Source organism: Cryptomeria japonica, chromosome 6 (genome assembly GCF_030272615.1).
Source record: "Cryptomeria japonica chromosome 6, Sugi_1.0, whole genome shotgun sequence".
NCBI classification, from domain to species: Eukaryota; Viridiplantae; Streptophyta; class Pinopsida; order Cupressales; family Cupressaceae; genus Cryptomeria; species Cryptomeria japonica.
The window spans coordinates 524,602,132-524,674,220 of NC_081410.1; the positions used below are offsets into that span (position 1 = coordinate 524,602,132).

The 72,089-nt window shown below is 35.9% G+C and overlaps 1 protein-coding gene across 1 annotated transcript; it reads right to left on the minus strand.

Moving 5' to 3' along the window:
• Positions 1 to 22,447: 22,447 nt before the first annotated feature.
• LOC131067966 (signal recognition particle 19 kDa protein) lies at positions 22,448 to 40,665 on the minus strand. The gene is made up of 4 exons (XM_058003143.2): positions 40,471 to 40,665; positions 39,379 to 39,648; positions 39,146 to 39,245; positions 22,448 to 22,832 (listed from the first exon to the last, which is right to left on the minus strand). The coding sequence occupies exons 2-4, from the start codon at positions 39,553 to 39,555 to the stop codon at positions 22,693 to 22,695; spliced, it is 417 nt and encodes a 138-aa protein (XP_057859126.1). The 5' UTR covers positions 39,556 to 39,648; positions 40,471 to 40,665; the 3' UTR covers positions 22,448 to 22,692.
• Between the last annotated feature and the right edge of the window lie 31,424 nt (positions 40,666 to 72,089).

Here is a 72,089-nt window from a genome sequence, read left to right on the forward strand (position 1 = left end):
CCTAATTCTATGGGAGTGACATTTCAATTTGTCATGAAATTGTCATAATTGACAATCAATCAATTTGACATAGAATGTGTCATAATTTTTCATCAATTATCAATCAATCAAATTGTGCATGGAAAGTGCATAATTTGTCATAATTTGTCATATTGATTTGCAATTTCCATTTGAATTGCATCATGCTAATCTTGTCATTTATCCAATTTCTCTATAAATTGGATGTTTTTTTCAATCAAAGCCCCTTCAATCACTTCATGAATTCCAAATTGCTATCAAACTACTGAATTTTCGTTCTAGTACTCTTGAGCTTTTTGCTTTCAATTGTGTGAGCACTTGTAGGTGAGATCCACAAACCCATTGAAGAGGAAAGAACAACAATGGAGCCGCATGGAAGGAGTATTCAATCTTACATCTGGTTTGCATAATGTTTTCCTTTGAATGCTTCATTTTCATACCTCTATTGAATGTGCTTTGGAGTTAGGTTCATTTCAATGAGTATTCCTTTGATTAAGCTATCATATTTTGTGTTTTGATTGATATACTTATCTTTTGATGAATCCTAATTTTTACGCTACATTAACTGGTGAACCCGACGTGAATACTAACCTTCTAACCATCTTACTGTGTTTTGGAGTGCTTCTAAGTTGATTTGTAGGTCAAAAACTCAAAAACAGAGCCGTGCAGTGCATTCTGGACACTCCTGTGCCTGTGTGAAGCATTCTGCGCCTGTGTTGAAACATCTTGCGCCTGTGTTGAAACATTCTGCGCTTGTGTTTGACATCTTGCGCTTGTGTCCTAACTTCTGCGCCTGTGTAAAGTCCAGATCAGAGGTGAAAAATGCAATTTTTACTTGAAATCTTTGGTATTTTTGCTTTATGTTTTAGTAAATTGCAATTTTGAGGGTCTTCGGTGCATTTTTGGACAAATATGGTGTCCGTAAACATGATGAGAAATCATTGATGTTTTTGAAATTTGGTTCTAGATTATTTGAATACCTTTCCAACGCATCAAACGGTTTGTAATTTGGAGCTAGGATGAGAAAGTTATGCCTTCTCAAAGTGGACTGAAATTGTAATCTGGTTTTCATAAATCAGATCATCTGTGCTTTGGATTTTAGTACTAATTATTTGTGCAGGATCTTGGCATACGCATGACAAAGACTAAAAATCAAACTACTAACATGTGTTATGCAGATTCGATGGTCAAAGACAACAAATCAAACATCTAACTAGGGTTTTGCAGGTTGCCTTGGAGAAACAACCAAATTGTGTGTTTGAGATTTTTAATTAGGCACTTAGTGATTTATAAATAGGTGGAAATGAACATTTGTTTGCTTTGATTGTTAAGTATGACATTGGAGTAGGAGAGTATGCTCTCATCCTTCTTAGGGTGATCAGAAATCCAGATCTTCGATACCATGCTTGTGTTGTTGATTGTTTGTCTCCCTTAGAGGGCCTGCCTTCCCGACCACTTTGCTTTAGCAAGCAAGTGATAATCGTGAGAAGGGAACGACCCAAAGTGAGTACGGCTAGAATTCCTGGGCATTCTAACTCACTATAAAAAAATACCCGATAAGCGAAAGCTTTGAAGGAAGTGTTACGTGGGAATTGCAGTTACTTGGGAAGTGATGACCCTTGAACTCTTTCTCATATCAACATCTAAGTAGGGCCTCTTGGTCTAAATCGCGCTTGCGCGACTACATTTGTTTGGTATCTTGATGGGCTTAATGTCTAAATCATGCTTGCATGACATCAAGGAGTAATGCTTAACAGAAATCCTTACTACATACCTTATTTTTAGAGGCCAAAAACCCTTCTAGTTGCTTGAGAAGGACAAATTCGGATACTTGGAAGAGATACTAAGTTCGCCATGGGGAGATTCCATGGGAACTGATGCTTGGCTGCCCTGAGAAGTGAGTGCCGTGGAGGGGAGCCCGTGGGGTCAAGCATCTATGTATTCTCCTTGAATCCCATAATGAGTCTACCTCTCAAGTACCTAATGTCTTTGCCTACCCTAGGGAATGTGGAAATGAGCATGATTGTCTTGAGTCTAAATTGCAATATCTTGTATTCTTTGATTGTCAAAAGTTGAATCCCATTTCGAGAACAAACACATTAATATAACATAAAGTTAAGCACAAAAGATATTCATCCAACAAAAGTTCAACAAGATTCAAAGATCATATTCCTAAAGCATGATGATCCAACATTGTTCCAAATCTTGTCTTAACATTCATGTCACTTGCATTTAGGTTCATCCTAGGTTGCATTTTTCAAAGTCATTATCAAGTATCAAGGTTAGGTTTCACCTAAGTCATACTTCTTTTGCATATCAATAGAAGTCATCCATTTGCATATGTCCTCTTGCATTAAAGTCATACCATTGTCATACATTTGCATTTGCATATCCCAAGTCTCTTCATTAAGCCTAAGTCATTGTCATATCATATTAAGATCATTTGCATATTGATTGTCCCTTAGCATATAGTGTCAAACCTAGGTCTTGTCATACTTGAGCAATCCAAATCTTTGATAAACCCTAAGTCATTGTTAAGAAGTCTAGACCTTATCAAATTTTTTGTCCTTTTGTCATCAATATCATTTTGTCAAACCTCGCTTAGTATCCAAGCATATAGGGGAGACATTGTCATCTTGTCCTTTGCCATTTAAGTCCTTTTGTCCTTTGAGGTCTAGACATCATTCCAATATCCTAAGGGTCTCTCTTAGATTTGCATTCCAAAAGTTTGTCAAAATCTTCAAAAACACCAAAAACATAGATTGCATTTTCATTTATTTAGGTTGCATTTAATTGCATATCATACATTATACTTGAAAAATTCCAAAAATATTGCATTTGCATAGTGACATGTCTATTGAAACAAGGTTCCAAGCACCAATGATGCAACAAAGTTTGACATATCAACCGACAATGCAATCAAATTTTAATCCAAGGCAATCACAATTATATCCAACCCAACAACAAGGCAATATCGGTCAAACTTATCATGATGATTTAAATGTCCAAATACAAAAACTAGAGGAGAAACTAGCTCAAGAAAAGGAGATATTGGAGCAAAAAGTGATAAACAGTGAGAAGATAAGATCTCAAATGTCCAAAATGTTTCAAAAATTTCCAGGTCAAAATCCAAATTTTGAGCCAATTAATGTAAGATCTCTTCTTGAACGATCAGACATACCAGCTCTCCTCTCCCAAATAGAGATGATGAAACAATTACAAGAAAGGAGACAACATCAATTTCAACATTATGTGCCTCCACAACAAGAACAAGAAGGTGTTTACTATCAATCATATTTTCAACCATCACAACCAATGACACAACCAATTGTTCAACATATGCAACCAACACAATCAATGGTCCAATTTCAACAATATGTCCAACCAACTATACAATGTCAACAAATGGTTCAACCAATGGTGGAATATCAATGTCAACAACCACAATCACCAATTCAAAAAAAAAACTTGCAACATGCACCAAGCCGAATTTTGAACATGTCAAACCAAAATGATCAACATCTAGTTCAATATCAGAAAATGACATCAAATCAAAAACAAGTTCAAGTTCAATCAACATATCAATGTCAACAATTGCCACAAAACATTCAAAAACAAAGGTTGCAACACACACCAACCCAAGTTTCAAACATGTCAAACCAATCTGATCAACATCAAGTCCAATATCAAAACATGACATCAAATCAAAAACAAGTTCAAATTCCAAGTCCAACTATGTCAAAACCTCGAAAGAAAGGTGGCCTTATTGCAATGCTCTTAAGGAAACGACTAAGTGAGTCTTTTGAGGAAGATAAAGATAATACACTTATGTCTAGCAATGCCTCATCCCCCCATAAACAAATTGACTCTCCAGTGGCATCTATCCCTACACCTCCAGAAGTTCCGCAAGGACCTTCCATATTGTCTTCATCAAACAATACACCCAAGGCTGCAATTATCCAAGAGCTATCCATAATTGATTGCCAAGATAATCCAATTCATGATGCACATCCTTGTCATGTTTCATAAATACAAGACCCAATGCCACCATGCACTTTATTGCCATTACCTGTTTTAGAGGACCCCATTCGAAGTCCCTCTTCCTCATGTTCAAGCATTGATTCCTTGCCAGAATCCATCGCAAATGTTCAAAGTGCATCCCCTTCATGCCAAAGCATTGATTCCTTGTCAGAATCCTTCATGCATATCCAAAGTCCAACCTCATGTCAAGAGGATAATTTAGAGCACGAAGAAATGAGTCCTAAAGCAAATCAAGATCAAGATCCTGAAACCTTATCACCCCATCCAATTGTTGACCAAGATCCCATTTCCCCAGACACTCATAATGATTCCCCTATTCTTGTACATCCTATCCAAAGTCCTATTGGCACTCCATTCCCCGGGCAAGATCAAGATATCCCAGTCCATTCGATCCCAAAGGATCCCATTCCATTTAATGAGCAAAATGTCCTTTCAAATCCCATTGACATTCCACTTCCTCAGAAAGATCAAGATATCCCTTCCATCCTTTCCGATGATCCGATTGAAAGTCAAGAGCAAAGCACCTTTAAAGAAGATTCCAATGATCTTCCTCCTTGTCAAGATCAAATCATTCCTTCAGATCCTCCACAAGATCCACTTGTCCCTCCATCTCCACGTCCTAATCCCGCATATCCACTCCAAGATTGCATTTCTTTTGACGATCCCATTATTTCTTCCATTCCATCTCTTGAAGAGCCTATCATTGAACCATGTCTACTACACAATCCTAGTCCCCCTCATGATCCTAATCCCCCTCATGATTCTAACGTGGCAGTGCAAGATGTTCATGAACCCCTGACATTAACAATGGGTTCTTCCACTTTGGTCCAATCCGATCCACTTCAAGATCTCATTATTTCTCTCATATCACATCCACCTCATAATGAACTCGCGTCTTCTTCCCAAAGAAAAGAGTATCCATCAAGTCAAGATATTCATAAAGGCAAAGGAGTAGACCTTCATAAGCAAGAACCCCTCCATATCAAAGAGTATACTAATGGCCATGGCTACAGAGCTCAAACTCAAGGCGTTGGTATCCCTTCAAAGTCAAAATCCAAATGTCCACCTTCCCCATCATCGCTTCCATCCATTCTAGGTCCCTATATCCCTCCATCTCCTATGCAACATCAACAAAGGCACACATCTTGGAGAACCTTCCATCCATCCCACATGCCTCCATATCATTCCCATCCACACCAACATTCATTCCCTCCTCCAAGCAATTTGGATGCCAAGCATAAAAGTCGTAAGTCTAGAAATCCACATGTATTCAAGGATCAACATGTCCAATATAATCGACATGTCAAAACAAAGAACAATATGATATATAAAGAAAAAGAAGTATCCAAAAGGCCACAAAGGCCCACTGAGAAAAATAAAGCAAAGTCAAAATATATATGGGTTCCTAAATCCCTTGTGCAAGCAATGCACTCCAAGGAACCACAAAAGCATGAAACATCAAAAACCATGTGGATTCCCAAGAAGCTCCTTGAAGCACAAAGAGAAACATCAAACTTGGCATCCAAAATTGATATTCCTCCATCCAAACCTTCCAAGTCTATTCCTCCATCACCTTCTTCATCCATTTTGGGCCCTTATGTCCCAAAATCCATAGCCTTTCCTTTGCCAAAATCTCAATATCCAAAATCCATTTTTCCTCCATCAGTCCATCACCCCTCAAGGTGTGTGCCAATGTCGATCTTGCCTTCATTTCCATCCACTAAAGCCCAATTCTTCCAACACCCTATCCATTATCCAATACATATTTTCCATCCTTCGATCCCTTTGGTCCAATCCTTTGCATAAATCCTGGCCTTAGTTTCATGTCATTTTCCATGTCCTTATCCTACCAACATCTTTGAGCATACTTTTAAAGGTCATGGTCTATTTTTTTCAAGGCTACTATCCAAAAAAAAAAAAAAGACGCTTGAGTCCTTCTTCCATCCCCTATCACGTGTCCATCTTCTTCTGAAAAAGTCAAAATACAAAAAAAATACAAAAAAAAATTCAAAAAAAAAGTGAAAAAAAAAGAAAGACAAAAGAAATAAAAAATAAAGAAAAATAATTCGTCCACCGGTGAAAACCTGGCAAACAGGCGCCTTGGGCAAGTACCGTGATGAAAACCTGGCAAATAGGCGTCATGTGTAATCTATGAACTTCTTGCACACCACACTTGGGGGCAGGTTTCCTCCTTCATATCCTATTGCCCTTCATTATCCTATCATATCATGTCATACCCTTCCATTATCCTATTGTCCCTCATGTCCAATTTCCTCTTTCCACCTTTGATCTTGACAAGGCTGAGAATAATCATGAGCATCACGCATCTTGTTTGCAGCTTTCAGTCTATCATAGCTTTTGGTCATTTATCCATTTGCTTATTATCACCTTTCATCCATATTCCCTAGCTTATTGCGACTTTCTGCCACCATCATGTAGCCAATCCTGACCTTCAATCCATGTCCCTTATCCATTCTTGGTCTTGCTTATCCTATCCATATCATATCGCTATCCATACACTCTTTTTGTCCCTTGATCTTGATCTAACATAAGGACATGAAATGCAAAACATATTTTTCAAACACCTCTTGACATGTCCCTCATGCCATGTCACTGCTTTACATTGTCATATCCAGTTTCTTGTCCCATCACGCAATAGCCCTTGAAAATTGCATCCATATTGTCTTCATCATAAAAGGCCTTTGTCTTCCCTCTATCCACCATCATTTCAGCAAGCCTATTTATCCATTTGTCATATTCCTTGCCTTGCTAGACACTGGGGGCAAAATTTGAAATAATATCATAAAAATTGAAAAAATGTCATGAAAAAATTCATAAAAATTGAAAAAAAGTCTTGAAAAAATCTCTAAAAATCATATAAAGTCCTGAAAAAAGTCATAAAAATTGAAAAAAGTCCTGAAGAAAGTCAAAAAAATTGAAAAATGTCATGAAAAAAGTCATAAAAATTGAAAAATGTCATGAAAAAAAAAAATCTCATAAAAATCCAAAAAAGTCCTGAAAAAAATTCAAAAAAATTGAAAATTGTCCTGAAATAATCCATAAAAAAATCGAATAATGTCCTAAAAAAATTCATAAAAATCAAATAAAGTCCTGAAAAAAGAATGAACGAACAAAAAAATTGTAAAACAGCCGAAAACCAAAAACACGCATTTTGCAATAAAGTATTCCCTTTGTGCATCGACAGCTCACTGAGTATACATCCAACGACTCGCAATCAAACATTGTGCTTTAATGAAATCATGCTTTAACCAGATGAACTTTTTCAACTCAAACCAAACATTCAAATTGATCAAAATTGTCTTATCAATCAAATATCTGCATTAAGAATCATTTGTCCTTGTCACATTATCATGGGTCTTATACAGGGTGTGGTATACTCGAAACCAGACTGTGTCCTGTCTTAGACGGGGTACCACATGTCCTGAAACCAGACAGCATGATCGTCCTATCAGCACTTTCAACTTTTGACAATGAAGATCAAGATGTTTGTTTGATTTGTTTGAATTTGTGCATCTTATCTTTTTCTTGATTTATCTTCGATCATGTTCCTATGTTGCTCAATGATGTCACTGAGTGATTTAGAGTGACCGAGATGGCTCATGGTCTCTTTCTTTTTTGATTGTGATTGTCGTTTGTCTGTGATGTGTCTGTCTTTTGCAAAAAGGGTTGCATTTCAGCTCTGGCCTTCAATGCCATGATGCTACGCATCCATTTTGCTAAATAAAAATAAAGGTTCTCACCTACAAAGTGCATTACTGAAAGCAAATTTTTTGTCATCTTTCACTGTCCTCTATCTCATTTCTTACTAACATTTCTTCCGTCAGTCTTGGCAGTCCGTTCGATCCTATCATTTTCTATCATTCTTATCGATAAATTGGCCTCTTTTCCGCATGTTTCCGGCCAATTCCTCGAGGGGGCATGCATATGTCATTATTATTGTCTGGGGCATTTAGTTATTGTTCTTTGAAACAACGCTCTGAATCGCATTGTCTCAAAGAGGGGCAAAATGTAGACACCTAAAAATGGTCAAACGCTTGCGAGGTCATACTTTAACATTTGCGCATTGCCTCATTTTAGGTTTTTGCGTCGCATTAACATTTCTCCTATGTCACGCACTTGGTCTTTATCATTTGCGAACATCGAATCATTCTTCTACATTCTTTAATCATCTCGTCCTCAAATTTGGTCTTGTCGACAACATTATCCAATCATGATTTTGATCGAACTTATCTTGTTGCATCAATGTGCGTGCTAATTTGTCATCATTTTGGACATCGTCAATCCTAATTAGGGTTTTGTCCTCTTTTCAATCTTGTCATCTTGCAATCCATTTTATTGCCGATCCTTGTCCTCTTGTCGATTTTGTCATTTTGCGATCATTTCGCTATCATCGTCTATCTCAATTATGTCAATTTGGATCAATTTGTCATTGTTCCTCGTCAATTAGCGCATTTATCAAATCATTTTGTTGCATTGATCATTTATCAATTCAAAATCATGACATTAATTATCTTCAATCAAGACCTAATTATCATTTTCGCATTTCTAATTCGTCTTCTAGGGTTTTAGGATTTATTCATTTAACCTAATTTGTCATTTCTTCCTTTAGGATTAAATAAATTACTTATTTATCCTAAGTCTTCTTATTACAATTAAATCTTTATTTAATTGGCTAATTATTCCTCTTTGTGAATTGATTAATAAATGAAAAATTATTAATTAATTCACTAATTCCTAAATTCTAATTTCTATCAATTTCTAATTCCTAATTTGTCATCAATTTCAATTTCCTAATTTTTCAAATTTCTAATTCCTTTTCCCTCCTAATTCATCTCCTAATTCTATGGGAGTGACATTTCAATTTGTCATGAAATTGTCATAATTGACAATCAATCAATTTGACATAGAATGTGTCATAATTTTTCATCAATTATCAATCAATCAAATTGTGCATGGAAAGTGCATAATTTGTCATAATTTGTCATATTGATTTGCAATTTCCATTTGAATTGCATCATGCTAATCTTGTCATTTATCCAATTTCTCTATAAATTGGATGTTTTTTTCAATCAAAGCCCCTTCAATCACTTCATGAATTCCAAATTGCTATCAAACTACTGAATTTTCGTTCTAGTACTCTTGAGATTTTTGCTTTCAATTGTGTGAGCACTTGTAGGTGAGATCCACAAACCCATTGAAGAGGAAAGAACAACAATGGAGCCGCATGGAAGGAGTATTCAATCTTACATCTGGTTTGCATAATGTTTTCTTTTGAATGCTTCATTTTCATACCTCTATTGAATGTGCTTTGGAGTTAGGTTCATTTCAATGAGTATTCCTTTGATTAAGCTATCATATTTTGTGTTTTGATTGATATACTTATCTTTTGATGAATCCTAATTTTTACGCTACAGTACCCATTTGAACCAATTTGTCCTGCTCCCTAGTGAGTTCTGCAGCAAAATCATCTAAAGAAGGCATTTTGAATGTGGTACCTAGGGCACATTTGGTAGCATAGAATGTAGAAACAAACACTGAATAATTAGGACCAAGCTTAGAAAGAATACTCAAGATCAGTTGCTTATCATCTTTCTTAGTTCCACACTGTTCCAACTGCAATCTTATAGACTTAAGTTTAGTGAAGAAGTCTTGTATAGTATCAAAATTGGTTGGATTCAACCCTATGAGTTCATTCTCCAATTGATGACCTCTTAGTTCATCCTGCTTACCAAAGAGGTTTCCCAAAGTAGTCCATACTGCATTTGGTGTAGTAGCAGATTCAATGTGAAAAAGAAGGTCAGGAGAGACTGACATGCACAATGTACCAAAAGCTTCATCACATTTATTAAACCATTTAATCTTTTCTGCAGCATCTTGAGGTTCAGTTTCAAGTCCCATAGTAACACAATGATATCCATGTCTTTTCAGATATATTATCATCTTAGATTTCCATTCAAAGTAATTATATGGTGTTAAAAGTGGAACTGTAGATGCATCCATGATAGCAGAAAAGAAGATTGCAAAGAGTCAAGAAGAGTGCAAGAAAGAAGACACAAGAGACACCCCCCCTTTTCACTAGTCTTTGAAATCACCCCCCCCCCCCCCAAATATTACAAGGTTGGCACTTTATAATTAGTGCATTTACAAGGCTTTTATCAGATTACAATGCTTTCTAAGGCTTTAATGGCCAAAATAGAAAGTTTAAATACATATAAATTTAACACAAAATCTGAAGAAAAAAAATTAGCCTTATAGCTGCTCAATGTATCTTAATACCTTTCCAACAACTATTCATTTTTGTAAAATAGAGTTGTGAAAAGAAAGATATGATCTATAGAAGGGAAAAAAAACATGCAGCTGATTCAACCTGCAATATCTAAAAAAGAAGGGTAGAATATTTCAATAAGACCTGCAATTATGAAGAGTGCTCATTTCCAGCTTTCCGTCAAGTACTCTGATTTTTTTACTGTGTTCTCCAAACTCTGAATTTGGTGAAATAAAAGTCACTTATGATTTTCACAAGCCTTTTGGACACTCTGGAAATGCTAAAGAAGCCTCCAATATTACCAAAAATGCTGCAATCACGCAGATCTCAAAGAACACATATATAAAACCAGATTTAACTAGAAGCTTATTTTCCTTTAAACTGTTCTGATTCTCCAGATCACACGAAAATGCAGGAGAAGAGCATACTTGGTTTTTAAGAAAAATATTAGCTATCTAACAATCTCAAATCTCTCAAATAAATCAGAAAAGCAATGAGCTCTACCAGACAACACGACTCTGATACCATGTTAAATTCTGTGAGAAGCAAGAATTGAGCCAGGATCTGATGTCGGTCATAGATCACATGCAACTCCAAGCAACGGTTGATCGAAGATCAAAATAGCTGAATGAAGATAAATCTGATATGAGAGAAAAATAGAGATAAAGAAGAGAATTTAGAGAAGACTCTCACCGAGCTATCACTTCACTTGTGAAGGTGAGAGTATATTGCTTATTATATAGAAAAATAATAGCATATACAACCAAGAGGTGCATTAACTCCCACCTCCATAAAAAGTGGGAGGTTTTACCTACTACCCCATAAAAGGTGGGAGGTTTTTACCTACTTGGTAAATGCCAAAACATGTGGCATAACCTCCTTACATGAAAACAAAAAAGGAGTTATAAGAGGTGGCACATAAGGCCAAAAGAGGGTGAGAAACCCAACTACCCCATAACCCACTTAGGAAATGACAAAATAGTGGTTATGAGAGGTGGCACAACAAGCCAAAAGAGGGTGTGTAACTCAACTACCCATGTGAGGTGGAGAGTTACACATGTAGCTAATGTATTCTGCCACGTGTCCTCATATTAACCACACCTAATAACCTAAGCAAGCTTAATAATATATGTGTAGGAAAAATAAATACCCCCTAACATAAGGAAAATAAAAAAACCTACACTAACACAAAGACAAAAGGAAAGACAATGAATCTTACCCAGGAGCTTGAAGATGAGTTAGAAAATATTTCACCTCAACATCCTCCCAATGTTGATAATCAGCAAATTCCTTCTGTCTCACCTTCTATCAGTATTCCATCACCCCAACATGATGATTTTTCCATTCATGAGGAAGTTGAAATGAATGATGTTCATACTGAAGTTCAATATCCACTCTTCCCAAATAACTTAACATCTTTAACCTCGACATTTGTGAATAATCAAGAATCATTGCCATCATCTTCATCACTTTGGTTACAACAGAGTTTGCAGAATAAGAAGAGAATTGTTTAGCTTATAGCTCCTATTTTTTATGCATTTGCAAATGTACTTCACAGGACAGCCAAACCCAAGAAAACCAAAGTTGCATCTAGATTGGGAATTAATCCTTCATCAGGAAATTTATGTGTTGAGGTAACCTAGCCAATTGTTGAAAAAGATGTAAGTGAAGCTAATGAGGCAGATTTTAACATGACACGGGTAGATTTAGGTCCTACAACACATGAGGGAGTTGTCCATAATTTTCAAATTTCAGCAGTTATTCTTGTTGACAAAGCAAATAAAGATAAGGAAACAAAGGATCAACTTAAGCAACAAATACAGGTTCTTTCATCCTATATAAAATCCATTGTGGATTCTTCAGATACACAATTGGAGTTAGCCTCAACCTCGACATTGGTACACACCAAAGGAATTATTGAGAAGAAGGTGATGGAATATATACACAAATGCAAGAAACAGAGTAAGATGTTAGAGGAGTGGATTAATCAAATCAAGTTAGAAACATTAGACTTCATTGAGAAGGCCAAGGATGTTCATATGAAACTTGATGCACAGGAACAGGAAATTGCAATAGAATTGAAGAACGCCAAAGAACAAGAGATGTCTTTGCAGGATACTTTGAAAGAATTTCAAAGGATAGCAAAACCAGATATGAATGTACTCATTGCTGAAAAGGTCTTCTCTCATAAAGAAGAAAATCAATCCAGTACATGGTGCAAGAGTATAAGTTGGAAATTGGAGAATATCAAGCAATGCTTGGATGACTATCAAAAACTCTTGATAACTTGTGAACAAACAAAAATGAAGGTAATAGAAGATACAATGAATATCATTGGTGATATATCAGTAAAAGAGCAATTTCAACAAATGGACAGTCGAGTGCTCTTAAGCAAGTTTCACAAAAGAGTCAACACTGTATTAGTAGATGTACAGGTGTCAGATGCAAATAGAATGAAGAGACTCAGTGTCATTTCAGTTGCCTTAGATGCTTGCGACATGCCTTCATACTATCATGATTTGATTAACATTCAAGATGGCCAAGCTACTACCAAATTAAAAATGGATAATGTGATCATTCCCAAGTACAAGTTCATGGTAGATGCGCTCAAAGCATATAAGTTATTCAAGGCTAAAACACCAATTCAGCAGAAACAAATAATCAGCTAGCATGCTCTTCCATGATATCGAAAATGTAACACCATGTTTATATCTTTGTATATTCTTCTTTGTTATGTTTTGCTTAGTTAGTCTCGAGTTTATTTTTGGTTTCATTGTATAAGTTGTGATCTTCTATCTCATAGAGTAAAGGTTAGTAGGTTGATGTTTTTTGCGCATAAATATGCTAGTTATTAACTCATTGTAATTTGCACAAAAATGAGTTAGTTTTAAACTCAAAATCAATGTTGGTTATGAGGTAGTTATTTTGAGAGGTTATAAATGTTAGAAAGATAGATGATAGAAGGACTTTTTAGACTTTGTGAGTTTTGGGACAGCTAAAATTTTGGATTGTATAACTCCATCTTTTGAATACAACACAGATTGGAAGTGTTTCCATGGTTGTTAAGTATTCATTTTCTCAATGTTATGTAACTATCGTGTGATATTGAAATAACAAGATTACAAATTACTTTCCGAGTTTCATGAAGACAATGGTCATATGACATTATAGACTTCTTTGGTATCCTTGGAGTATATAGGTGTTATGCAACTTTAATGTTTATTTCACTACCTTCTTATGCATAGTCTAGAGTTGATAGTGAAAAGGTTAGAAGTCAATGAAATCTGAATGGCAATCGTATGTTTGTTGTGTAGATTTCTTTAAATTTTACTTATAATTATTTTCCCCTTTTTCTTTTCAAGTTAATTATACTTAAAAATACAAATACCCCTATCATACGAGGGAGTTTCCCCTCTCAAACGCAGAGGAAGATCGTGTCCAAAGAACGATCTATCCAACTATTGGGAACCTTTTGTCACTCCTTCATTGGGCACATAGTAGAACATTTCAAAGTGACAGATTTGTTTACCAACAAAGAGATATGATAAATATTATCGGTTGATAATTAGGTAAAGGCGTCATGACAAAGGGGATGAGAAGGTGGTAAAATATGTCAATGGATTGAGGGAATCCATCCAAAAGGAGTTGTGTATGTGGAATATCCATACAATAGAAGAATCCTACCAATTGGCTCTCGTCGTAAAAAAGAAGTTGAACTAGAAATAGGAGAATAACTAGAACTAGGGAAACAATATGAGATGTGATGGTAGAAGAGAAAAGCCAAAAACTTAAGGAAGGGATAACTAGTACCACAATGAAAGAGAAAATCAAAGTTCCTACCACAAAGAGAAAGAAGATGATATGAATTTTTAATGCAATTAAGGAGATAACCACAACAACTACTACAAGGGTCAAGATGGTGAAGGAAATTATTAAAAAGATGAAAGAGTGGAAGATTATCACTACCAAGAGGCTTAAGTGTTTGTGGGGGATATTTCTAGCAAGATAGAAAGGAATATGAGAGAAAAAGGAAAAAATTATTTAGAGGAACTTCTTTTAGGGTTGATGAGGAAGGACATAGAGCATTTAAGTGTTGCGAAATGTGAGCAAAATAAATTTCAAGGGATACTTTTAATGATGAGAGGTCACCTTCTTTGGAGATAGTGCAAGGACTCATTGGTTTTGTAGATAGCTTTAAGGTATGACAAGAGAATGATCTAACACAGAGGAAGAGTCTACATTTATGACCTAATGTAGGAAAAATGGTAAATCTCATGGTGGATAGTGGTAGCACAAACAATTTATTGTCTATGGAGATGGTTGAGAATTTGGGATTGAGTAGGATGAGGCATTCTCACTAGTACCATAATGGTCGATTAGAACAAGGAGATCAAATTTTGGTAGAGGAATAATGTTGGGTAAGATTCAACATTGAAGTGTATCATGATGATGTGTTGTGTAACATTGAGCCAATGGATCTGTGTTATTTTCTATCAGGAAGGCCATGGGAATTTGAAAGAGATATGGTGTATGATGGTAGGGCTAACACCTACACCATATGAAAGGATGTTCAAAAGCATAATTTAATGCCATTAAGGAAAAGAAGGACAATTTTACAGCCACATGATGGTATGTATGTTAAGCAAGAGCGACATATGTTTTTTCCAGAGGTCTATGCAATTTTTGGAATGGATAACAACACCACAAATATAAAAGTATCATAGAGAATTGGTTGTGGGAAGGGAGGTCACTAAAAAGGAATATTCCAAAGGACAAGATAAATGAATAAGAGGATGAGGAATTATTTTGAAGAATGTACAATTATTGAAAGCCAAACACAAGAGTATGTGGTGGCCAAGAAAGAGGTTAACAGATATGAGAGACTAGTTGATAGAAAATAAAAGTGGGCTATGACCTAATGCAAGCCAAAGAAAAGTAATGCAGAAGATGATTGCTAGAATAAAGTGACAAATAACATGGGTCTGATTAGTACTCACAATTGATAACTCAAAGCATACCTAAGAAGGTGGAAAGAACAAGTTGAAGAGACAACACACTAGAATTTCTAAGCAATGGCAAGTTGTCTTGAAAATGAGGAAATCATTTGATCATAGGACTTTGATGCAAGAGTATCTTTGTATAACATGAAACTGTGGTATCATGTCTAAGAATGTAGAAATTTTGGTTTAGTTTGACAATTTGTGTATGTGTAAGTGTGTGGCTAACAATATATTGTAGAAGAAGTTAGCACATTTCACCACCTTGAGGAATTAGCTCTTGCAATTGTGATAATAGTTTTATTTATAGTCTGTTTTAGTTGACAATTGAGGTCGATTGGGTAAGAAAAAGTTGGCAACTTGGATTTTGAAGTGTCTACAAGTTGATAGTGTGCTTAGTTGAATTTGCTTTAATTTGTGGCAAGATATTTTGGATAAATTCCATGGAAAAATATTAGGGAATGTTGTGATAACGATTAGAGAAGTTTGTGTTGTGCTACATAGAGATTCTCCACCATAAACCATTGGTATTTATAAGTTGTCCACAACACATTTCATGTGGCTTTAAGCGTTGTGCGGCCTTGAGGCTAACACAAATTCATGTGGGACATATAGGAAGAGTATATATTTGTGGTTTCAAAATCAGTTGTAGCAAGCAAAGAAGATCATGAAAGAGCGGAGGCATTGCACAGAAGTATAGTAGTAAGGGGATGAGGCTTGAGATTGAGTAGGCAACATGGAGTATGATATATGGTATAAGAGTGAACTCAACATGTGGGAGCATTGTTCTAGCACTAGAAATCATTATGTAGTTGCTTGTGGCAAGTTAGGTATTGGTGTTTCCTAGTAATTACAATAGACTGTAACTATATTTATGGATTCAATATAATGATAAAATATTTAAAGGTTGGGTTGTTACCTCATTCCAAAGATAATTATTATGTTGTGTGAAATTTTCGACTATGTTGGTGATTTTCTTTGTGTGGGTTGCATGGTTAAATAGCCCTTTATTGGACCCCTATATCACAAAATATTTCTTTAATTTTGAACAACTCCACCTTAGCCTATTCTTTTTATCCTTTATAAAGATTTTCTTGCAAGTTTTGGCTAGCATTTTTAGGCAAGAAATCAAGTATATTGAAATGGTAGAAATGATTGATTTAAGCATCAAAATTTTCCCTACAAAGGTAAGACACTTTCTTTTCTAGGAAGAAAGTTTGGATGAGCATTTCTCTAACAAATTTTGTCAAAGGTTTTGTTTATTGGCACCTATAAATAAGGGAATGCCCAAATACTTGTTGGGAAGAGCTCCAATCTTGAAACCAAAAGTGACTAAGATCTCAACTTGTTTGTTAGGATTCACATTAAAGAAGAATTTTTATGATTTGTTTCGGAGTTCATCATGTGGCTTGAGGCTTGTGCATAGCTTTGAAGAGAGGAGTCTATCTATTTAGCATCATTGAGGCTTGCTCCCCTAATAGAATTGTATTGTCTACAAATTATTGATGTGTAATTTGCTCCAACCTGTTGGTAACTTCAATGCTAGGCCAACAATTGCAAAGCATTAATATCTTGATCGATCGATTAAGAGCATCAACCATGATGTTGAAAAGAAAAGGTAAGGGAGGTTTACCTTTCTTGATAAGAAGCCAAGAGGAAGAGTTCTCTTTCTTAGGAATAAGGACTATGTGTATTGTTTAAATTTGTACTTTTTGGATTCCTGAACCACCTCCCATATGTTCTTGCCTACAATCCTCTAGCATCTTTGGAAGAAATAGGCTAGGAATCCCAAAGCTTTATTGAAGGGAAGTTGGAAAGCTACATTCTTAATTTCCTTTTGGTTTCAATTTTTTTTTTTAAATGTTAACTTGTTAAAGAAAAATATAACCCCGTTGCCTTCACTATTTATTATGGTTGTGATTTTATTAGTGTTCCTCCTTCCTTTGATATATGTGTAGAAGATTTGTGTATTTTTGTTTCTATCCTTAACCAAAATTCCCTAGATTGTTACCTCCAAAAATGCTCATCTCCTCTTCCCTAGTCAATACTTCTAAGTATCACTCCATTAGTCAATACTTCTAACTATCACTCCATTAGGGATTATTATTTCTAGGATTCCTAATCCACTCCTTTATGAAAACTTTCTTCATTTAAAATCAAAGTATCAAGTTTTGATTTGAGAGCCTCTTTCTTAGTAAATGTATTATTAAAACTTTATTTATTTCATTGTTTCAATTTTTGTTGATAAAATAGTGCCTTTTAAAAAGGAGAAATATTTTTTACCCCTTTAGATTCAAAGGTGTTCCTTCCCCACTCTTCAATTAAATTCATGAGGGCATGTCTCCAAACCATGTCTCAAAATTGAGTGGACATCTTCACAACTGGCAACCTTCAACGATGGTCAGAAGGACTGGAAAATGAATCCAAAACATGATTAAAAGATAAATTTGAAGTGGTATCATGTGCATCTAAGAAATACTACAAAGGAATTTATCCAACCTCTAAGCTATGTAACTGCTCTAAATTCAATAGGGAATTTAGGTAACAATCCATAGAGGGAAAAAATATGTGGTATTGTGAGAATACAAATGGACAATATGGCAAAAACTCATTTAAGAGATGTATGCTTCCAAAAGTCCATATAATCATTTCAATACAAGATTTATATATTTGTTTCGAATATCAGAAGTCACCACATCTTTGGAAGTCGAAAAGGAAGGCATGCAGAGGTGCTTGATCAGGTGCCTTTTGTTAGGGGTGTTAAACCCTTAACGTTCGAAGTTAGGATCTTCATTAATTGTTGGGAAGGGATGTCTCTCCCCAGATCTACGTAGCGTTGTTGCTCTTCCCAGATCTAAGTATAGTTGTTCTAATCTTGCGCTAGCTTTCAAATTCACCGTCTTCCTCCAATTTGGCTTGATTGGTTTTCCCACCTCTTTTCATTGGGTCTCCACTGTCAATTTTATCCACCGAAGTGTCGGTCTGATTGACAGTCCTTCTCTGTAAGGTGATCAAATCATCATTTTTTTCAGCCACTTCAGTTTTGTTTTCCTTTTCTATAAAATTCTCATCCTTGAGAGTTTTGGGAATTCTCTGAATGGTGCTTACTCTGAATAGTGCTTATTCTGAATTCCTCAAGGGCAAGATCAAAGGTGGATTTGGATTGATCCCATACTTAGGAATAGTTTTGGGTGTTCCTCAGGTGACGGATTTTTGTCATTTCCCTACTTTGGAGAACTGACTATTTTAAAAGCCAATAAATGGACTTCGTTTGCATCAAGGGTTCCCTGGCATTCTGTTAGGCAAATCTCAAATGTTGTTCCCTTCACCTTTGTCATGTTGTGAGACGGTGATCCCACTCTTTTCTCACTAATTCTTTTGGGAGGTCCTTCTAGTTCGATTATTTGATTCCAAACTCCCAAGCTAGATTTTAGTTCAATACTATTTGGGTAAGGTTTTGATAGATCTACTAAAATACTTAATCTAGCATATACTCTCTGTCTTCCCCGTCTAACAAATTTGGATCAATTGAAATAAAATATCCTAGCAAACTACCAATATCATGGGAGAATTTCTAACCTCGAATATTTTGAGGGTAGATTGTAGAGCCGAATCGACAATGGGATTCTGGTCATGGAAAAAATTGTGGGTCGAACTTTGGGATCCAGTATTGAAGGAATAACCCGATGCCTGCCATGAACTAGGGCCCTACATCCACAATCTCCTATTTTTTCTGCTTGCTTGGACATTCAATCGAGAAGAAACTTTTCGGCAAGGCTTTCTAGGATATGTTTTCTACCTGATTTTTATGGATCCAACCTTTAATTGTTTCCCTTGAAGACCATATTTGGAAAAAAAAAAAAAAGAAAAGAAAGAGAGAGAACATTCCTGCATATGCTTAATTGAAGGATTCAAAATTTCCTCCTTGATATCTATCGATAGCTGAATCTTACCCTTTTTTGCCTCAATCCAGAGGAACCGCATTTGTATTAGAGATTTGTTTGGGGGTATAATTATTCCGCTGTGTCATTTCTGATTTGAAAACCAGGGATATGGAATTAGTGTCTCCACCCGTGATGCGTAGAATGTTGTTTGTAATTGTGTTTGTTTACATGGTGACTCTAGTCCCTTCTATAGGTTCGTCATGCCCGGGTTGGGTATGGCAAGATTCCATCTTGCCTTCTCTACTGTTGCCCTTATAGATTTAACATATTCACTTGCCCCTGAGTTCAAATAATGGCAGTCCACTAGTTCCACGCAAAGTAACAAATTCTTTAACTTCTCAACATGACTTATTTAAGGCAATTGTTTCCTCTATGTTACCTTTAATGATGACAAACATATTATTTGAACCTAACCCACTTGCAAGTAGCCAGAGATGAATGTATCTTTCTATGGGTGGTTATTAGTAAGGGAGAGTTCATATCAATCACATTAAGGCACAAGATTAGAATGGAAATTCACAATTTCTCACAAATCATAAGTACATACTGGAAACCTCCTAAAAATAAGTGTTGAAAACACTTACATGATCAATCTTAGATCTTTAAATACATTATATAATCTATTTTAGATTTTTAAACACATTACATAATCAATCTAGATATTTACTACAATTTTATTTTAAGTATTTAAAGTTTTTGTTTTTATGTCCAAGGGTTAATAATGACGGTTAAAGGTTTAAGATTTACAACACAGTTAGTTAAGAGTTTAAAATTTATTGTTTAGGGTTTAGGGTCTAATAATGGCTCCCATCCACCTCATTTGCTTTTACTAGTTTCTTGAGTAAAGTGCACTATTTAATCAAGTAATGTTGCATAAGAGGAAATGGATATGTTAATTGGCTTTCCTTTACTTGCTAGTTTGCTAGTTTGCTAGTTGGCATTAAGAATCAAAGACAAGAGTACAGTGAGGAGCTTGGGCTGGAATGTAGATGCCACTCAAAAAATTTATGCGTGAATTGTGTAAGTGGCTTGAATGATTGAATAATTGCCCATGACCGTTCAACAAAAAGAAAATATACACTAATTATTTATAAATCTTAATTTTCTTTTTTATTAACTTTTGATAATAATGGCAGTTAAAAGTTTGAGATTTACAATACAACTAGTTAAGAATTTAAAATTTATTGTTTAGGGTTTAGGGTCTAATAATGGCTCCCATCCACCTCATTTGCTTTTGCTAGTTTCTTGAGTAAAGTGCACTATTTAATCAAGTAATGTTGCATAAGAGGAAATGGATATGTTAATTGGCTTTCCTTTACTTGCTAGTTTGCTAGTTGGCATTAAGAATCAAAGACAAGAGCACAGTGAGGAGCTTGGGCTGGAACGTAGATGCCACTCAAAAAAATTATGTCTGAATTGTGTAAGTGGCTTGAATGATTGAATAATTGCCCATGACCGTTCAACAAAAAGAAAATATACACTAATTATTTATAAATCTTAATTTTCTTTTTTATTAACTTTTGATAATAATGACGGTTAAAGGTTTAAGATTTACAATACTAGTTAAGAATTTAAAATTTATTGTTTAGGGTTTAGTGTCTAATAATGGCTCTCATCCACCTCATTTGCTTTTGGGCTGGAACATAGATGCCACTCAAAAAATTTATGTCTGAATTTTGAAAGTGGCTTGAATGATTGAATAATTGCCCATGACCGTTCAACAAAAAGAAAATATACAGTAATTATTTATAAATCTTAATTTTCTTTTTTATTAACTTTTGATAATAATGACAGTTAAAGGTTTAAGATTTACAATACAACTAGTTAAGAATTTAATATTTATTGTTTAGGTTTAGGGTCTAATAATGGCTCCCATCCACCTCATTTGCTTTTGCTAGTTTCTTGAGTAAAGTGCACTATTTAATCAAGTAATGTTGCATAAGAGGAAATGTATATGTTAATTGGCTTTCCTTTACTTGCTAGTTTGCTAGTTGGCATTAAGAATCAAAGACAGGGGCTGGAACATAGATGTCACTCAGAAAAATTATGTCTGAATTTTGTAAGTGGCTTGAATGATTGGATAATTGCCCATGACCGTTCAACATAAAGAAAATATACACTAATTATTTATAAATCTTAATTTTCTTTTTTATTAACTTTTGATATTGTACTATAATAGGATGTCAATATAATAACATTTTTCTTTAAAACACAATCAACCTCCATATGGTTTTTTTATTAAGCAGTTATATTTTTCAGTCCATCACCTTTTCTATTGGTTCCATGTCACTTACTACATTGACAATTGATGGGTTATTTCCCTCATACCCGTCCTTAAAACAACAGACAATGAAAGATCAAAAAATACACTTTGAAATCCTAGCTTAGAAATCACCACACTAGAAGCCAACAATGGAAAACAAAGAATAACAATTTGGAATTCCACCTTAAATATCATTTTGGAGATTTAAACTTAGACCTTCACACAATAAAAACAAAAACCCAATGTTTAACCAACTGAACTCAACCCCTTTGACTGACAATTATTACTTGGAATTGATTATTCTCAAATAGTAACAGTATGTAAGTGATGTAAAAAGTATCATTGCAACGACAGAAACAATAAAATCATTGATGATGATTTTAGACTTTTTAGCGATAATGTAGGACAAACACCAATACTTGATGCTGACGTCTGATTTTTCTCATTCCACAGACTGCTCGTAAACAGTCATCTCCAAGTCTAAAATAAAAGTATATATCAATTCTTTCAAAAAGAATAAAATGTCTTCCAAACAAGAAGTTCAATTCTAAAAAAATTATTACATTTCTTTCAAATGCAAAGAAAAATCCTATGAGATTGAGATCATGTGGTTAGAGCATTGGGTTCTTATTGTAGAGACCTAAAGTTTAAATCCTCAAAGTGACATCTAAGGTGGAATTCTAAGTGGTGAATGTTGATCTTCCACTGTTTGTCTTCTAATAGTAATTTCTAAATTGTTGTTTTTAAAGTTTTAAATATTGTGTTGCTCATAAGAAGCCAAGTATTTGTATCAGTTGGCTAATATGCTCATTTGAGCTTTCTTTCTAGACTATAAGAAAAATTTCTATATATGTGCAAGGAAAGAAACATCCACAATTCCTGTCATTAAAGAAGAAAAGAACAACAAAATTTTGATGTTATTCAGTATGCAAGGGGAAAAAACATCCACAAGCCCTGTCGCAGACGAGGGAAAACATATGATTAAGAGGGCAAAATCTGCTGATATCGACTACGGGAAGTGCTCAATTGCATCAACTCAGATTGAAACAATTTAAGTTTGCAAAAGACCACCATCAAAGTCTCATTGAAACATTCCACATACATTGAGGATGAAAAGTGTCGATTCAAAATTTCCTGCATATTCTATTTTTTCTTTCTTCCACCCTTCCCTGGCTTCCCAGATCCTGCATTTGAGGTAGTCCCTGCAGGCACCTGCTCTTGCTTCTTTGTCCTACCATGATGTCGAGGAACCAACTCAGCTACACGCAGCATCAATTCCTTCCCTGCAACATTTTAAATTTGAGCATAGAACACAAATTACAATAGAGTGAGACAAGATAAGAAAGTTCTCTACTTCAGTATATCACAAAGCTACAACTTTAAAAATTCCAAAAATACAACTTAATAATGAATAAATATCAATTTGGAAGTAACGTCTTATTGCATAAAGGATGATGTGCCTGCCTAAAAAGTATATAGGTTATAAACATGCAAACTATATAGAATAACTGATATGCAAAGAAAGCCAGCAAATCAAAGCAAGATTAAAAATTCCAGCAGAAGCACACATCAGAAGAGAACAAGCACCTATAACTTCGAAACTGTATAAAACACAGTTCAGTTAAAAGTAACCATATAAACGATATATTGACATGTGTGAAGTATTCTATTAAAACAATATTAACATAATGAAGACATACACATCCATCCCCAAAAGCCAGAAATAAATATATAGCTAATAGACTAATAGTGAAATTTAGCAGTTTGGTTATGTATATTATTGGGAGAAAATTTACAAAATGGACATTAATATTACAAGTGCATTGTGTAGATTTGCAATTGCTGCTGTGCAAGATTTCAATGGATGCTAATTAATGATTCATGTATTGTAACTAGTGTGTGCAGGAAAAGCGGGTCTATGAAACTTAAAATGTGAAAATGTGGTCTCAAAGGGCTTGTTCACACACCAACAGGACTTCTTGGTGCAAGTTATGGAGTCATAAAGAATGACTCAACTTCCCAAGGTAGGTTCCATGGTTCTCTATCTCACAAGGTCCCTCAAGCCAATGCCTTTGCTCTCAGATCACTGAGCAAAGTGGCTTAGGGATGACAAATGCAAGAACGAGGGATGCTTTTGATTTACTTTAGCATGAAATGCATTCTATCTATGCATGATTCTACAAATGAAGTAAACTAGATTATAAGATGACAAGATTAGTAGCAATACTATCCTAACATGATATACTAGTTAATGATTTAAGCTAATGATAAAGGAAATAGTCTAAGATGCTTATTAGATTAATTCATATTACAAAGAGAAGCTAGATGTATTGATAAATTTGAGCATAAAGGAGATACTAAAAGCTTGCATGGATCCTCAAAATGGAAAAAAGAGAGCTCTATTTATAGTGAAAATAGGGCAATGGATGGTCAAGATTGAAGGAGTTAATCAAGGGTCGGGATTGAAATTTATTAATTTAATTAGAAGAATGTGGGTGATTTAATTAAATTAGATTTAACTAAAATAGAGGAATGAGAATAAAATGAACATTGAATATTCATTTAGGAATATGGTCATTTTTATACGTCTACAACTAGTAACTAGAGTAGCTGGAAACTCTTGTCCCTCCTTGGGCACACGTATCCATGTATCCGAAACGGATACGTATACAATACAGCCCGGATACATGTCAGATACTGTACCCATGCATGCCCAAAAAACCTTGATTTCCAACCGAGCCAAATACTATGTTATTTAATTTTTCCAAAAAAAATCTTAAATTCAATTTTTTTTAAAAATGGTATAAACAAAACTTACACCAAATGAGAAAGACAAATGAAATGCTTTTCTATTTCAGCAACCCATTTTTTTGGATTATCTTCCAATGCAACTCTGCTATTTTTGCATATTGTAATTTGTTAAATCAACTTATAACTATTTATGTAGCAATTATGTGTCTATATTGCTTTTGAAGTAATGAAAAATCTCCTCTAATATATAATTTAGAAATTTGTGTTAAATATATGTGTTTTTTATGAATGTTGTATCCAGCCATATCCATATCGGGGATCTTAAAAAAATGGTCGTATCCATAGCCAATACTGTGTCCATGCAGCTTTGCTAGTACCATATTCATCAAAACACTTGTAAATGTATTCATAATATAAAATTGGTTTTAACTTTTGCTACAACCATTAAGAAAATTGCACTAAAGATGCAACTACAGCCAAATATGAGAAAACTGTTGAAATTAAAGTTCACGTGGCATTTGACTTCACCTGTATGGTGGCTAGAAAAGAAAATGTACTTAAGTAATTCTAGCAGTAATGCACATGAGTAATCATGCAATTCATGTTTCCCATTATGCAGGCATTCGTAGAATTTTTCTGAAGTTGCATGGTTGTCCTAGTGCATATGTGTTTTCTTAGTTGCAACAAGCAGTTATTTAAGAACAAGTAGCAAGCTCATTCATCTGCTAACCATATAAAATATTAATCCCCTCTATGCAAGACTGACCTCAAGGAATGTCAAGGTTATTTAAGATATGGAGAAATTTTTAAAAGCATACTTGCCAAAAAAATAATCCATAAGTAGCTAAAATTCTTCTGTGAGTACTTTGGCCAGCAAACATGGTAACATAGGCAACATCATATTTCCTACCAAGTTCTGAATAATCGAATCAAGCTACCTCTAATCAAATTGCCATCAAAATGTTGCCTCCGTTTTTTTACCCATGAAGGTCCATTTCCCACATAAGCAAGTGATGAGATAAAAAAAATACACAATCACTTAATGCCTAATCACATAAGGAAGGAAGCCGACTTAGCAAGAAAAGAAGGGGTGTGGATCAAGCTCCCCAAACAAGGAAGCGAATCTCAAATTTTAAAGTGGGAGATCGCCTTGTGCAAATCAACCTCCACAAACGTCAAAGGGATGCGAATTAATCTCTACAAACGTGGAAACAAAATGCAAGGGTAAAGAAATGTGGAAGGCTTGGCTGAGCGCACCCCTTGAATAATGAATCAAATACCAAATCACATGGGGAAGAGGCCAACTTAACAAGCATGAAAGGGAAGGCGATTTTTTCTTGAGCAAACAAAAATGATTTTTGAACAAGGCCGACTTGTCGAAGGGAAGGGATGCAAATTATTGCAAGCAAAAACATTTTTTTAATTTTGAGCAAAGTCGGCTAGATGCTAAACCATGGAAGGGTGCAACTATTGGAGGTGATGCCTATAAAGGTAAGGAAGGAAAGCGCTTCATTCCAGATCAAGTTTAAATCTGCCTAAGTAAATTTGCATCAAGAGGAAAGCATTTTAAATTTGCATCAACAGGAGAGCATTCTAAATTCACATCAAGGAGAGAGCATTCTAAATTCACAGCCAGCAGGGGTAGAAGTCAGAATTCAAGCAAATTATTTTGATCAAGCTTTGATAAGCGAAGTGGAAGGAAAATCATTGGAAGAGGGACTAGATCATTTTCACCAGCAGAAGAGCAGACCTGCAAGTTTAAGAAAGAAAATCAGACTCAGAATCAGATGTTTCCAAGCAGCAAAATGCATTTCCAGATTTAAAAGGGAGTTTTAACATTTGATTGATGAGGTTTTGATTTGATAAGGGCATGTTAGATTAAGTTCATTTTATTATTATTCCACCATAATGATTCAATATGTTTTCTTTTCCCAGGTTTGATTGGAATGATAGCGAGGAGTGAGGATGCACCCTCAAGATTACATCAAGAAGGATGGAGGACTTCAGCCTCGGCAGTGCAAGATCAAGGTTTGAGTCGTGCTAGGAAAAATGAACATTCTAAGTAACAAAAGGGATCGATTATTTAACAAAGGTTACATTCCAAGCCGAGCACAAGAGGAACGATGCAGAGAAGAAGTCAAGTGTTGTCAAGTGGAGGAAAGAACTAGTTAAGAAGCAACAATCAGGTGAAAACCCCGCAAGGAGGTCAAATCAAGGAAGATTCATCAAATCTAATAAGAAATCCAGTTCCAAACCACATGGCAAACAGCATACAACAAGGAAGGAAAGTGATGGGCGCAATTCCCCCTACCCCTTGCAATTCTGCCCTTCAAGTCATGCAATCTCCTTCTTAATGATGCAATCACAAATTGCCTAGGTTAAAGAGAAAAGAAGCTTGCAAAGGATGAACATCAAGACTTCACAAGGCAAGGAGGAGGTTACACTCCAAGACTAGGATGAAAGCAACACCTAAACCCAACACTTTCAACATTGCAATGCAAGAGATGACAAGTTCAAGTACTTCAAAATGGAATCCATCAAGAACATGAGGAGTCAATCGCAAATGAAGAGATCGTGGAAAATCAATGAAGAAGATGTTAAGGTACACATTTGCAACCTGTTCCACTATTCAAGTACATCAAGGAAAGGGCAAATTTGTGACATGAGGGTGATAGCAAAAACAAGAACTACATCAAGCTATACATTTTGAGGGGAAAGAACTCAGGAACAAACTGAGGTGGCATCCTAGTCATCGTCCAACCTATCAGATTGTGCCACATCAGGACGTCCGGATTCAATGTACCTAACACATTCTAGGATGTAGCAAGTGACAGATGGCAATTTATCAAATATTGTTTTATGTACCTAACCTCAACTCTCATTGGTTAGAGATCATGATGGACGTGTCCAATTAAATGTAATTATTTCATTGGCTAGAACAGAGTTTGTTGTAGCAAACCCTAATTAGTGTCTTATCATGTAATCTTGGCCATTGATTTGAGAATAAATTTGAGCCGTTGAAATGCAATGAGCTCTCTATATAAGGCTCAGTGATCTCATTTGTAAAGGTTAATAGATAATAGAAATTAGCTAGCAAGTAGCTAGAGGTAGAGGAGGAGAAGGCAGAAATTGTTGCCAAGGCATGTAAATAAGCATACTTTTTCATTGAATTTATGGTGAATAGTGGTATTTCTTCTACATATTGCATGGTTTCTTGTTATATCCTCAAATTGAGTATGATGGACAGAACCTTGAACTATAAATGTTCAAGGTGGTAGATCTTGGAGTTGGTCATGTGTTTATGTGATGTGTGGTTATGACTTGGAGCTCCTATTTGACAGTTTGTAACAACCCTCTGGTATGGTGGGTATTTTGTATTATCCTATGGTCATGTGCAATAGATGAGTGTTCATGTTGGGTGCTTGTTTTTTGGTTCCCTAGTCACATGGGAAAGCACTAGCTATGTTGAGTACCTTATGCAGTGATTATGTTCAATTAGTGGTTTCAACCATTGATTTCATGAAAGCATTGGATGATTAGCCCCTAGCAACATGCAGGTTGTGGAGTTGGTCTTTATGCAATGTCCCCTAATGGAACCCTCTTATATTCTGTCGTAGAATCACAAATGTAGTACATAGACAGAACAATAGGACATTTATGTCAAATAAAGCTTGGTCGGGAACCTACACTGTCATTATGTTATATTACATTATCAATGATATTGTCATCATTATATTATATTAAGAGCCTTATACTATATCATTATATTAACAGCATTATACTATATCATATTACATTTATATTATATTAATAGTATTATATTATATTATTCTTATTATTAACAGCATCCTATTACATTTATCTTATTGCATTATTAACAGTAAAATATTATATTTATCTTATTAACCATGTTTAATTATCATAACCTTATCGATATTAATAAGACCATCTTTTATTATTATTGTTAGTTGGGTTGTTAATACTTATACTAAATTAGTAATGCAGTGCCCTATATACTTATCACTGTCCCAATGACAGAAACCGTGCTGTTTCTAACAGTCAGTTTGACTGCTGACTTTTTCCTGCTGTATTCCCTTGCTCTACATGTGAGTCCTATCCCGTATCCCCCGTGCCTTATTATAATGATTTGCTGGGCCTTAAATTTGTGTGTTGTTGGTGAGTGCTGCAATGGGAAGGACGCGACCCCTTCCATTTTCAAATGGTGCTTTTGTCTAATAATTTGCTATCCTATCTATTTCTTATTCTTAAGTAATACCGATAGCCTTATTAATTAATACCTTACCTTATAAAATAGTATTAATGATCAATCAATTAACATTAGATAAATATATTACTTAATCAATTAATATTATATTGTTTAATTAATCAATTAATATTATATTGTTTAATTAATTCAGTTAATATTATATTACTTAACTGATTTAGTTCATATTATATCACTGATAGAAATAAATGGATGATTAATCAGCACTAAATAAGTGTATTTTAATTAATTTTAAATTTAATTGTTTTATTTTTATTCTTTTGTATTTTAATTTTATTATTATTAAATTATATTTCAAAATGGGGACATTACACTTTATGTGACTTGGAAGCTCCTAGACAACTTGGTTCCTCCATTACACTTATTCAATGATGGTTGTGGAAATGGACTCTCAAGGACCTCGAGCACAACCTCTGATCTTTTTGGATGATTGTATGTGCATGTATGGTCTTATAGCTTTTACATGTTAATCATAATCTATATTTTGTAGATCTATGGAAACTGTTGTTCAAGGTATTCCAAATGAAGACAATTGCATATTGTCATGCAATCTTTGTGCATATATCTTGAGGTGGGATGTGGCTTTCTTGGATGTGGAAATGTTGTTATGTACTTGTTCATTTAATATTTCTACAGTTTTGCTTATTAAGTATGGTTACTCTCTTGTTGATTTGCGGCAAGTTGGATCTAGATTTGATCAAGTATTTATTTTTTGGAGAATCTACAAGTTATCCTTAGTTGTCTTTTCTTTGCATGTTATGAATGTGGTGTTGAACTTGTATGTTGCATTGTTTGAGATCTATGAGTTGCACGGTTGTGTGGGTTGTCTTACTTGTAGGTTGAATGAATTATTTGAATGTGAGCTATCTATATATTGGTATGTTTCATAGTCTTGTTGCAAATTTTGTTGGTTGGCTTTGTCAATCATCATGGTGCATTGGTATATTTGTTTAGGTGAGGTCAATGGATGGTATTTAGGAATACTTGAAACAATTGTATTATAGAACCTGTAGTTGTTGACTAGATGGCATGAGAGGCTCTAGATCATTGTTCAAGTTGGAGCTTTGTGCAGCTACATAGTAAGTTACATCTTCTTAGTTGGAGATCTTGGTTCTACTTTGAGAGATGTTAGTGTTACAATTGTGCTCCTTGATTGTGTGAGGACCATGAGTGATCTTCAATTAGGCAATGTTTATCGCCTTTAGTGGGAGCTTTGGCAATGATGTATATGTCACTTTTTGATAGATGATCTACAATGGTTGTTGGTGTCATGAGGAGCTCCTGATACTTTCCTCACATGTGAAATAAGAGTTAATTGACATCTTTAGTTCTATTGACAGAAGATGCTTATCTTCATTTTTTTTGAAGATGTAGACAATGTGGTCATGGGGGACTCATTAAGTCTTTGGTTTAGTTGTTAGCTATTATTTATCAATTGGGAAAAGATGATCTTCCTTGGTGAAGATGCAAATCATGGGGCCAATGGAAGTTTCTGAAGTCTGCATGCTTTCTCAATTACAATGGGAGCATTGGTCACAATTTGAGTTGCAAATCATGGTGTCATGGTAATTTACTCGATTTTGTACTAATCATGCAATGGGAGCTTTGCCAGTAGTTTGTGGTAATCTGCTAGATGAGTATTGTGATCATTTTGCCTACCTTGGTGAAGATGCAAATCATGGGGCCAATGTAAGTTTCTGAGGTCTGCATGCTTTCTCAATTACAAAGGGAGCATTGATCACAATTTGAGTTGTAAATCATGGTGTCATGATAATTTACTAGATTTTGTACTAATCATGCAATGGGAGCTTTGCCAGTGGTTTGTGGTAATCTGCTGGATGAGTATTGTGATCATTTTGCCTAAATGGTATGACCATAGTTGAACTACTCGCGACTCGGCTCGACTCGCCAAGCCCCTGAGAAAAAAACTCGGCAAAAACTCTGGAAAAACTCGGCAACATAAAAACACGCTTAATTTTAATAAAAAATGCATTTTTTTTGCAAAATTTAATGAAAAGATGCATCCAATGAGTCAATAAATGATAACACAAAAGAAACAAGCTGATTCTAGATATATTTAAATGCAAAGTGTCTACAAAATCGCATCCTCATGAGAAATGCTGATGGCTGGAAGCAAAATAGTAAATAGTTTTTGTAAAACCAAAAGTAAATACAACTTCCTCTTCCTAGCTCTAGCTAAAACTACTTTCAAACTTTCATCATATTTGAAATTTCATCATTCATACTCATAGTTTCAAACTTTCAACTCTAAAATGTATACTACCAAGATTTCTTCAATGCTAATTATGTTGTTATATGGAGCCTAATCAAACTCGGAGGTTAAATTTTCCCTACTTCCATCAGCGCAGTTTCCCCCTATATTTTTTGACAGGGGTTTGGGGGCAGCGCCCCCAAGTTGGGGTCAAGGGGCATCGCCTAAGGATCCTGAAATTTGACTAAGTCTGGAAAATTGAAGAATCCTCCAAAAACTAGATTTTGCATTATAACTCCTGGAGGTCCGAAACCACTCTCAAACATCCTGACAGTATATATGGAATATAACTTAAAGTATAAGTTCTTATACTTAAATGTTATATTCCATATATGAATCCTGACAGACAAACCAAAAAACTCGGCGATTACTTGAGGGCATAGTGGGCTCTCAGCGTGGCCCTTCCAAGTGAGTTTCCCCCTTCTCAGCCCAAAACCATATAGAAAAACAAAAAATGCATGTATTTTTGGCCGTTTTCTGCTGTTATGCTAACCCAAGTGAGTTTTTCTTTAAAACTTGGCGAGTTTTTGGCAAAAACTCGGCGAGTTTTCCTGGCGAGTAGAAGTCATTACTACTCGCCAGGTCCAAAAACTCGGCGAGTTTTTGTCACTCGCTGAGTTTTCGGCGAGTGTGCGTATGACCATGCAGGGGATATGTATTTGCATTAATATTTTCCCTTTTAACCATTGAATAAGTGAAATCGAATCATAATTAAGTGTCATTTCTGTTGAAATGGTTAGCTAGTTCGGATCATATTTTAATGTTGCCTTGTGGCAATTAAAATATTATCTTACTGTAACAAGGTTAAGCGATTTATGTCTATAGGGCTGGGCCCAAATGTAACGTGTGGTTAAGCAATTCATGTCTAATAGGGCTGGGCCCAAAAGGAAACGTGTCACAACTTGCAAATTATGTAGGCCCCAAATTGGGCGCCAAAAGTGCACATTAAAATATGTAAAATAAAGGGAATTTGGTTAAATCCGACTTGGAAAACTTGAACATGAATCTTGTATATAAACAAGATTCATTCTACACAACAAACATCTTCATCAAGTGTCGTTAGCCTTATGCAAATTCAGTCAGCGAACTTGGAGGTAGAGAGCGATCCATATCTTCATGCTACTGCAAGTCTATCTAATCCTTGAGCGAATCCATTGGACAACTTGCTGGGCAAGGTGGTGCTCTATACTTCAGTGATATCCTTCTTCAAGTGTTGTCGATATTCTGCTCTCTCTGAAGACATACTACAACTGCATATACTAGGTTCAATCTGCCCTAGATTGGCACTCAATCAGATAAGTAATCTGATTCATTAATCTGCTTATGAATAAAGGAACTGATCCGAATCTTTGATGCTGGGTTTTTCCTCCAGGAGGGAGGTTTTCCCAGGGTACTTGTGTCTTGTGTTGTGTGCTTTTATTATCATTTCTGCATATTCTCAGTTTGTTTATAATTTAAGTAACTAGATTAACATCTGATTGCCTAAAATCAACATGATATCAGAGCCAAGTTCGAATTAGGGGTAATCAGATTGATTGTAGTTGTTCCTCCTCTTTTCAATTTGCTCTTATTACTTCATTCGAAATGTTGAACTGTCTCAGGGTTGAAGATAGATTGGATGGTGCATCCAACTTCACGTCATGGAGATTCTGAATCATGCTTGCATTAAATGGAAGTGATCTTGCAGACTTTGTGGAGAGATCTTCCATTGAACCTGAGGCAGAAGAGGACAAGACTTCATGGAGGAAGAAAGATTTTCAAGCTCAAAGAATGTTGGTTGACTCCGTGAAGGATCATATTGTACCTATCATCTCTAAACTGAAGACTGACAGCGAAATGTTCAAGACATTGGAAGATATGTACGAAATCAACAACACCAATCGCGCTCTAGCTTTGAAGCAGCAGCTTCATCACATCAAGATAATGAAAGGTGAATCCGTCATAGCATACTTCATGAGGATTTCTGATTTGAGAGATCAGCTCTCATCCATTGGGAAGGTTGTTGATGAGAGTGACTTGACCATGCTTGCTCTCAATGGTCTTCTGGCATCTTGGGAGTCTTACATTCAAGGAATTAGTGCAAGACCAGATCTTCCCAAGTTCGATCGTTTGAGAGCAGATTGCATACAAGAAGAGTCACGATTGATAGCAAGAGGAATTGAGCGTGATCATTATGATGTAGACAATCAAGTCCTTGCTTCGCATATGGTTAAAGGCAAAGGAAGGAAGTGGTATAGAGACAGAGATTCAAATCCTACCACTAAATCAAGAAGGAAGGACTTATCTCACATCCAGTGCTTTAACTGTGACAAGTATGGTCATTTTGCTCGGGATTGCAAATTCAGGTCCACTCTTGCTTCCTCTGCATAAGTTGGCATAGGGACATCTCAGGAGGAGCAAAGGTCAAATGAAGACTTCCTTTTCTAAAAGGAGGAAATGTTAGAGGGAACTTGACATCTTTAGCTTCAGAGGGAGCTTGTCAAGCTCAGAGGGAGCCAGTTTCTTTCAGCTTCAGAGGAAGCCTCATCTTTTGGGTAATAGCTTTCGTTCCACCCTCTGCGAGTAGGTATGGTGGATCCACCCTCTGCGAGTAGGCATGGTGGTGATGCATTCTTCTCTGGGAGAAGTTTGAGGTGAAAGCCCTCGTTCCACCCTCTGCGAGTAGGCATGGTGGACCCACCCTCTGCGAGTAGGTATGGTGGGCATCATTGAAGAAATTCCACCTTTTGTGAGTAGGCATGGTGGTCCCACCCTCTGCGAGTAGGTATGGTGGGTATCATGGAAGAAATTCCACCCTCTACAAGTAGGCATGGTGGTCCCACGGCCCACCCTCTGCGAGTAGGCATGGTGGAACCCTCTGCGAGTAGGTATGGTGGGTATCATGGAAGAATTTCCATGATGAGTTTATTCACCCTCTGGGAGTAGCTATGGTGAACATATTATGTGTTTCATCCATGGGAGTAGCCATGGTGGTAGCCACTTTGAGACTTGATTATTCATAGAATCCTCTCTAGCTAAGAGGGAGTGTTGAAATGGTTAGCTAGTTCGGATCATATTTTAATGTTGCCTCGTGGCAATTAAAATATTATCTTATTGTAATAAGGTTAAGCGATTTATGTCTATAGGGCTGGGCCCAAATGTAACGTGTGGTTAAGCAATTTATGTCTATAGGGCTGGGCCCAAATGTAACGTGTGGTTAAGCAATTCATGTCTAATAGGGCTGGGCCCAAAAGGAAACGTGTCACAACTTGCAAGTTAGGTAGGCCCCAAATTGGGCGCCAAAAGTGCAAATTAAAATATGTAAAATAAAGGGAATTTGGTTAAAGCCGACTTGGAAAACTTGAACATGAATCTTGTATATAAACAAGATTCATTCTACACAACAAACATCTTCATCAAGTGTCGTTAGCCTTATGCAAATTCAGTCAGTGAACTTGGAGGTAGAGAGCGATCCATATCTCCATGCTGCTGCAAGTCTATCTGATCCTTGAGCGAATCCATTGGACAACTTGCTGGGCAAGGTGGTGCTCAATACTTCAGTGATCTCCTTCTTCAAGTGGTGTCGATATTCTGCTCTCTCTGAAGACATACTACAGCTGCATATACTCGGTTCAGTCTGCCCTAGATTGGCACTCAATCAGATAAGTTATCTGATTCATGTAATCTGCTTATGAATAAAGGAACTGATCCGAATCTTTGATGCTTGGTTTTTCCTCCAAGAGGTAGGTTTTCCCAGGGTACTTGTGTCTTGTGTTGTGTGCTTTTATTATCATTTCTGCTTATTCTCAGTCTGTTTATAATTTAAGTAACTAGATTAACATCTGATTGCCTAAAATCAACAATTTCTGCTGATCAACAGAATGCATTATAATGGGGAAAGATCAGGTTATAAAAAAATAAAAATAAAATTACATGAAAAAAGTAGAAAGTCTGTGACGATAATCCATTTAGGGTAAGCATGATGGCATGTTTGTCATGAGGCTACAACTAGTAGAGCATGTATATTTGAATCAGTCACTATATCACTTAAACTAACACCATCCTCTTCTTTATCTCCACTTTAACTAAATTACAGCAGGACTTTTTGATGTTTCCAACCAACATCAGACATTACATCTCATCCGGTTCAGTCTGCTATTCATTTTTTTTTTTTCTTAAAGTTGAATTTTGTGATTCAAAAAAGTGACTGAAAAGGAAATAAGACAGTATTTTTGCAGAAGGGCCTTTATAATCCAAAACATGCACCTTTTTTTTAATTTGGATGCAAAATTATGGCACTTTGAAGAAGTGGAAAAAACTACCAGGGAGTGTCACTTTCATAACTGTTAAGCACAAAGTAATCATAAAACACACATGGAGTAAACGCATTTAAAACACATCAGACACGAAGCAAACACATAGATACACGTATGACATGAAGCATACACGCAAGACACAAAGCATACATAAGAAAGGCACACAAAAATGTTAGCACTGAGGCAAAAAGTTCCAAGTCCACTGGTTGTCTCAATCATTAGACTGCGAGTGTATAGAAACATTTTCTATTCACTTCCTTTCATGGTACTTGCTACTGTAGAAGATTTTTATTATTGTCATGTTCAACAATCTCCTATATTGCTTTTACTAGTGTCTTGCCACCGTCATTTATGGTGTTATTCATCTGTACCTTCACAAAGTTGTCACTGCATTTTGGTATTATCCACTTTTCCTTGATGTGTTATAGGGTCTGTGAGGTGATTTGTATCTCATATTTTTCATAGTTACTCATTAGGGAACACATCCTATACTTTTCTGCACGCCCACTGCCACTGTCCCAACGGATTTGTGAACAAAACTTTATTCCATTACTTCATACACCCCCAATTCGACCTGGAGATCACTGTCATCTTCAATAGTGAACAATACTGCCATGTCATGAATCATTTCGATCTCTTGGTTTTCATTTACCCTTGTCACTTTGCAATTTAAGAAACTAAATACAGTTGATTCTTAGAAAGTATGTCAGTAGCTGTTATAAATGTGGTATGACTATCACCTTTAAACATAACACTACCATTTATTGGCCTCTACTGACTCATAAGGTATCAATCTCCTTCATACCTTGTCATTCTAACTTGGTCACTGTCATCTACTTACAAACACTATCATATCATATGATGACTATAGACTTTGAACTATTATATTTAAACTGAAAATATCATTTTCCCTGCAGGCTCGCAGGATCAATGCTCTGATACCAATTGTGATGTCCCCTTTTGGGATATGCCTGATTTTGTCCAAAACTAACAATTTCAACAGATGCAATTCATCTAAAAATAGAATTTATATTAAAAAATTACATAATTGTAATGCCAATTTAGAGAAAATCCTAATTTAGGTCTTATAAACAATATTACCTAACATCAAAGCATTTATATCAAGAAACTATGTACACAAATAGTCTCTATTAAAATCAAGTATCCTAAAATCATTCATATATGTTTCATATCTTATTTCCAATTGCCAACCATATTAGGAATCCGATGGAAAAGCTTGATAGGACGCTGGGAGACTACCTCCTCAACCAAGCCCAAGGGCACGGAATGAGCCCCGAGTCATTCGGCCCTTGGCCCACAAGTATGGCAGGACCTCCAATCCATCCATCTTGGGGTTGGCGTACTTGATGAGGGAACCAATACTTCTGCATCTTCCTATCAAACATTTCACATTGATTCCAAATATGATTGCTGATGGAAATCAAGTAAATAATTACTAATCCTATATTTCTTGATGGATTCGCAATTTAACCATATTTCCGTTAATATTATAGATTGCTGTTCTTAATTTCTAACTCAGGTTTATTTCTGAATTCTTCTCCAATTCAAACTTGATTATTCCATTCTGCTGAATTCATTCATTCCTTGATGTTCAGATATCGTATTCTCCATTTCCCTTCATGGATGGATCCCCTCATAATTGAGTTCCATCTCCCCTTTTATATCTTTATGTTGAAAGAGACACAACCCTTCAACATTGCTGTCCTTTGCAAGAGTTACACCTTTTCTTTACTAATTGCTGTCAATAGTTTAAATTAAATTTATTTAAATGCCTTTATTATCTTAGCACCTTTATATTACTATTGTTGATGATATACTTAAAGGGGCTGCGATCCAAGCCTTACATGTTTTCTCTTGAGAAAATATACAGCGGTTAGAAGAAACTCATCAGGCCTAATAGAATATACTAAAGTCGGACAAAACGGGTTCTTGTGTCAGAAATCGTCTCCTCGAGTATGGGGTTTCCCTTATGAAAGTGTACGGCTGGCAACTCAAGGAAATAATGCACCAATCAATATCAATCTTTCATTTGAGTATATATATATATATATATGATTAAAAAAGGGGCATTACAAGGTATGCAAGTTTTTGGAGCCTCTCTACTAATGATGCAAATATTGTTGTCAATCTAGTTGATGATAAGCTTGGCATTGAAAATACTTGATACTTGCATTATTCAGCAACAACCTACTAAGAAAGTTGTAGAGTTCCACTCAAATCCCACAAAGGATATTTATACATGCAGTACCTATAATTTCCCATTCTAATTGGGATATTGATAAGGAACACATTGAGAATGCTAGTTATGGAGCTGAATATAAATTATTTGAGGCTATTGATACTGCCTCTTGTTGATTATACTTTTGCAATTCAATTGTAGTTGAAAACCCAAAAGGGAAATTTAATAGAGACTCCTGATGAAAGCCCAATAGGGCAGTTTAATGGAGACTCCAGATGAAAACTCATAGGGCATCATTGTGTTGTGTATCTCTGCGTGTAGGTTCAAATATGTTGTTTTCTATCTAGTGGGACCTTTGCATCAGCTTCCCCACTCTCATCTGATAAGGGGCAATATCAAGATTCAGATTTAAGTTCTTTGAGCATGGTACTTGGAGACGTCTCACATTGTCGGTTGAGGATTTGTCATTGCAGCATATTGTCACATCTCTACAATATCTCAATAAGTAATGTTCAGCTTGGCATCTAAACACCTGAGATTGCACACTACATTATGGTTTGGATGACTATGCATGGAATGAGATAATCATATGCCTTCATCTATCATGGATGGCAAACACAAGGTAGATTTTAACAAGAGGGGATCTCTTAAACATCACAATGAACAAGCAATTGGTCATTGTAGAAGAGTCCACGAGGGATATCTCAATAGACTAGTGGCTTGTTCAGAGGTTCAATAAGCCTTGGTATACTCGGACAACTAGATCAGTAATGTATGGGATTAGAGGTTGACCATCTTCATTTGGTTGCTCTACCCCTTGCGAAGTAGATGAGACATAGTAGCCCAACTTTGAGATCAGAGACGTGAAGGTTTGCAAGGCCCATGGAAAAGCAGATTTTTAAAGCAGCGAAAGGAAGGCCAAGGCCAATTTGGATTTGTTTCATTCATATTATGTGGGCTGATGTCTTCATTATCCTTCAGTGGCAATCAATATTATGTAAGATTTGAAGATAATTTCAGTTGAAACATTTGGATTTATTTATAAAACAAAATTGTAAGTCTTTTCAAAGTTTTAGAAGTTGAAGGCCTTCACTGAAAATCAATGTGGCAAGAAGATCAAGGAGCTGTGCTCTGACACCAAAGGTAAATATATCTCCAAGATATTTGATAGTTTTTGCAAGGCAGTGGAGTGAAGAATGAAGTTCACAATATCCTATAAACCTCATTAAACTAATGTAATTAAATGTTAACTCTAATTATTTAATTAAATTCAAAAAACAATCTTTGAAGGCTTGGAATGTTTATTTCTTCATGTCATATGACAATCAGTTCAGTGCAGCATCAACAGAAACAAATATTGCATATCAAACAACAACCCTGTTGATGAGATGCTTATCAAATATAAAAAATAGCGTGCAATAGTAAAGAATGACAAATTTATATATAAAATGTTTAGACCTAAGGTGGAGAATAATTATATGAGTCCACACATAAGTGTGAGAAATACATGCTCCAGAAACACACACTCTGTGCATGATTATACAAAATACAAAGCTTTTTAAAAAGTTAAGGAAATTATAAATTCAAACACTGTCAATGCAAAACATAAAAGAATGAATGATGCAAAACAGAAAAGCAAGAAGGATGGTAATGCAAGCATCTGCTAGAATACAATACAAAAACCAAGAATATATATTATTGTATGAGAAGCATTCTGGACTAGCAATATCACATACTTTTCCACACGAGGCATTTATTAGACAACCAGAAAAGCTGCATTAAGATTCACTTACTTGAAGGTATTGATGGATTTATTACCGTTCCATCCTCCCTTTTCAGTTGAACTCTAACTCTACCCCTTTGCATAAAATCTCTAGGATATGCCTTGTCAGCCTGTGAGAAAAGTGAAACAAAATCATTGTTATATATCTTAGTTCATCTTGACAACAAATAATGAATATAAAAACATCTTCATGTAGGAAATGATTTCTTTTAGATTTAAAAAATCCAAAAGAGAAAAGCATACCTCTATAATACAAGTAAGTTTCAGATAGGTGCAAGAATCTGCAATTTCAATACAAGTTGGGTTCTCGCAGGCTTTACTTGCACTAATGCGTCGACCCTCTGGCAATGTCTTCTTGGAGTTTATATATATAGGATAAAACACAATCCATTTTTTTATATTTGGTCGTTCCCCTTCCATAACTGGTTTTAGTGTTTCCTTTTAAATTACAAATTTTCGGATTTTTTCAAAAAAAAGTTAAACAAAAGAGTTCCTCTCCATCAGTCAACAAACCTAACATAAAAGGGGCATGAAAAGAATTATCAGCTGGAATTTGACATCCAAGAATATCTAAGACAATTGAAACTTAAGCCATCAATAATATCAATAACCTGAGAGTAACAACAAAAGGAACACGAAAAATAATTGCATCCTTATTGCGTCTAAAGCATACTAGATACTAACAAATATAAATTGTTCAATTCTAGAGCACTTTCGAAAAACAAAAATGAGAAAACAATTTATAAGAGCTTTGTATATATCTATGCCTGTTATAAAAGATTCATTTTTGCCTGTTTCTCAAATATTAAGGATAGAGATTGTTCTAAAAGAGTGAACCCTAGTTATTGGATCCAGTGGATTTGCTTGAAGAGGTGGGGTTTGACCATTGATCCATCTAAAGAGCTACTCTCTACGGTCTAGCATGAGTACATCGTCCCATTTTAGCTTTGCTTCTTTGAAACTAAGAAATCATGGTAGAAATGAGCAATAGAACAGCGACATGTTCAAGGAATCAACTGAGCCCCGAGGCTGGACTGCATTGCAATGATTCGTGATGAAATAGATCGTGATTAAGGAAAACCTAAGGCAACTAATAGAAATATGGATGAGAAAATTTATTCAGAAGCTCGGATTATGAGAATATGCCTTTAAACAATTAATACCACGAATTTGGGCACGCACATAGAGATTGCAAGCAGATGCCAAAGCAAGGCAGACATGCCAAACAAGATATATTTGCCAACAAGGATGATGAAGATGATTGAGAACTACAAGAAGAATAAAATCGCATAAGCCCTAAATGGAAGGCAAATCGGAAAGCTATAGAGACGATACCTTTAGAACCTGGAAGACGATGAAGATCACAAGAACATAGTGATCATATTGCCTCAACGAAAAATACCAGATCGTAAATTCTGGAAACAAACGATGCAGAGGATTAATTCACAGTGAATATTGATGAATGGGAAATCTTAGTTTCATCCCAAGCCGAAATGAAAATATTAAAATGCTGAAACTAGCATAAGTTACGGTAAAATTAGTATACATATATATATGGTAACATAAAGAAAAGAGTTTTTAAAAATACGTAATAAAAAAAATAGGTTTATACTTAAATTAGTGTTTGCATTTTAAGGAGGCGTAATGGTAAGGATGATATTTTAATGGAGGATATAAATCTTAAAGGAAATGTTTATGCATTGAATTATTTAAAAATTAGCATTTCTAAGAGACAATTGTGTTTATAAATAGACGTGAATATCACGTTTAATGCTTTTTATTTATTTCATTTATTTATCTAATAATTTATTTTTTTTATTAAAAAATAACATTTAAATAAAAACTATTAAAAATTATTAATAACTTTGTTTTAAATATTAAATATCTTTTTCTCTTATTAAAGTCAACAAAACACCATTAAAATATAATGGTGTTACCATTAACAGTTTGTGTCAATTTTTCATATAATAAAAGATGTAATTTACCCTAGGAAACAATAAAGAAGCTCTGATGACACATGAAGTTTGGATATCAAATTGAGAATTTCGAGTCATGGTAGGAAAACCAAAACTTTGGCAAAATCAATTTAGTGATCACCTTTCTATGTTGTATAGTTCTTTGTATGGCAGTTATAATTGTGTTGGCTTGATGATAATGATAGAGTTGTAATAGGATGTTTGATGACTTTATTTGTGTTGTCATTGATGGCAACCATGTTTTGTTAGTCATCTAAGTCATCTAGACCAACCAGTATAGCCTAACCAGTAGTGGAATCAATTAGACAGCAAAACTGCTAAGTTGTTGTCAACCGTTAAACAAGAACAAAGCGATGATCAAGCGAGTGGTATGGACGATTAGAGAAGAGTTAGATGTTGCAGTTTTACAGGAGTGTTGGAGACAGGAACATGCACCTATGAACTCCAAACCGCATCAGCAGATTCAGCGTATTGAGCGAGTTATGATGGGAAGAACAATTACAGTCAGGAAAAACGGAGAATTGGTATAGCAGAGTTACTTTGATCGGTAACTGGTAAACTTATTGTTTTGTTTTTAAGTTATGAATTGTTTGGCCGACATGAGAAAAGTGTAATGAGCGGGAAAATGTAAAAGGTGACTAGATTCAATGAATCTAAGGAATTGTTCCAAGGTTCTTAGCCGACTTAACAGAGTTCTTTATAAGGAGATGTAAGTTGTATGATTTCATGGATCAAGAGTGAGATTTTGATTGTGTGGTTGAAGAAGAAGTTAGGGTTTGATGTTTAGTCGGTGATAGAAGCAAAGCAAAAGCGGATCTAATCAGGCACAGAGGTGCTAACTTTAGATCAATTGAACTTGTTGTCTTCCTAACAGTTGCAACAAGAAAATCCTCTGACAAGGTCACTCCTAACAGGGTGCAGTAGGATCCTAGTAGGTCCGAAGGTGAAATCCTCTAACAAGGTGACACATTAGCTTGTGTTTGTAAATCTCAATAACGTGGGTAGCTCCTAACAGGCCTTATTTGTATAGCTCTTAATCGGGCTAAAACACTTTTAACCAGGTGTACCCCTAATAGGGTGTTGTATGACCTTAACCAGTCAGATCTCTATACTGCAAATAGTTGATCTTTGTGGGTACTGATTCCCACCGTGGTTTTTCCCATTTAGGTTTCCACATGAAAAATCATTGTGTTATGGTTTGCATGCTTTGTTGGATGTTTGCTTATGTGGTTATATTTCTTGCATGCATATTGATTTTCAAGTTGGTGAAAGTTGTTATCAGATTTATTAAGTTTTTGCTTGCACTAATTCACCCCCCCTCTTAGTGCCTTATAAGTTTATTAAATTATTCTTTAAGCTTCGCAGTTTTTGTAGTACCCATCCTCTTTGTAATTCTTTTTCAGCATTAATTCAATCAAAAAAAATTAGTGATCACCTACACAAAATACACTTAATTTTAAGTATAACTCTCTAATCAATTAATTTTAAACATTTTTTTATGAATGGAAAATAGATAATGAATATATAAGGCTATAACAAACATGCTATTAAAATTAATTCTAAAAGACCTCAAATATGCTACTGAAATTAATTTCTTCATGTGAATAACTTCAAATATGCACCAATTGCATTTACACCTATAAGTGCTACAAAGATGGCACAAAATATGGATTGTTAGGCTTTGCAAATTTGGTATTTTTGCACCATAATCTTCCCACCATAAGTTTACAAAAGATATATTTTTTAACATTGTAAGTAAACTAAAATTGCACTTATTAAAGAAGTCTACGATCTACAAAATTTTAATTGAAGCATTTCACTTTTTTAAACCCATATATGGGCTCATTCTCCTTCAAATGCATAGAGCTGAAGAAGGAGCCTTTCCTTCGCACCCTTGTAAATTTGGACAATTATAATAAAACAAAAAAGTGCAATACAAAGATAAATGTTGCCCTCAAGAGATTGGACATGGCTAAGAGGGCTTGTAACAGAGGTGGGAATCTCTAACTCTCCTATTATCTAAAACTGGTTGATTCTCGGTTAGAGTTTTCATGGAGCTCCAGAGACGAGGGTTTCCCCGATAGTTGAAATTTCCTATCAGGAATCGCAAAGTGCAAAAAGATAGATGGCTTCCATGGAGTCCACCTCAGAGGGTTTGGGAGGATCAAAAAGAACGAATGGATTTCAAAAGTAGCCGGAATAGATGGCTGGGAAACCAAAAAAGGAACCATTCTTTGGCTGGAAAGTGGGGATACATGGAGGTGTTCACAGGCGAGAATGAGGGCTTCCATAGAATAGCGAAGAAATTTTGGCATCCAAAGACAACCAACGCAAATGCTTTCGAAACCCAGAAAAATATTCAGGTCAAAGCTGAGAAAAGGGTGTCGATAATGATTGAAGATGAAGGTTGGATGGATTCAGTAAAGCTACTGAAAGATCGCGACATTTTCATAAAATGGGCAGGGGAATGGCCAGCGTTCTTGGAAGTGTGAAATGGTGTGAGGAGGTATGTAGGAAAGGCCACATTTTAAAAAACCTGCCCAATGATTTATTCCTTATTATCTATGTAGACGAGAAGAGCAAAGAGAATATTTTGAAGGGAGGACCATACATGATGGATGGTGTAGGGTTTACATTTAAGACTGGGAACCAAACTTTGACCCTCTACAAGCTAAGAAATAAGAGGTCCTTATTTGGATTAGACTGTACAACCTACCAAGGGAATATTTGGAAACGGAGACTCTTATGCAAATTGGAAATAAGCTAGGTAGATTTTTGAAGGAGGACAAGGTAATGGAAGAAAAAGACGACAGTGTTTATACTAGGATTTGTATTATGTGGTGACCGATAACACCGTTACCAAAAGAAATAGAGTTTGTGACAAACGAGAATATTTGGATTTAAAAAGTCAAAGTTGAAACTATTATGAATAGCTGCAAAGCTTGCAAGAACTATGGTCATAGTATAGAGGAATACTTGATAAATAATAAAGGAAAGGAGAAGGTGGGCATGGACTCATGGGATATTATTATGGGGGAGCAGACCTCGGTCTAGAGGGATGAACGAAAGAAAGACAAAGAGCTAAGGCATGAAGAGAACGACCAAGATCTAATGGATGAACAGTGGCCATACCAACTTTGCTAGAATAATTATTGTCTCCCGAAGGCTAGCAATTAAGGATATAATTCTCATAGGGTGCCGCCTAAGCAAATTGGGATTTGCAAGACCTTTTGAATGCAACATGTGTAGGAGTGCAGCAAAAACATCTGACCATCTACTTCTTCATTGCTCAATTGCACAAAATTGCTAGATGAAATTGTTGGAAAGGCTAGAATGGTATACTCATTTGATTGTCCTTTCTTTCAGATCATATTTTTCTTTTGAGCATGTTATTTTGAGGGGGCATGTTGATCCTTTGATTTTTGTGGATTTTGAGCTTTATGCTTTTTAGATTGGGCATCCAAATTGCTTCCAATAGCAATGGGATGGGTGTGTGAGGATGAATGACTTAAGGATTTTATGGATGGTGGGATGACGGAAGGAGAGTGTTGGGAGGCATTCAATGATGTGTGCCTTTGTTGATCTTGTTTAGGGATTATTTGAGGTGATGGAGTGGTGGATGGAGGGATGTAAGGACCCAAAATGGATGGAAGGAATGGAGGATTTATCTTTGGAACATAGGGGCCCAAAATGGATGTGGATGACGAGGGATGACGGGATTTTGATTTGCATGAAGTACTTTTGGATTTAGGAGGAATAGAGGATGTACCAACATCTTGAGCATTAGCTTGAGGACCTTTATTATTTCGGAAACAAGATGCGAGTCCATTTTGAGGGGGATGGGATGTGGAAGGAGGATTAGGATCTTTAGATGGATTGAGATCATGACATGGAGATGAAGGGATACTTTGATCTTGACTAGGGAGGGTATCATGAGATGGAGTGAAAGGGGCGATTGGATCATGAGATGGAAGAGGATCATGCGATGGAGGGAGAGGGTTGGATAGAGGAATCATATGATCATGAGAGGAAGTGGAGGGAATGATATCATTAGATGGAGTGGAGGGAGACACACAATGAGATGGAGGGGATTCTGTGCCAACATGCTTTGGAACAAGCTTTTGACATGTTTGGAGTTGTGGGGATTGTATGATGGAGGAGGATATGGAAGATTCAATGTGAGTAGCTGGAAGAATGGGGGTGTCATGAAGTGCGGAGGATTGGGATTTGTTTTGAGGTGGAGGTGATGGAGGTGGATGGAGGACTTGAGGAGATTTGGCAACTTTGCTTTGGGGTGGGGATTTTGTCTCCTTTGCTAGCATGTCTTGGATAAGATTATGGATGATGGACTTGGAGGATGTGAATAATATGGATTTTGGAGGATTAGGATTAGATGGAGGATTAGGATTAATGCTTGGAGGACTATGAAGTAAAGGATTTGGATGGGGAGTAGAGGTAATGAATGTGTTGTAAAAGGATGGGGATTGGGATGTAGATGGGAGGAGAGATGAAGGTATATATGTGGATGAGGTATAATATGGAGATATGGATGGGGATTAAGATGGATTTCCCTTGTCAAAGATAGAGGAAGGATAAGAGATGTGATACAGATTGGGATTAGGTGCAATGTGTTGAGGGAGGATGGATGAAGGTATGATAGGTGGATGAGAGATTATGGGATTGACTTGGTAGGTAGGTTGAGGTGGTTCATGAACTTCCATGAGCGTCTGCTCATACCAATCTTTGAAATTTTGGGTAGCCATGTTGAGAATGAAGGACTAGATTGGAATTAGATGAATATGAGGATTAGGACTTGGCTTCGAATGATGATGGGTCAAATTTGATTGGATTTTGATTGGATTTGATTTGGATTGGACTTGATTGGATTGGATTGGATTGGATTGGATTGGATTGAATTGGATTAGATTTGATTTGATTGGATTGGTCCTTGGATTAGGACTTGATTGGATTGGATTGGATTGGATTGGATGATTGATTGATGAGGGATTGGATAATTGGATTAAAAAGATGGATTGATTTGATTGATTGGAATTTTGGAGATTTGATTGGATTAGAGGGAGAATGATTATGGAAGAACAGATAGATAATAGGAAGAATAAAGGGGAGGCTACCCAAAGTCGGATGAATGATTTGGACAGAAATATTGGTTGCGGAAGGATGATTGCTTGAATGGATGAAAGTGGATTGAGGATTGGATAATTGCTTGGATAGATTGATTGGGTATTGTTTTGATGATTGCAAGAGGAAGGGTTGATTGGTTTGAGGAAGGATGGACTTGGCCAGAGATATCAAGCAATGAATACACGTTGACCACACAGTGCGCTATCCTGGGAAGTTTTATTGAGGAGGAAAACCTTTGCTTGCTGACTTAGGTACACACCCAATAGCTAATCAGAATACAACCTCTAAGTCTCACATAGTGGATTCTCAACACCGTATTAGTCGACTCCAAACGCTAATGGGGGCATGATATGACAAGTCTCTTGGGGGAGTTACTATCTCCCTTGCACAAAGATTATCCACCTTTCGAAGGTGAACCGGGTGGTTTCTATTCCTAGGGTTTTTAGTATGGATTTTCATTTGAAGACTACTCCATGTAGTCGCGCAAGCGCGATTGAGGCCTATAGCCCTACAAAGTAACAAGCAAGATGTAGTCACGCAAGCGTGATTGAGACCTCAAGGGGCCCTACAAAGTGCTCGATATGAGAGTGAACTCTCAAATAACTTCGTCCTTCGAGATTTTCATCTCAAAAGGCCTATTTATTATAGTGAGTTGGAATACTTGGGTTTTAGTCGTACTTGTAGACATCTAAAAATGGTCAACGCTTGTGGAGTCATACTTTAACATTTGCGCATTGCCTTATTTTAGGGTTCTTGCGTCGCATTAACATTTCTTCTATGTTGCGCACTTGGTCTTTATCATTTGCGAGCATCGAGTCCTTCTGCGTTCCTCATTTTTCTCACTTTCGAATTAGGTCTTGTTGATAGCAATCTTCAGTCATGATTTTGGTCGATCTTATCCTGTCACATCATGGTGCGTGCTCATTTATCATCATTTTGGACATCGTCAATCCTAATCGATGATAGAATTAGGGTTTTGTCCTCTTGTCAATCTTTCAATCATCTTTAGCTTGTTAGTAATCATTTGCGATTATCAACTTGTCAATCTCGTCATTTTGCGATCGATTCGTCATCGATCCTTGTCCTTGTCAATCTCGTCATTTTGCGATCGATTCGTCATCGATCCTTGTCTTTGTCAATCTTGTCATTTTGCAATCGATTAGTCATCAATCCTTGTCCTTTTCAATCATGTCAATTTGGATTGATTAGTCATTGTTCCTCGTCAATTGGCACCTATCAATTTGATCTCCTTGTCAATCTTGGTCAATTTGTCATTGATTTTTGTCAACCAATCTCAATCATTTATCAACATTGGTCCTTTATCAATCAGAATCATGATCGAACCTACATTAATTTCTTGTTGTCTTGACCTAATTCCTTGTCCTCTTATTTCTAGGGTTTTATGATTTGTTCATTTAATCCTTTTCTTCTTCTTTGTGGGTTAAATAAATCTATTTATTTAGTCCTAGGTCTCTTTCATGAATTAATTAATGGATGAAAACCTATTAATTAATTCACCTAATTTCTATTTCTCCTATTTTCTTTAATTTTTCTAATATTTCCCCTAATTTCATTCCCTCATTTTCTCCTATGTTTATGCTTCCATTTGTTGCAATCATGGAGGCTATTTTCTCTCTTCCCTTTTGTCATGGGAATGGCATTTCAATCTTGTCATAATTTGTCATAATTTGTCATACACTTTGCATAGAAATTGTCATACATTTGTCATAATTTTGCCATTCTTGATTTGAATTTCCTTTCAAATCTCTTCATGCTAATCTTGTCCTCTCTCCAATTTGTCTATAAATTGGATGATTTTCTTCAATGAAAAAAGAGATCAATCACATTTTCGAGTAACCTTATACTGCGAATTTCATCAACAACTTGCTTTCCACTTGCATTTTGCACTTGTAGGTGAGATCCACATCAAATTTGAAGGTGAAAGAAGAACAATGGAGCCACATGAAGGAGATATCTGTGTCGGTTTGCTCCAATTTCATTTGATTTGAATATCTTGTCTTTATGTCTTCATTGATTGGATTGGGATTGCTTTCATAGCAGCTTTAGGTTTTGTGGTTGTCCTAATTGTTATTGCTTTGATGATTTTCAATTTCTTGATCTACATTTTTGGTGAACCCAACGTGAACTAACCCCTTAACCATGTTTTGAGTGCTTTTGAGCTATTTGCAGGTGAAAAACTCAAGAAACAGGGTGACTTGGAGCTCTCTGGGCACTTCTGCGCCTGTGTTGATGGGTTCTGCGCCTGTGTTTGAGTTTTCTGCGCCTGTGTTGAAGTTTTTTGCGCCTGTGTTGATGGGTTATGTGCCTGTATTAAAGCATTCTACGCCTGTGCAAGGCCAGAAATAGAGGTGAAATCAGTTGTTTTTACTTGCAAATTTGTTTGTTTTCATTTTGTTTCTTACATTCTGGTTTTTCTTTGGTACTAATTCTCTGTGCAGCATCTTGGCATTACGTGTGACAAAGACTAAAAATGCAACTACTAACGAATCTTATGCAGGACGTGGTCAAAGACTCTCATTAAAACATCTTGCTTGTGATTTTTAAAGTAGTTGCACATTTCATTTCTTAAAGGTTAATGAACACCATGCATGCTTTGTCTGTTTTTAATTTGATTGCATGTTTTAACCCTTAGAACTGGGCATGCCTCCCAATTTGCCTGGCACTTTGCACAAGCATTGGTGAGAGGGAACGACCCAAAGTGGTGACGGACTAAAGCCAAGCTCTTCCAAACCACTCTAAATAACTGTGGATGCAACGAAAGTTGTAGACAATGGGTGCTGGAATGGTATTGCGAGGATTTATTCGCCGGATCAATACCCACCCGAACGGATGCCCTTACTAGAATCTCTTGTTTTTAGATACCAAAATCCTTCTATCTGTTGGCTCAGGCGTTGTGATACGTGCATGTCAAAGACACCTCTCATGTACTCCTCAGTTAGAGATAGCAAGTTCTTGGGAAGTGATGCCCCTTGAATTCGAAGCTTGGTATGCCCGAGAAGTGAGTGCACTGTAAGGGGGAGCCAGTGCTACCAAGCGTCTAGCTATCCAGCTAAGTGTTGTATTTTATGGTTAGAGGATTCAACATATATTGCCCTTGCCAGCCATAGGATTTGTTGTGAATGTGCTTGATTGTCTTGAGTCAAAGTCAAACAAACATTTTGTCTTCCGTGATTGTCAAAGGTTAAATCAAGAACAAACTTTCAAAAGTGCTCATAATCAACTTGGGATTTCAAAATCAACAACCTTCAATTCAAAACAAAATCCAAACAAAAGTCCAAATTTGTCCAAGTATTCATCCAACATTTGAACATGGCTTGTCAAAACATTGAATGTCTTTGTTTCAAAATTCATGTCACTTTAGGCTAGGTTTTGCATAGTCCAACTTAGGTCCTAGGACATATTGTCATCTCCCTTCATTTTAGTCCTTTTCATTGCAAGCGTCCTCATTTTGCACTTAGGTTCAAAACCATTTCCCTAAGTTTGCATTTCATTGTCATATCCAAGCTAGATTTCCATTTAGGTGACATTTGTGCATTATCCTTGTCATGCTAAAATTAGGTCTTGCCTAGGTTGCATTTTGCATATTCCAAGTCATTGGTCTTCGCATATCCTTATCATTGTATTGTCATCTTGTCTTGGCTTCATCTTGTCATATCATATCCTTAGATCATTTTCATGTCATATCCTAAGTCATTGTCATAATCATTGCCTTCTTGCATTTAGTCTCAAAAATTTGGTTTGTCAAACTTGAAAAATCAAAACTTTGGATGATACCCTAAGTTGTTGTTAAGGAGTCTTGACCTTGTCTAAAATTTGTCCTTTCATTAATATCATTTTTTTCAAACCTAGCTTAGTATCCAAGCATATAGGTGAGGCATTGTCAATTTGTCCTATTGTCATTTGGTCCTTTGTCCTTTAAGGTCTTGGCTTCATTTCAACTTCCCAAGGTTGAGTCTTTAGGTTTGCATTCCAAAAAGTTTGTCAAAATCTTGAAAAACAACAAAAACATAGGTTGCATTCTTGCCATAGATTGCATTTTCATCTATTTAGGTTGCATTTAGTTGCATATCATACATCATCCTTTTAAAATCAAAAAAATCCCAAAGATATTGCATTTGCATAGTGACATGCTTGTTGAAACAAGGTCAAAATCTAAGAAGATGGGCGAACCAACATATCAACCCATTGACAACGTATCAAACTCACAGTTTCAACCTAGTCAAACATTACAAATTGAAGGTTCGTCAAACACATCATTACCACAATATGGAATGGTTCAACTTGGACCACCTCCATTATATGAGCCAGTGTTTGTACCCATGAAACCGGGATATAGGAGTGTTCCACCAACGCCAAGGGAAAATGCACCTTTTGACTGGAATCAACTGAACTTGCAACATGAAATTCAAACTCAAACATTACATGAGGAACAAACTCTTTCACAACTATATCCAACCCAACAACAAGGCAATATTGGTCAAACTTTTTATGATGAAACAAGTCTCCAAATACAAAAAATAGAGGAGAAACTAGCTCAAGAAACAAAGATCATTGGACAAAAGGTGGAAAACAGTGAGAAGATTAGATCCCAAATGTCCAAAACATTTAAAAAATTTCAAGGTCCAAACCCAAACTTTGAGCCAATTGATGTAAGATCTCTTATTGAACAATCAAACATACCAGCTCTCCTCTCACAAATAGAGATGATGAAACAATTTCAAGAAAAGAGACAACAACATTATGTGCCTCCACAACAAGAACAAGAAGGTGTTTACTATCAATCACATTTCCAACAGACACAACCAATGGTCCAATTTCAACAATATGTCCAACCAACTGTTAATTATTGACAACAAACTCAGTATCAACAACTACAATCACAAATTCAAAAACAAAACTTGCAACATGCACCAAGCCAAATTTTGAACATGTCAAACCAATTTGATCAACATCTAGTTCGAAATCAAAACATGACATCAGACCAGAACCAACTCCATGCCAAACAAGTTCAAATTCTAGATACAACTATGTCAAAACCTCGAAAGAAAGGTGGCCTTATTGCAAGGATCTTAAGGAAATTACCAAGTGAGTTCTTTGAGGAAGATCAAAATAATACACTTATGTCTAGCAATGCCTCATCCCCCCACAAACAAATTGACTCTCCAGTGGCATCTATCCCTACACCTTTAGAAGTTTCACAAGAACCTTCCATATTGTCCTCATCAAATAATACACCCGAGGATGAAATTATCCAAGGGCTATCCATAATTGATTGCCAAGATAATCCAATTCATGATGCACATCCTTGTCATGTTTCAAAAATACAAGACCCAATGCCACCATGCACTTTATTGCCATTACCTATTTTAGAGGACCCCATTCGAAGTCCCTCTTCCTCATGTTCAAGCATTGATTCCTTGCCAGAATCCATCACAAATGTTCAAAGTGAATTTCCTTCATGCCAAAACATTGATCCCTTGTCAGAATCCCCCATGCATATCCAAAGTCCAACCCCATGTCAAGAGGATAATTTAGAGCATCAAGAAACGTGTCTTAAAAAAGATCAAGATCAAGATCCCAAAACCTTATCATCCCATCCAATTGTTGACCAGGAGCCCATGTTCCCAGACACTCACGATGATTCCCCTATTCTTGTCCATCCTATCCAAAGTCCTATTGACACTCCATTCCCCGAGCAAGATCAAGATATCCCAGTCCATCCAATCCCAAATGATCCCCTTCCATTTCATGAAAAAAATGTCCTTTCAAATCCCGTTGACATTCCACTTCCTAAGACAGATCAAGATATCCCTTCCATCCTTTCCGATGATCCCATTAAAAGTCAAGAGCAAAGCACCTTTAAAGAGGATTCCAATGATCTTCCTCCTTGTCAAGATCAAATTATTCCTTTAAATCCTCCACAAGATCCTTTTGTTCCTCCATCTCCTTGTCTTAATGCTCCATATACACTCCAAGATCGCATTTCTTTTGATGATCCCATTATTTATCCCATTCCATCTCTTGAAGAGCCTGTCATTGAACCATGTCCACTACACAATCCTAGTCCCCCTCATGATCCTAATCCCCCTCATGATTCTAACATGTCAGTGCAAGATGTTCATGAACCCTCGACATGCATAATGGGTTCTTCCACGTTGGTGCAATCCGATCCACTTCAAGATCTCATTATTTCTCTCATATCATATCCACCTCATAATGGACTCGCGTCTTCTTCCCAAAGAAAAGAGTATCCTACAAGTCAAGATATTCATAAAGGCAAAGGAGTAGATCTCCATAAGCAAGAATCCCTTCATGTTAAAGAAAATATTAAGGGTCATGGCCTCAGTAAAATTCCTCAAGACGCGGGTACCCCTACTAAATCCAACATCCTTCAAAATCCAAAAATATCCCTTCCCCTTTATCCCTTCCATCCATCTTAGATCCTTATAATATCCCTGCGTCCTGTATGCAAGGTCAAAAAAGGAACACATATTTTAGTAACTTTCATCCATGCAAAAGACCTCCACTTCATTCCTATCCATCCATGCATTCCTTTCCCCCTCCAAGCAATTTGGATGCCAAGTATAAAAGTCATAAGTCTAGAAATCCACATGTATTCAAGGATCAACATGTCCAATATAATCAACATGTCAAAACAAAGAAAAATTTGATCTATAAAGAAAAGGAAAAATCCAAGAGGTCACAAAGGCCCATTGCTCAAAAACAAAAGTTAAAATCTATATGGGTTCCTAAATCCCTTGTGTTGGCAATGCACTCCAAGGAACCACAACAACATGAAATATCAAAAACCATGTGGATCCCTAAGTGGCTCCTTGAAGCACAAAAGCCTAAAGAAACATCCAACTTGGCATTCAAAGTTGCTATTCCTCCATCCAACCCTCTCAAATTTGTTCCTCCATCACCTCCTTCTTCCATTTTGGGTCCTTATGTCCACAAATCCCTAGCTATTCCTTCATCAAAATCTCCATATCCAAAACCCACTCTTCCTCCATCAGTCCATCACCCCTCAAGGTGTGTTCCAATGTTGATCTTGCCTTCATTTCCATCCAGTGAAGCCCAATTCTTCCAATACCCTATCCATTATCCAATACATATTTTCCATCCTTCGATCCCTTTGATCCCATCCTTTGCATAAATCCTTGCCTTAATTTCATCTCTTTTTCCATGTCCTTATCCTACCAACATCTTTGAGCATACTTTTAAAGGTCATGGTCCATTTTTTTCAAGGCTACTATCCAAACAAAAATATGTTTGTGTCCTTCTTCCATCCCCTATCATGTGTCCATTTTCGACTAAAATGTCAAAATCAAAAAAAAAAAAAAAGAGTGAGAAAAAAGAAAAAAAAAAAAAAAGTAAAGCAAAAATAATTCGTCCACTGGTGAAAACCTGGCAAACAGGCGCCTTGGGCAAGTACCGTGATGAAAACCTGGCAAACAGGCATCATGCGTAATCTATGAACTTCTTGCATACCATACTTGGGGACTGGTTTTATCCTATCATATCTTTTTGTCCTTCATTGTTTCATTATCCTATCGAACCCTTGTCATTACCCTTCATATCCTATTGTCCCTCATGTCCAGTTTCCCTTTCCACCTTTGATCTTGACAAGGCTGAGGATCTTCATGAGCATCATGCATCTTGCTTGCAGCTTTTAGTCCATCATAGCTTTTGGTCTTTATCCATTTTCTTATTATAACCTTTCATCCATATTCCCTGGCTTATTGCAACTTTTTGCCACTATCCCTTAGCCAATCTCAACCTTCAGTCCATGTCCCTTATCCATTCTTGGTCTTGCTTATCCTATCCATATCTTATCACTATCCATACACTCTTTTTCATTCCTTGATCTTGATCTGACATAAGGATGCAAAATTTAAACATGGTTTCAAAAACCTCTTGACATGTCCCTCATGCCATGTTCCTGCTTTACATTGTCATATCCAGTCTCTTGTCCCATCACGCAATAGCCCTTGAAAATTGCTTCTGTATTGTCTCCATGATAAAAGGCCTTTGTCTTCCCTCTATCCACCAACATTTCAGAAAGCCTATTTATTCACCTGTCATATTCCTTGCCTTGCTAGACACTGGGGGCAAAATCATAAAAATTGAAAAATGTCCTGAAATAATAAAAAAAATTGAAAAAAATCTCGAAAACATAAATAAAAAAATCATATAATGTCCTTAAAAAAATCCTTAAAAATCAAATAATGTCCTGAAAAAATCCCTAAAAAGTCAAATAAAGTCTTGAAAAATGAACAAAAAAATTGTAAAAAACTCGAAATTCCTACACAGTGAAAAACATCAAACTCCAACAACAATTTCTTTGGCATTTTGCATTTTGTCAATAAATGGTCCCCTTTGCGCATAGACAGATCGCTGAGCATACATCCAACAACAATCAATCAAACATTATGCTTTAATGAAATCACGCATTAACAGATGAACTATTCGACTAAGCAAGCATTCAACCTGATCACAATTGTCACATCAATCCAAATAGCATCAACATTATCATGGGTCTTATACAGGGTGTGGTATACTAGAAACTAGACTGTGTCTTGTCTTCGACGGGGTCCCACATTCCCTGAAACTAGATAGCATGATCATTCTTGTTTTCCACTTTTGACAATGATGATTTGACTGTTTGTTTGACTTGGTTGAATTTGTGCGTCTTATCTTTTTACTGATTTATCTTTGGCTTCGATCATGTTCCTATGTTGCTCGATGATGTCACTAAGTGATTTAGAGTGACCGGGATGGTTCATGGTCCCTTTCCTTTTTTTTGTTGTGTTTGCTGTTTGTGGAATGTTTGTCACAAACTGGGGCAACTATATCATTGGGTGTCTGTGATAAGTACGTTCGCTTTGTGAACGTCGTACAGACCTCGACCCTTGATGTATGCACCCTAGGATGCTTCACTCATTCCTTGTGTGCGATGTGTCTGTCTTTTGCAAAAGGGGTTGCATTCCAGCTCTGGCCTTCAATGCCACGATGCTCTGCATCCGCTTTGCTACAATAAATAAAGGTTCTCACCTACTTATGTGCATTTGTGAAAGCAAGTTTTCCTTCATCTCTAACTGTCCTCTGTCTAATTTCTTCTTACTAACATTTCTTCCGTCAGTCTTGGCAGTCCGTTCAGTCTAGTTCGGTCATAAGTGCACAATTGCGCTTGTGCAGCATCAAGCTACGCCTGTGTACCTTACACAGGCGCAAAACATCTCTACACAAGCACAGATCTGCATTTCTCCCTCCCCTGTGGGCCGCGCAATGTCCCACAATCAAGCAAAACTCATGAAATTGAACATATGGGTTTTTGAGCTACATACCGCTGCTCCCGCATCGTCCGATTGTCTGTAGGTGTGTACACATTCCCCAAGGTGATCTGCCATTGGAATGTTCGCCATCTCTCTGCAAGGGTCCTTTTTCTTGAGCAACAACTCCTCCACTTTGGCCAGTGCAAATGAACTCTTTTCCTTCTCCTTGTATCCTATATAGATCTTTGTCAGTACCTAAATAAACGTGCATGCTCTCCATCTTATGATGGTCACGGTCTTTTGCGCCTTCCACTGCTTGTCCTTTGTGCATCTGACCTTCGATTTTTGATCCGTTCGAACCTATCGTCTTTTGTCATTCTTATCGATCACTTGGCCTCTTTTCTGGATTTTTCCGGCCAACTCCTCGAGGGGGCATGCATATGTCATTGTTATTGTCTAGGGCATTTTCATTATTGTTCTTTGAAACAACGCTTAGAATCGCATTATCTCAAAGAGGGGCAAAATGTAGACATCTAAAAATGGTCAACGCTTGTGGAGTCATATTTTAACATTTGCGCATTGCCTTATTTTAGGGTTCTTACGTCGCATTAACATTTCTTCTATGTTGTGCACTTGGTCTTTATCATTTGCGAGCATCGAGTCCTTTTTCTGCATTCCTCATTTTTCTCGCTTTCAAATTAGGTCTTGTTGATAGCAATCTTCAGTCATGATTTTGGTCGATCTTATCCCGTCGCATCATGGTGCGTGCTCATTTATCATCATTTTGGACATTGTCAATCCTAATCGATGATAGAATTAGGGTTCTATCCTCTTGTCAATCTTTCAATCATCTTTAGCTTGTTAGTAGTCATTTGTGATTATCAACTTGTCAATCTCGTCATTTTGCGATCGATTCGTCATCGATCCTTGTCCTTGTCAATCTCATCATTTTGTGATCAATTCATCATCGATCCTTGTCTTTGTCAATCTTGTCATTTTGCAATCGATTCGTCATCAATCCTTGTCCTTTTCAATCATGTCAATTTGGATTGATTAGTCATTGTTCCTCATTAATTGGCGCCTATCAATTTGATCTCCTTGTCAATCTTGGTCAATTTGTCATTGATTTTTGTCAACCAATCTCAATCATTTATCAACATTGGTCCTTTGTCAATCAGAATCATGAGCGAATCTACATTAATTTCTTGTTGTCTTGACCTAATTCCTTGTTCTCTTATTTCTAGGGTTTTATGATTTGTTCATTTAATCCTTTTCTTCTTCTTTGTGGGTTAAATAAATCTATTTGTTTAGTCCTAGGTCTCTTTCATGAATTAATTAATGGATGAAAACCTATTAATTAATTCACCTAATTTCTATTTCTCCTATTTTCTTTAATTTTTCTAATATTTCCCCTAATTTCATTCCCTCATTTTCTCCCATGTTTATGCATCCATTTGTTGCAATCATGGAGGCTATTTTCTCTCTTCCCTTTTGTCATGGGAATGGCATTTCAATCTTGTCATAATTTGTCATACACCTTGCATAGAAATTGTCATACATTTGTCATAATTTTGCCATTCTTGATTTGAATTTCCTTTCAAATCTCTTCATGCTAATCTTGTCCTCTCTCCAATTTGTCTATAAATTGGATGATTTTCTTCAATGAAAAAAGAGATCAATCACATTTTCGAGTAACCTTATACTGCGAATTTCATCAACAACTTGCTTTCCACTTGCATTTTGCACTTGTAGGTGAGATCCACATCAAATTTGAAGGTGAAAAAAGAACAATGGAGCCACATGAAGGAGATATCTGCATCGGTTTGCTCTGATTTCATTTGATTTGAATATCTTGTCTTTATGTCTTCATTGATTGGATTGGGATTGCTTTCATAGCAGCTTTAGGTTTTGTGGTTGTCCTAATTGTTATTGCTTTGATGATTTTCAATTTCTTGATCTACAGTACTCACTTGGGTCGTTCCCCTCTCACCAATGCCCGCGCGAGTGTGCCAGGAAAATCAGGAGGGCAGACCCGCTAAGGGTAAAAGCGTGCAAGCAAACAAGAAAAGTTTTGAGGGTCTGGATTTCTGATTGTCTATGTAGACAAGAGCATACTCTCCTACCTCTACACTTTCCTCAAACACAAAAAGTAAGAGTTCTTTTACCCCTAATTAGATCTAGGTGCCTAGAATAAAAAGATTAAGAAAAATTATAATGTTTGGTTGGATTTCCTTAGGCAACCTGCAAAATATCAGAGTAGTAGTTTTTGGATTATATCTTGGACCGCTCGAAAAGAAACTGCAAAACTCAAAAATCTGATTAATAGACAAAATTTTGTAGAAACAACATTCGCTCTGTTCTATAGACACCCACGTTGACGCACCTACACAGGCGCTGAGACACTTGCGTACGCACTGCAGGGGGTCCAAAAAGAGAAAATGCAAAAAATGCAAAAAAGTACACAATTCAAAAAATGCAGAATATACCTGAGGTGGACGCGTTGTTCTGATGCAAGTTGCACCAAAACGTGTGCGTTCGTACTGAAGAAGGTTAGTACAACAAAAAATTGGAAATGGGCAGGATTCTGCTAGAGTGCCCGTGCTATTCACAGAGCGCTCGCGCTAAAGCGAGAGTGAAAAAAAAAGGATAATTAGAGATAACAACCAACAAATTTTTTGATTCTTTTAAATTTTTTCCTTTTTTAATGTGTTTTTAATCACTAATTATGGAACAAAACCGAATGTGGAATAATAGGAGAGAGGAGAGTGGATGAGATGATGTTGTAGGTAGACGTGTTGTTCTCGCGACGCTCGCGCTAATTGAAGACCTGCAGAAAAGGCGGGTTAGAATTTTTAAATTCAAATCCTACGCACTAAAGCATGTGCGCACATGCCAAAGTAGGTAACACTCGTGTTGATCCTGTGATGGTCGCGCTAGTTTGTAGTCACTCACACTGTTCCAACACCTGTGACTAAAAATTCATTAAAAAAATCCACAAAAAACGTTAAATTCAGGGATGTGAGTCCCACCGGGTGTGCCCGAATGAAGAGGGGAAAAAGACAAAAGAAGAAGAAGGGACAAATGAGGTTATAATGCAAATAAATCAAACAATGACACAATACGAATGCAAACAACCAACTTTATACCTTGTCTTTCACCTCTCCCTTGAATTGAGATTGACGAAGTGGAAGAAGTGCCCTTGTGATGCTCCACTTGATGTGCTCCTTGCTTGATGTGGATATGGATTGCTCTCATTTGCTCAACAAGATTGGGATATGGATTTGAGTTTGGGATTATGATGGATTTGGATAGATTTGGATTAGGAGATTGAAGGATTATGAGGACATGATAAGGATATGATAGAAGAGAATAGAAGAGAGAATTAGTAGCATGAGAGTGCTATAGAGGAAGTGAATCCCTTTGTGAGGAAATGATCCTTCAATCAATTTATAGATTGGAGGAGGCCAATGAAGGGCCAAGATTGATTTGGTTATGGAGGGTTGAGATTGATTTGAAATGGAAGGTATTGATCAAAGGTGCCTTGGGAAAATAAACAAGAATATAAAATTACTTGAGAAGAGGTGGGAAAGGAAATTTGAATTTCAAAATGAAGATGCATAGGGGGATTCAAAGAAATTTGAATTTCTTTGAGAGGTTCAAGATTGATGTGACATGAGTGGGGAATTTAAAATTGGAGAAATAATGATAAATGGGATTAAGCGAGATTCTAGAAGAATTAATTAAGTTGAGGGGGATTAGGAAAAGTGATTTGTAGGAATCAATGACTATGTTAATTAATTAGAGTGGGTTTAGAGGAAATAATTTTTGGAGAGACTTTAGAAGAATAGGGGAATAATTTATTTGATAAATTAATTATTGGACAATAGTGATAGGATTAATTAAATTAGATTTAATTAACACTAGGAGGAATAATGATAACACAATTAAATCAATTAATTATGTTGACAAGCTTAAATTAATTAAATATTAATTTTAGGTGTCTACAATACCATTCACATGCTTAGTAGGGTTTGATCTCCATTGTTTCATATCTCTATTGATGTTGTTTGATATATTTGCTCTCATATTTTTTATTGTGCACAAGAGCTCAACAAAGAACAAATTGTGGTTGTGAAGCCGCTTGATCGCAAGAAAGTTAGATTGCATATGTCATTAGGGTTGTAAAAGGATAAGAGTATCCTTTTATATAGAAGACACCTTAAGAAATGGAAGGATATGATTAAGAGGTTAAAAGATAAATGTTCAGTTAGGATTAGAGGGTAGGTAGATAAAATAATAAAATATGAAGCGGGTAGTTAGAGGAAAAATTAAGAGATAAATGACAAGTGTCATGGAAGGAAAAAGCTAATGAATTAATTAAATAAATAAATATTTATTTAATTTAAGGAAAATTTTAAATAAATAAAAATATTTATTTAAATAGGGAAAGGCTAGAAGAGGATAAAAAAATTAATTAAATAAATAAAAATCTATTTAATTAATAGAAGGCTTAGGATAAAATAATTAAATAAATAAAAATATTTATTTAATTAAGACAAGACAATTTTAGGTGTCTACAATGGGTAAACCTAAAATTAAGGAGGTGGTCAATTCTATAAGGACCTGGAACATCTACTTATTTGCTTCAAGCCAACGAATCAATGCAAAAAATTTAGGTTTTTATTCTTCAATACTCCTCAAGCTATTCAACATAGAATTGTGAATATCCTTCACTTTCAAATTGGGAGCTTATTAATGGATTATTTGGGAATTCCCCAACTTGTTGGTAATCTCAATGTGACCTGCATTGGAAAAATATCTCTTCCGAGTGTTCTCCTTCAAATTTCGGTCTCTCAATCTTCTTAGGAATTAAGGCAAAGCACACATTCTCATGTCTCAGTCCATCCATGAATTTCCTTCCATCTACTAAACATATTCTAGCATTCGTACAGACTTCATTCTTCAAAGGTTCCTCCAAAGGCAACAAGGTTTGTTTCATCCCATTGGCCACAATAGTGTATGTATTCTTCCTCCCATCATGTACTGCCTGTCTATCAAACTACCCAGGTCTACCCAACAAAAGATGACAAATATCCATAGGCATAATATCACACAAGACTTCATCATGATAATTCCCAATTTTCAATTTCACCAAACATTGTTCACTTACTAACAACTTATGTTCATCCTGAATCCATGCTATCTGATAAGGCTTAGGGTGTTTCAATCTCTCCAATTTCAACTTATTCACCATCTCTTCTGAAACAAGATTATTTGAACTACCACTATCAATAACAACTTTACAACACTTAACATACACCTTACATCTAGTCTTGAACAAATTCTTCCTCTGCAAGGGCTCTTCATCTCCTCTGGTATGACACAAAGCTCTCCTCATCATCAACAGTTCTCCATCTTCTGTTGTATTGTCTGATCTGGTGGGGTTTCTTCCACCATTGCTGCTCTTCTGGTAGTTTTTGTCTTCTTACACTCGAATACACAATGTCCTTCTCCTCCCCACTTAAAGCAGGTTCCTCTGAATGTCCTCTTGTCCCGTCTTCCAAAATTCTCATTCCAGTAACCATCTAGTTCTCTCCTCAAGTAGAAATTTCTATCATTCTTTTGGTATGAATTACCTTCCTTTCTCACTCCCTTGTCCTTGTTCTGATCTATACTGGTTCCTCTTCCTCCTTGAAATCTTCCTTCGGTAAACCTTCCACCTCTACCTCTCTGTCTCTACTCATGTATTTTGTTTAACTTCTCTTTTGCCTTTAGGGCATACTGGTAAGCCTCTTCAACACTCTCTAATTTGATCATACTCAATTAATCTTGTATATACATCCACAATCCATTCAAATACCTTGAAAATTGTTCAACTTCATCATCAACATGTTCGGATCTGATATTCAGCTTGTAAAATGCTTTGGTGTACTCCTTCACACTAGATTCCTTCTATCTCAAATTCTACAACTTCCAGAACAAATCCACTTGATAATTCATTGGCACAAACTTTGATTTCAACTTAGCAATCATCTGATCCCATGTCTTAATCTTCTCTTTACCTCTTCTCTGTCTCAACTTGCAAATTCTCCCACCAAAGAGATGCATGACCTTTCAACCGGGTACAGACATATTTCACCTTCCTCTCTTCTGCAATGTTTTCAAAATTGAAATACTTCTCCATCTCTGAGATCCAATCCATCAATTCATCTGAATCTAACTTCCCATCATATTCTGGTGGGGTAAAATGAGGTTTAGTATTCACCCTACTCAAAACCCTCAAAAACCTTTCCTCATCTGGATCAACCGTCGATAGGTTTCCTTGTTTTGTTGGGGCTTCTTCTCCTTCATCTTCACTTACATCTTCAATATGTCGACCTCTTCTCTGGGCTGTCTCCACGACTTCTAACCGGGATGTTATTCCTTGCAACATCGCCATCAAAATAGGGTATGCATTTCCACATGCTCCACCATTCCTAGCTCCTCTTCGCGCCATCGTTCACGCTAGTCCTTTGCAGCTGCAGGTCGGATCTGCAATCTGCCACCCTATAACAAAATTTCAGGACACGCAACCTCTGGAACGAAACTTCGCTCTCATACCACTTGAAGCAGTCACCGGTGAGGAGGGACCTCAAAGAGATCAATTCAGACAGGTCAGCAAGAGTAAACACAACGGAAACACAAATATATGATGGAGACAATGCAGAATATATTATTTTATTGCATGAAATTCGATTACATCCAACCTGTAACAACTGGGTTACAACATACCGGCTCACAGACCTGGAGAATAGGTCACAACCGGGACCTTGAATCTTATAATCTATCTTCTACACACAATCTAGCTACTTAATTCTTTGATTCCTTGCATTCTAATGTGTAATTACAAATATATATCGATCTAAAGGATCCAGTCAACCCAAAAGGGATCAAAACCCGAAGAACAAGACCTAATGTGTAAAATAACAAGGTCGGCCTCTGCCAAGAGATTCCTTTGGAAAATCCAAAGGATGAAATGTAGATCGTGGGAAAAGTTCAGACACATGCCAAGGAACATCAAAATCAATGCTCAAGGCTCTGCAAGCTTCGGAATGGGTTCTGATAGATCACCGGAATAGGTCTCAGGCAACTGGTAACAAAGGAACAACTGGTAACAAGAAACTGTCATGGAAACCGATAGCAATATCTTGCTAGAAAATAATCCAAATGCGATGTGGTTTGGAAGCAAGAAAGATGATCAAGTCTTCAAGTAGAATCCAACTCCATAGGATCCGGTGAGCCAAAAATGGGACACACGAGAAGGAAAACTGAAACTGCAAACAGAAAGGAAAATGCTTTTGGTTGATGCAAGATTGCAATGAACCGGGGATGCTCCTGCATCAACTAAACGATTATAACTATCACAATGTGACAATTTTTTTTTTTTAGGATTAGGATAGATATGAACTCTTGACAACTCTCTTTTACATCAAGAAGTCAATCATTGCCAATTTTAGTGATCTCCTAGCAACTTGTCAACCTTATTTTGTATTAAATTCATCACTATTATGGTTCAAAATGGTATGAAAGTAAGTGTTGTATGATAGTTAAGTAAAGGTGAAGCTAATCAATGCATGGAGGAAAAAAGTCAACTAAGTCTAATTTAGCATGATAGGTGAAACCTAACTATTGTTAAACTAACATATTAGGTGAATGACCTGCTTATAGATTGGTGAAATGAACAACTAAAAATTACCTATCTCATTTTTCATGATCTCAAATTCATTTCTTCCATGGTGGTAATAAATTAAATGTTACAAATTGCTTCAATTTTATTTATTGAAAGGTCGGTATGAGTGATAAGGTTGGGAAGCATAATTTACATTCTTTGTTTCATGGGGCTAAATCAATTATGTGAAAATATCAGAGTGGGTGGGTGAACACTAAAGAAAGCCTTGTTTCACATGCCATTTGTCCAGATTTTGTGCTACACAATTATGACCCTCACAATGTGATAATAGATTATTTTGTGGATTAGGCAACCATACACTCTTGATAACTCTTTTTTTCATAAATATATTAATCATTCCCTCTTTTAATAATCTCTTACAAACCTTAAGGCAACTTGTTAGCCTTCTTTCAGAGTGATATTTTGATTGTTAGGGTTCCAAATGACATGATAATAAGTGTTGTATGATTGTCATGGCTGAGTATGATAGTTGAGTAAAGATGAAGCTAAGCAATGCATGAAGGATGGAAGTTGTTGAACAAGAAAGATCGGAAGATGCATGAAGCATAAAAGAAACCACAAGTCCCAAGTTTCATGTAAAAATCCTAATCTAACCAATAAAGAAATGGAATTGGAATGCAAACACAAAATCCAACTCAAAAGAAAGCCAAACCAATATTGTATTCATCTCATAAAATCTTCATTGTCCTTCTCAACAAATTCAAATAGATCTCAAAATTGAAGTGCACAAAGTTGCAAATATGAAAGCTCAAATGATGATAATTCAAAAAGCTATCAAAGATGTGGTTAATGAAAATGAGAGGAGAGATGGGTTTATGTAGATATCTAGGGGTTGATTGATGACCAAGATTGAAAGGATTTTTGGGAGATCGATGGTGGAGATTGAAGGAGAGGAGTTAAGTGGAGAGAGAGGTGAGATATGTAGGAGGTTAATTTGGTTAGTGGGAGTCATGAGTGGAAAGGTGGAAGATTTGAGTGGTGAGAGAAGTTAGTAAGTTCAATGATAAGTTAGGTTGCAAATAAATAAATAAAATTTATCTATTTCATCCACTCATATGGTAATTAAATAAAATTAAAATTTAGTTAATGATGATGACATCAAATTAAAAGGATTAAAAAAAAATTATTTAATGATTGAGGAATAATTAGTTAGGGTAATTAAATAATAAAGATTGTTTAATTAAAGAGGGTTTAAATAATTTGGATAATGATTTAATCGTAGAAGAATAGTTAGATTAGGGTTAGGTGATTAATGAATTGAGTTTGATTAATTAAAGAGAGATAATAGATTTTAATTAAATAATAAAAAACTATTTAATTATAAGAAATTAGTCCTAATTAAATACTAAAATTATTTAATTAGTTTGGACAAAAAGTTAGTGAAAAGTATCATCACGGACCAAGGACAATTTTCGGTGTTTACAGAAGTTAACTAAATCTAATTTAGCATGATAGGTGAAACCTAACTACTTTTGAACTAGCATATTAGGTGACTGTCATGTTCATAGATTTGTGAAACGACTAACTACACATACCTATATCATCTTTCATCAACTCAAATTCGTTTTCCCATTGTGATAATAATTTAAATGTTACAATATGCTTCAATTTTTATTTATTGAAAGGTTCTCATATTAAAAGTGATATTTTGCATCATACACCTCATGGAACCAAACTAACAATGAATTGAGATTGATTAATTAAAGAGAGTTGAAAGATTTTAATTAAATAACAAAAAAAATTGATTATAGGAAATTAGAAGAAGGAAATTAGTCCAAATTAAATAATAAAGTTATTTAATTCGTTTGGACGAAAAGTTACTGAAAAGTGTTGTCATAGACCTAGGACAATTTTTAGTGCCTACAAAAGTTAACTAAATCTAATTTACCATAATAGGCAAAACATGACTATTTTTGAACTAGCATATTAGATGATTGTCCTATTTATACATTGGTGGAACAACCAACTACACATACCTATATCATCTTTTATCGACTCAAATTCATTTTTCATGGTGATAATGAATTAAACGTTACAAAATGCTTCAATTTTATTTATTGAATGGTTCTCATAAAATATATTTTGTATAATGCACCTCATGGAACCAAACTAACAATGTAACATATATGTGTGCATGGATTACTACTATTAGAAGTCTCATTTTGGAACCCAAGAATCTTGATCCTTTTAAGCTAAATTAGACCAACAAGATTTCCTAAGACCCTTAAGACCAAAAAAGTGTTAAAATTTTGCATGACTTTTCTCTCAAAATATGGCACCTACAAATGTCTCATTTGAAATTTCAAGTGGATGATTGGTGCAACTACTAATATCTATATCAATTATATAAAATTAAAATCTATTTTCTATGGTTGTGATAAATACAATGTTGCAAAAAAATTTAATTTTATATAGTGAAGGGTGCTAGGATTGATATTTTGCATGCTACAACTCATGACACTAAACTAATAATTTCAAGCCCTTTAATTGACTTAATCACTACCACTCGAGGCATATTTTTAGTGACCAAACATCTAGGTCCTTTCAAGCTACATTAGACCAATAAATTATCTTAACAATCCATATACCAAAAAAGCTAAACTTTTACACAATAGTTCTCTCAAATTGTACACCTACGAATGTCATGTTTGACCTATAGGTCGACAAAATGTCCAACTATAAATAGATAACTTAATTTTTACCAACTTAAATAATTTATTTTTATGGTGTAGACAAATATAATGTTCCAAATGCTTTTTAATTTAGTGAAAGGATGCAAGAGCAATATTTTACATTCTACATCACATGAAACCAAATTAATAATGCCAACACATTTGGATAGATGAACTACTAATACTACTAGAGGAATTATATTTCCCAAGAATCTTAACCATTTAAATATATATTAGAACAACAAAAGTCTCTTAATAACCCTAAGAAGTGCCAAACATTTGCATGATTGTTCTCTCAATTATGAAATTGAGGAATTTCTCATTTTAACCTATAGGTGGATGATGATTCCAAACACAAATTTAAAATAGGATAAATCTAAAGGAAAAAATTGATAGTAAAGTGGCATATAACCTTACAACTATATTCACATAGTAAAAATGAGCCTTATTCAAATATTCAATTAATCATTTATAGTGAAAATTTGGATAACATTACTTTTATTAAGTAAAAAGGAAACTAAAGAAATGGCGATGTCGTGCCCTCTTAGGGTTTCCTTCGTAGGATCTGGTTGCAATGCAGGAGGTGGAGGAGTCGACGTCTCCTCCTCATTTGGTGGCATAGGGGGAAAAGGAAGGCATCCCTGGTCAAAGAACTTTGCAAAGGTTCTCACTAAGGATAGCACTATTAGTGATGGGCCCGACTGCAACGTCATCAACACAAGATGTTTTCAGAAGGTGTCTTAGGGAGTGGAAAGCAGGGGGAAGGAGGTTTTATCTGCGAGATCTAGAGGAAGGGTTTCAATGGGTAATAGGAGAAATGAGAAGAGTTGGGAGAACCTCCAGGCTATCTTTGCAATAGAAAGGTGGGCGGTGAATCTAGGGGTAGAGGTTGTTAACAAAATCAAAGAAAATGAGAAATATTTCTCTGAGTTGGGCCTGATTAGGAGATTCAAGGGGTTTTGGCCGAGTTTGAGTGAACTCCACAAATGGATCACAATATTTTGGAAACCAACACTTGAAGGGGATGTCCATATTTTTTCGGGGGCCAGAGGGCACTTCATGGTTGTTTTTGACAATGAACTGGATCAGAGAAAGTTCCTCTATGAATACCAATGGAGTTGAGAGGACAAGTTTATACCAATTCTAAAACTATTATATTCGTCCTTCAATCCCATTACAAAATCTTTCGACAAAGCTCCAATGTGGGTAAGAATTCCTTACCTTCCTTTGCAGTTCTAGTTTGAAGAGTGTTTTGAGGCTATTGGTGATTCATTAGGCAAATTTTTGGGAGTGAATGATGGGTCCTTAGGTTTTTAGCACACAACCTTTGCTCGTATCCTGGTTGAGATGGATTTGAAAAAGGGCCTTCCTGCGGATTTATTACTAAAATTTAGAGAAGGAAACTGGCTACAACTAGTGGATTATGAGAGAATACCATTTAGATGTCATCAATGCTTCTAGTTGGGTCACATAACAACAAGCTGTGAACAGAAAAAACCAAAAAAGCAGGGCACATGGTGGAAAGATGTTTCAGATTCCCACTATGTGGTGGAAAAGGATAGTCAAAATGATCCCCCTCATACCCCAAAGGAGATAAGCGCTTCTTATGACACACCCCAGAGTGAAAAAATCATTGCAAATTAGATGAAGCTTTCAGGAGCTTTTAGAATGCTAGTGTTGATACTAGTTCTAGAGATGGCAAATCTGGGAAGGGTAGTAATCAAGGATTGATTAGTTGTCCAAAGATAGGGGTTATGTTGGTGTGGAGAATAATTGAAACCAAGACTGTGCAAGTAGCTCGAAGATTAGAAGGAATCCTGGAGATGAATCCAAGACAAAGGTGTAGGAAGCTAGGGACCAGGTGGAAGGATGGGCAAAGGTGAAGAGGAAGAGAGACAAGAGGTTTAAGGAGGAGGTTTCTTTCAATATGATTCTCCATTCTCATGATAAGGGCAGGGCTAACTCCAGTATGTAATATTTGACCTATTAAAGGGTCTTGCACTTTGGTGTTTGGTTGGTCTGGGGAGAGGGCTCCATTGTTGTAGCCTCACCCAGTTCAGGCCAGGCTTTAATCCAAATATTTAATAGAAATAAACAACAATTATCAACCAAAAAAAATGGATAACCTAAATAAATTATAGTTGCATCATTTTATTATTCATTTATTCAGTTAAAACATTTATAGTGCAAATATGGATAACATTGGTAAAAAGGATTTGTATTAATAAAAAATATATAGGCATTCACCATCATATGTTGATAAAAGTATAATACATATACAAGAAATTCATATAGGCTTACAACAAAGCTATATGGACATACAATGTCACATATATGTAAAACAAAATATATATTAAAAAATTCTATATGGCCATACAACAAAGGACCCTAATGTAGTCATTTCCCTCTAGGAGAAGGAAATAGTTTGTGTGCTACCCTTAACTATCAAGTGGATGGAGATGCATATGATGATGGTTTCTTTTTAACTCACTCACTTGTCCTCCTGTCTAAACTATCCTGGAGATCCACCTAATACAATAAAAATATAGACATTAATTGTAGTATCGTAAGTTGAAACCTTGTACAATTCACACTTCATATTTGTGCTCCTACTTTAGCATGTCCCATCTTCATTCCCCCTAGGAATGTTTTGGACCCTTTTTACTTCAAATTTGATGTCACCTAATTGCACAACTAAGTGGACCCCATCCTGGGGCTATGCCTCCTTATTTGTTGGTTTGTTTGTCCTATTTTTGCAGGACAAGGGCATTAGAGTGACCTTGTCTAGATTAGGGCGCCCCCACCACCTTGGTCCTCCTTAAATAAGATCCATTTCAACTATGGATGGGAATTTCCCCTCCCCAATGGATTTTGGTCCTCGTGGCTCTACTTGACCATTGGAGGTCGCCCTAATTAGTAATTACTTGGGGAACCCTATATAAGGACATCCTATTAATTTATTTTGGGATACACACTCTATCACACTCATACCCCACCATTCGTGCATCCATCAAGCATTCATCATCAAGCATTCTCAAGCACTCAAGGCAACATTTCATCCCATTCATATCCTTCAAGCATCATGGAGCAAAGTCACATCAATCTTCATGCAAGCATGTATTTTTTATTAGGTCATTGATGTGTTTGTCATGTTATTGCATTCAACATTTGTGATCATATCTAAAGAGCATTGCATCATCAATCTTCTATCAACCCTTGCAGATCTAAGGTATATCTTCTAGTACTAACTTCAGTATTTACATTTCCTATTTCAATTCAATTCAAGGTTAAATCCTAAACTGGGGTTTGACCCAGGGAAAAACCCTATCCACAACCCTTTTCTCTCTTTTTATGTGTAGGAAAATGATTTAGGTGTTGTGATCAAAGATTTTGACAGAATAGATGATGATAAACAAGTTCAACTTTTATAAGCATGAAAAGCAAAGGACCAAGTAACCCCCACCTTCCTCGGCCTGATCTTTTGATAGTGAATTTTGTGTGTTTTCCTAATCCTGAAAACATCTCACTTGTTTGCCCAGAAGTTGTAGGACCGGGCTTCCCTACCCTCCTGGTCCCAACAATTTAGCCCAAATTTTCAACTACAGGTTCCAATCTACTTTCTCTTCTCAGATCTTTGTTTGTGTCTCTCTATGAAGCCTGTAACATTTTGTTATTACTATTTTGGTTCAATTCTCTATTATTTTACCCTACAAATTCTACAACTTCAAATCCAATTTCAACTCAACTCAAGGAGGAACACTAGTCTGATCTGCATTCAATCTCTTAGAGAGTTGGATAAATTAGGTTAATTTGTCTTCCTTAATGTTGGTGTGGATCTTAGTGGCATTATCAATCCTCTAGGTGGTAAAACCTTAAAATTCTACCACTTAACATTTTGGTGAACCTGACGCTTCTTATATTTTGCATATTTCTGATTTGGTGTTTTTAGATTTATTTTTCATAATTGCATTGCATACATTGAGTGAACATTGCTTTCATTATTGCATATCATAAGTAGATTTGATAAATGGAGTTGTTATCTTACTTTGCTAATTTATTTTCGAATTTAATTCAAGATCTACATAATGTTCCCTTTTGTGCATATGATGATAGCTCATATTTTTCTTTCATCCATATCTATGATTTGGCCTCTTCCCAGTATCCTCTTACCATTGAAGACACTTTAGTACAAGAAGAGATTATTAACACTTCTCTTAAAACTCCCTCTCCTAAGAATGAAGTTTTGATGAATGATGTTGACCTTTCTCCTAAAGTGTCCCTCTCTCCTAAGGATATCCTAGAGGAAGAGGATGATATCATAAACATCTTCCTTAATGTCACCTTACCTTCCATACACGGTATTCCTCCCAGAGATGAAACATTGATGAGTTATTCTACCCCTCCTAAAATACCTTTTATTCATGAGGAAAGAGTCAATACTCCTATCATTTATCTCTCTAATTTAGAGGAAGCATTGAATAGAAACATGACACAATCCTCTTCTCATTAAGGTACTTTAGTGCAAGGGGGGCACGTTAAACATGTTGGTCTATCAAACTCTCTAGATCCTTCTTATTATCCTAGAGCTTATCTTTATCATCAACATATTTATAGGCAATATGATATTATGCACTTTAATCATGAACTACTAATATAACATTGAGATAAGATGAGGTCTTAGATGATGAAAATCCTCCTTCCTGATCTCCTAAAGGGTACACAAATAATGATGATAAAAATGATAATTTCCCTAAAAAGGATATCTTTTCTTCATCTAATTATCTCTTTGACCCTTCAACTTATCATTACACAATTTTTTTGAATAAATTCATAATGAAATCTCTTCTCCTTCATAATTGAGAGCACCTATGAAGTTGGATATGGTATGATTCCAAAACAAGACTATAGAGAACAAGGACTTGGGAAACATGAACAAGGAATTAAGATCCCCGTAGACTCTCCCACACAATTTACTAAAGAAGAAATGAGATATCCTAATTCTCAAACATCTATGGAGGATGCTTGTAAGTTTTGAATGTTTAAAGACTATTTTGCAAGATATAAACTATCATCCATCCAAACATACTTTTTCATCAAATAATCCTCTTCCTTCTTTACCAATTATTTTGCCTCAAGAAAACAATCCTTCTCCTTCCACTAGGATACCTTGTCCTCCATCTCAAGGGACAATACCAAGCCATATTGACAATCAAGAACAATTAGCTACAAGAATCTTTTGGAGTTGATTAAAGTATGATAAGCCTGTTATTTTTCCTTTCATAAAATATATTAATAAGAACAAAGTATTGTCTTTCATCCTTGTTATTCTAACTCTCTTGGAAATTGTAAAGCTTTTGAAGAATTTGTTTAAGACCAATATGATCGAGCTCACATAGCTCTTGCAACTGATCTTGCAATTTTTCTTGGTGAAGTAGTAGCGCCTTAGCACTCCATTCATCTTATTATGTTGCTCCTTACCCTACGACATTAATATTTTAACTTTATTGGGTGCTTTTTGTCATGTGTCATGATGCATATTAAATTCCAATCATACTTAGACAACAAAATAATTATTCCTTTTCTCCTTGCTTGGGAGGCAAGGATAATATATTTAATTCTCTATCTTTTTCAAAGATTGCCTCTTCCTTTGAGTTGTATTTTTCATAACTTGATATCCTTTGTCACATTGAATTGTCCTTCATGCAATTACATGCGTGTTCCTTGGTTAGGACCTATTCTTTGTTTGAAATTGTACATCTTTTATGTATAATATTTCTTTAGAAGGAGTGTAATCTTTACATTTGTCCCTATGCTTGGAGGAATTGATGCTATCTTCTATCTCATATCCTTTCTAAGGATCCATTTTTCCTATTATGAGTGGTGTTTTATTATGATAAGATGTTATTCCTTGTGTGAAGTTATTTGTTTGCTTAAGGATTCTCTCTTATTCAAGAAGTGTGTATTATTCAACACAACCTTTTCTTCACTGGACGATGCATATCTATTATAAATGAAGCCCTCACTTAGGGTCAAAGTGTGTTATCCTTCATCAAGAATCCCTTTAAACTTTTTGCAAGATATCTCTTTTACAACTATATTTTCCTTCCTTATTAGAGTCATGACTCTTTAGCTTTGATTT

What these genes read in the sequence shown, in the direction of transcription:
- LOC131067966 (XM_058003143.2), bottom strand. Translation starts at nt 39,555, where the DNA reads ATGGAAGGGGAACGACCAAATATAAAAAAATGGATTGTGTTTTATCCT. An exon ending in AACTTACTTGTATTATAGAG is followed by an intron (nt 39,246 to 39,378) that starts GTATGCTTTTCT and finishes CTTTTCTCACAG; the next exon opens with GCTGACAAGGCATATCCTAG. An exon ending in AAATCCATCAATACCTTCAA is followed by an intron (nt 22,833 to 39,145) that starts GTAAGTGAATCT and finishes AAAATGTTGCAG; the next exon opens with GGAAGGAATTGATGCTGCGT.